At 48.8% G+C, this 60,948-nt stretch overlaps 3 protein-coding genes and 2 pseudogenes across 4 annotated transcripts; 4 read left to right on the top strand and 1 right to left on the bottom strand.

Moving 5' to 3' along the window:
- Positions 1-745: 745 nt before the first annotated feature.
- LOC100605938 (speedy protein E2B-like) lies at positions 746-8,443 on the top strand. Its single transcript, XM_030797547.1, has 7 exons — positions 746-1,093; positions 2,086-2,253; positions 3,289-3,347; positions 4,552-4,637; positions 7,026-7,269; positions 7,391-7,495; positions 8,348-8,443. Exons 1-6 carry the CDS (start codon positions 976-978, stop codon positions 7,448-7,450), a joined length of 735 nt encoding a protein of 244 aa, XP_030653407.1. The 5' UTR covers positions 746-975; the 3' UTR covers positions 7,451-7,495; positions 8,348-8,443.
- On the bottom strand, positions 8,118-18,896 carry LOC115831004 (annotated as a pseudogene). Its single transcript, XR_004026547.1, has 7 exons — positions 18,829-18,896; positions 18,425-18,564; positions 15,835-15,924; positions 15,558-15,660; positions 14,248-14,436; positions 12,284-12,370; positions 8,118-8,555 (listed from the first exon to the last, which is right to left on the bottom strand). The product of XR_004026547.1 is annotated as a putative postmeiotic segregation increased 2-like protein 1 (transcript).
- Positions 18,897-22,092: 3,196 nt separating this feature from the next.
- Positions 22,093-34,658, top strand: LOC100597541 (cohesin subunit SA-3-like). The gene is made up of 7 exons (XM_030797549.1): positions 22,093-22,135; positions 22,182-22,324; positions 26,791-26,873; positions 30,614-30,685; positions 33,372-33,470; positions 33,681-33,760; positions 34,442-34,658. Exons 1-7 carry the CDS (start codon positions 22,107-22,109, stop codon positions 34,632-34,634), a joined length of 699 nt encoding a protein of 232 aa, XP_030653409.1. The 5' UTR covers positions 22,093-22,106; the 3' UTR covers positions 34,635-34,658.
- Positions 34,659-48,816: 14,158 nt separating this feature from the next.
- LOC100586211 (transmembrane protein PVRIG) lies at positions 48,817-51,669 on the top strand. Its single transcript, XM_003276580.4, has 5 exons — positions 48,817-50,194; positions 50,280-50,630; positions 50,713-50,839; positions 50,926-50,986; positions 51,101-51,669. The coding sequence occupies exons 1-5, from the start codon at positions 50,077-50,079 to the stop codon at positions 51,419-51,421; spliced, it is 978 nt and encodes a 325-aa protein (XP_003276628.1). The 5' UTR covers positions 48,817-50,076; the 3' UTR covers positions 51,422-51,669.
- A 2,168-nt stretch (positions 51,670-53,837) lies between these two features.
- On the top strand, positions 53,838-56,959 carry LOC115830811 (annotated as a pseudogene).
- The last annotated feature ends 3,989 nt before the right edge of the window (positions 56,960-60,948 follow it).

The following is a 60,948-nucleotide window of genomic DNA, read 5'->3' as shown; positions in this document are numbered from 1 at the left end:
GTTCTTTGTTTGAGACAGGGTCTATCTCCATCTCCTCGGCTGGAGTGCAGTGGCTTGATCATGGCTCACTCCAGCCTCAACCTCCTGGGCTCAAGCAATGCTACCACTTCAGCCTCCCGAGTGGCTGAGACTACAGGTGTGCACCACCACACCCTGCTAATTTTTGTATTTTTTGCAGAGATGAGGTCTTGCTATGTTGCCCAGGCTAGTTTCAAACTCCTGGCCTCAGTCAATCCTCCCACCTTGGCCTCCCAAAGTGCTGGGATTACAGGCGTGAGCCACTGTGCCTAGCCACAATAAATCATTTTTTAAAGGTTAAATTTAACCTCATTTAAGTAATACATGTAAGTTTCATTGAATAATTGAAGCCAGTTTGTGAGGTAAAGTCTATTATTATGTGCATTTTAATTCTTAGCATTAATTTTTAGCATTTAATTACAACCTCATAAGTACAAATAAAAACAGGGCTTGCTATTGTTGCCACCTATTTTCTTTAAAGATGACAAGCAGCATCTTATTTGTGTTAACACAAGTCATCCACATAACAAATATAGATAAGAAAAGTGGCCAGGTGTGGTGGCTCATGCCTCTGCTGGGACAGGGAACAGAGGGATGCGGAGACCCTGAAGATGCTTTTGGACAACGGTCTGCAGTTGGGACAGTGGCATGAGATACCATTCACTCAGGGTCTCCAGGACAAGAGATCAGCCTGGCAGTTACATGTGTTTCTTTTCAAACTGGTTGCCAGGTTGGGCTGACCGATGACATCAGAGATTCCGACCTTCCTGATTGGAAGGACCGGACTCTGTGGGCACCTGGAAGTTCAGTTGGTTAACAGCATCTTCTCAGAGCTGATCTCCACTCCTGACTTCTCCCAGCCTCGAGAATTGATAACGCACTCTTCGGGATCCTACCAGTGCCCACGAGAAGGCCACGGACAGAACAGAGACTAGTTTCCGTGAGAGGGGACAGATTATGGGAAACATCATGACCTGGTATCTACCGCACCCCCAGGATGAGCAGAGCCCCCAGCGGAGCACCTCGGGGTACCCCCTCCAGGAGGTGGTGGATGATAAAGTGTCGGGACCATCAGGTGAGGGGACTGGAGGAAGAAGAGGTGGGATAGGATTGACTAAGACGAAGGAAGGGCGCCAGGCACAGTGGCTCACGCCCGTAACCCCAACCCTTTGGGAAGCCGAGGCGGGCCGATCACCTGAGGTCAGGAGTTCAAGACCAGCCTGGCCAATATGGTGAAAACCCATCTCTACTAAAAGTCAAAAATTAGCCAGGCGGTAGTGGTGCGCACCTGTAATCCCAGCTAATCGGGAGGTTAAGACAGGAGAATCGCTTGAGCCTGGGAGGAAGAAGTAGCAGTGAGCCGAGATCATGCTACTGCACTCCAGTCTGGGTGAGAGAGTGAGACGCTGTGTCAAAAAAAAAAAAAAAAAAAAAAAAAAAAAAAAAAAAAAAAACACACACAGAAGGGTCAGAGGTCAGGAAGGAGAACCTGAGGAGGATGTGTGGGAAGAATGGAGAAATTCAGGCCGGGTGGAGTGGCTCACACCTGTAATCCCAGCACTTTGGGAAGCCAAGGCAGGCAGATCACTTGAGGCCAGGAGTTTGAGACCAGCCTGGCCAACATGGTGAAACCCCGTCTCTACTAGAAGTACAAAATTGAGCTGGGCATTATGGCAGGCACCTGTAATCCCAGCCACCTGAGAGGCTGAGGAAGGAGAATAACTGGAATCTGGGAGATGGATGTTGCAGTGAGCTGAGATTGCACCACTACACACTAGACTGGGCGACAAAGCAAGATTCTATCTTGAAAAAAAAAAAAAGGAGGGACTGAGAGAGCCAGGAACCAGGGAAGGACATGAGTAGTGTTCTGAGGACAGAAAGACGGAAGAACGGGGAGGGGAAAGAGCGGCATGTGGGGTTGAGCAGAGGAGAAAGTCAGAAAGATGGCTTGGAGAAGCCAGCAGTCTGCGAGGCTGGGGAGGATGGAGAGTGGTTTGGGGTTTGGGGTCGGGCTCTAAGGTGATCAGTTGCAGAAGCATTACACGGTGGCCTGGTTTCTTTACTCAGCCCCTGGGGTAGATCACAGCCCCCCAGGTAGGTCCTTTTGCCAGAAAAGGAAGAAGGAGTGGTCGGACGAATCTGAGGAGTCGTCGGAGGAGCCACAGAAGGAGCTCAAGCGACAGCGAGTGTTGCTCGTGCTCCCTGAGCACCACGAGGCCTTCAACAGGCTGCTTGGTAGGAGGACACCCCAGAGAGCACCTCCAATCCTGTTCTTCTTAAAAAGAGGAAACTCCCAATAACCACACTTTTCCAATGGGAAAAATATGCCCCCACTACTGGGTGAGCTCTCCATGCGGGAGGACTCTGAAGTGATCACTCATGAGGGACACTTAGGAGACGACAGAGGATTAGGTTAGACTTGATAAAGGCCGGCGCTTGGGATAAGAAAGCTTGGTTTCGGGCCAGGCGCGGTGGCTCGCACCTGAGATCCCAGCACGTTGGGAGGCTGAGGCAAGAGGATTGCTTGAACTCAGGACTTTGAGGCTGCGGTGAGCTATGACTGCCCCACTGCACTCCAGCCTGGGTGACAGAGCAAAACTCTGTCTCAAAAGAAAAACCAAGGCTGGGCACGGTAGCTCATGCCTGTAGTCCCAGCTACTTGGGAGGCCGAGACAGGAGAATCGCTTAAACCCGGGAGGCAGAGGTTGCAGTGAGCCAACATCATGCCACTGCATTCCAGCCTGGACCACAGAGCAAGACTCTGTCTCAAAATAAATTAATAAATAAATAAAAATAAAAATCAAATAAAGAAAAAAATTCAATAAACAAAGAAAGTGGTTTCAGCTGTGCCCTCTGAAACTTAATGTCTCTTACTGACTTTTCTAAATCTAAGTGTCTCCATCCATAGTGGGGGATACCAAGGCCATGGTCACACCCCGATCTGACTGTCTCATGAAGAAATGATGCGAATGCCTTTATGACTCTGCAGTGGTCCCTCCGTGTCTGCTGGAGGGGGTCCTGGCTGATTCCCAGCTCTACATCCTGTAGATTCTCACACCCAGGGCCTCCTTCCGCCTCTTCTCAGGGGATTCTCAGAGCAGGAGCCTCTCTCCCTTGCCCAGTGAAACTCATTCTCCCCTCTCCCATCCACCTCACCCATGGCCACAATCCTGAGACTTCCCCCCGGGAGGCACACTTCTCCTCGCTGCCCTGCTGCTCCCTCGGAAACCCTGTCCTGCTTCTCATGCTGACACTGCTCTCTAATCACAGAGGATCCTGTCATTAAAAGATTCCTGGCCTGGGACAAAGATCTGAGGGTGTCAGACAAGGTAAGGTTCTCCATGTAACTGTGTTCCTGTTCCAATGCACGGCCAGGGGGAGGGCGCAGTTTCCAAACCCACAGTTCTCCCTCCACCACCTCCCACCAGATGCTCCTACAGTTTTGTTTTTTGTTTTTTCTTTGTGAGACAGAGTCTTGCTCTGTTGCCCAGGCTGGAGGGCAGTGTCTTGATCTTGACTCACTGCAGCCGATGCCTCCCGGGTTCAAGCGATTCTCCTGCCTCAGCCTGCAAGCAGCTGGGATTACAGACGTGAACCACCACGCCCGGCTAATTTTTGTGTTTTTAGTAGAGACGGGGTTTTGCCATGTTGGCCAGGTTGGTCCCGAACACCTGACCTCAGGTGATCCACCTGCCTTGGCCTCCCAAAGTGCTGAGATTACAGACGTCAGCCACTGTGCCCGACCAGCTCCCACGGTCTTGAGTTTCGGCATCCACACATTTTCTTTTCTGAAACAGAGTCCAGCTCTGCTCCCCAAGATGGAGTACAGTGGCATGATCATAGCTCACTCTAATTCTTGGGCTCAAGCAATCCTCTCTCCTTAGCCTCCTGAGGAGCTGGGACTAGGCACATGCCACCATGCTCAAGTAATTTTTGAAATATTCATAGAAACAGGGTCTCGCTGTGTTGCCCAGGTTGTTCTCAAACTGTTGGGCTCACGTGATCCTCCTGTCTCCACCTCTCAAAGTACTGGGGTGACAGGCTTGAGCCGCCACTCCTGGCTATTTTTATGATTTGTCAGCATCTCCCTCAGGACTCTGCTGGTCTCTTGCAGAGTGAATGAGTGGCCCCTGCCTCTCCTACAGGTCGTTTGGGATCTGAGCCCTCGGCCACAGTCTGGTCGCAGCCCTGAAGCTCCTGGCCCCTCTACTCTCAACTCTTTGGGACAGTTCTCTGCCTGGCACACAAAAGACCCTCCTGACACCAGCCGACCTAGACACACCCCTCCAAAGATCCCATCGGAGCCCACCATCCTGGGAGCATCACCAAAAACCCTTCCTCCGGCTTCTCGGATTTGCATCCGACCTTCGAATACCCCTCCACCCCGCAATTTCCACATGAGCACAGTCACCCCAACACTGAGGTCCCTTCTCTGATGGGCAACCCCTCCCCAGACCCCCATTCCACTATCTCCACAATCTTCCTCTCCCAAGATGTGACCTCTCCTTCTCTGTGTTCTTTTCTCTCCATCAGTACCTCCTGGCTATGGTCATAGCGTATTTTAGGCGGGCCGGCCTCCTCTCCTGGCAATACCAACGCATTCATTTCTTCCTGGCTCTGTGAGTGGTTTGCTACCTCCTATCGGTCAATATCTAATGCCCTGGGACAGCCGGGGAAGTGGGATTCCAGCCTTTCATTTATTCTTCCACCTATTTGTCCTCTTTACTCTGTGTACAAAAAAGACAGGATTATAGCATCTTAGACTGTTGTTTCTAAAAAGAAACTCAGGCTGCACGTAGTGGCTTACGCCTGTAATCCCAGCACTTTGGGAAGCCGAAGCAAGCAGATCACCTGAGGTCAGGAGTTCGAGACCAACCTGGTCAACGTGGGAAAACCCTGTCTCTATTAAAAATAGAAAAATTAGCCGGGCGTGGTTGTGTGCACCTGTAATCCCAGCTACTGGGGAGGCTGAGGCAAGAGAACCCCTTGAACCCAGGAGGTGGAGGTTGCAGTAAGCTAAGGTTAAGCCACTGCACTCCAGCCTGGGTGACAGAGTGAGATTTTTCTGAAAACAAAACAAACAAACAAACAAAAAAAAACAAAACCAAACTCCAATGCCAGTATACAAATAAAAGAATAAAAGAGGCCGGGTGCGGTGGTCCATGCCTGTAATCCCAACACTTTGGGAAGCCAAGGCGGGTGGATGACAAGGTCAGGAGAGCGAGACCATCCTGGCTAACACGGTGAAACCCCATCTCTACTTAAAAAAAAAAAAAAAAAAAAAATTAGCCAGGCGTGGTGGCGGGTGCCTGTAGTCCCAGCTACTCGGGAGGCTGAGGCAGGAGAATGGCGTGAATCTGGGAGGCGGAGCTTGCAGTGAGTGAGATCACCCACTGCACTCCAGCCTGGGTGACAGAGCGAGACTCCATCTCAAAAAAAAAAAAAAAAAAAAGAATAAAACAAAAGGAACTATAAACCGCTCCTAAGGGGAGAAGAAAAGGAGCAGAGGAATGGACATGACACTTCCCCCAGCAAGTAGATGTTTCTGGTTCTCTCTCTGTCCTTCCCACATCAACCACAAACGCCATCAACCTCCTCCAGGTTCCCATGACAGAGGTCACAGTTCAGTTCCCCCTTGCATCACTCGAATCCACTGTCAAATGCTCCCTGCTGGGGTCTCCTGGAGTCTCTCCCCAAGCCAGGGGGCTTCCTAGGGCAGCCTGAGCATCTTTCCAAAGCATGACAACCTCACTGCCCATCTGAACAACTTCATTAGCTGATATCTTTCTCTATCGAGGCCAGGGTCCACAGTGCCAATTCCGCCCTCTCTACAATCCCTACAAGCACACTGGCTCGCCATCTTGGTGTTCCCTGGTTTGGCTTCACTGCTCCTTCCAAATGCCCTCCACTCGACTTTGCATTTGTGTTTTCTGTCTGGGTGTCCCACACACATGTGGTTCTGACGGGAAGGACCCATTCCTTGAACTCAGTTCACCCCACAGCCTCTGGGATGCCTTCCCTCATCTTCCAACTTCTGCATGCCCATAGTTCTCTAGTTACATCCTGGACACTGGGATTAGGTCATCTGCCCTGATTACTCCCAGTCCCATTAGACTAGACGCCTGTAGAAGGCAGGGTCCTGGCAAAATATCAATGTATTCAATTTCTTTTATTTCTTTGAGACACACTTGCCCTGTCCCCCAAGCTGGAGTGCAGTGGTGAGATCACAGCTCACTGCAGCCTCCATATCCTGGGCTCAAGCGATCCTCCCACCTCAGCCTCTTGATTAGCTCCGACTACAGGGCTGTGCCACCACACCTGGACAGTTTGTTTGTTTATTTATTTATTTATTTATTTATTTATTTATTTATTGAGACAGAGTCTTGCTCTGCCTCTCAGGCTGGAACGGAGTGGCCCAATCTCGACTCACTGCAACCTCCGCCTCCTGGGTTCACACAATTCTTATGCTTCAGCCTCTTGAGTAGATAGGAACAACGCATATGCTACCACACCAGGATGATTTTTGTATTTTTAGTAGAGATGGGGTTTCTCCATGTTGACCAGGCTGGTCTCCAACTCCTGGCCTCAAGTGATCCACCTGCTTCAGCCTTCTAAAGTGCTGGGATTACAGGCATGAGCCACCGCGTCTGGCATATTTCTTATATTTGTAATAGAGACGAGGGTCTTGCTATGTTGCCCAAGCCCGTCTCAAACTCCTGGCCTCAAGTGATCCTCCTGCTTTGGCCTCCCAATGTGCTGGGATTCCAGGCATAAGCCACCACTCTTGGCCACCAGTTGGGTTGTTGTCTCCATCCTGAAGGAGTGAGAGACGCCCTTGATCAGGTCTCTGTCCAGCAGAGCCCTCCTAAGGAAGGTGTGGCTCTCTGCAGGGTGGGTGCCAGTCCTGAACTAGGGACGGTCCCCTGCCCCCCTCTCTGGGAAGCTGACCTCAGCCGGAGGTCTCTCCTGGTGGTGCCCCTGAGCAGTAACCTGATTTCTGTCCTCAGCTACCTGGCCAATGACATGGAGGAGGACGACGAGGCCCCCAAACAAAACATCTTCTACTTCCTGTATGGGAATACCCGCTCTCACATACCCTTGTTCCATAAGCGTCAGTTCCAGTTACGCCGTTCCACGAACTGGAGGGCCAGGGAGATCCGCTCTCAGATAGCCTTGTTCCACAAGCTTCGGTTCCAGTTCTTCTGTTCCATGCGCTGCAGGGCTTGGGTTTCCCCGGAGGAGTTGGAGGAGGTGGGTGGGGCCTGGGAGGTGGAGGAGGTGGGGAGGAATCGGGTGCGCTGGAGGCTGGACGAGGGGAGGGAGGGGTATCCTGGGGAGTCCCTGTCTTCTCAAAGGGCGTTTGTTTTTCCAGATCCAGGCTTATGACCCACAGCACTGGGTGTGGGCGCGAGATCGCGCCCGCCTTTCCTAGAGCTCCAGGGACCGTGGAGGCCTGAGGTCATCGGCCTGAGAGAAGGTACAACTGCATCCTCCGGGGTAAAGGCAGAATATTGGGGTCTATTTTGGAAATCCGAGGAACCCAATTGCTTGATCCGGCTTCAAGCCTGGGCAACGTGGCGAGATCCCCTCTCCACAAAAATACGAAAATCAGCCAGGCGATGTGGGAGGCATCTCTACTCCCAACTACTCAGGAGGCTGAGGCAGGAGGATCGCTGGAGCCTGGGAGGTCAGGGCTGCAGGGAGCCCTGATCCTGCCACTGCGCTCCAGCCCGGGTGACAGAGTGAGACCCTGACTCAAAAATAATCATACTGAGTTCGGGGAGGTTCATTATGATTGACACACCTGAGTTACCGATTTGGGTCGAGGGTTCAGTGAAGCTTTGGTTTACATCTTGCGCAGCTAACCACGTTGAGCACAGAGCACGAGACTTCATCATGAGGAGGGAGGATTAGGATTAGACTTCTGGACTCGTGGTTCGCGATGTTGTCACATTAGAAACAGATCTAGCATGGTTGCAAGTTTAGATCTTAAGTGACACGAAAGGCCCCAGCTGTGATGAAGTCCAAAGCCACATTCTCTGAGGGTGCCCTACTCCCTGGGCAGACCCACCCAAAGTCCTTGTTATGAAGCAGATCACTGGGGCTGACCTTGGGTGTATTAAGTGAGTTTTGGAGTCATGGTCACCAAAGTGTGAGTATCACAGTTGAACACGATGGTTCAGAAGCAGGGTATAGAATGAAAGGCAGGAGATAAAATTGCATTTCTCAATTGCTCTGAACTCTAGTTAGACTTGACATGGGACGTGAATAACCTTCCTGTCTAGAGAGCTGCCTCCTTGAAGTGTCACATCGTCTCTCTCACTTCCAGAACACTGGGCCCAGGGGAGATGTGGATTTTCAGCAGGAACTTTATTCCAATGCTAAAGGCAGACACCAGGAAGGAGGAGAGGAGCCATGTGTGCAGATCATCTAGAAGAACCTGGACCGTTCTTGATGGAGCTGAATACAGTGATCACATTGTCCTCCTGGGAGCAGGGGTAGGGGTGGGGGTGGGGGTTGGGGTACTTCTAGGAGTCCTTGGGGAAAAGTAAGAAACCAGGAGTGTTTCCGGTGATGTAGTAGTTCCCTTAAATTCTTATAAAAATAAATGTTTATTTGATATTTAGTGTATGTTTGAAATGTGAGAATTCAGATGTAATTTTTTTACCTTGTATTGGCATGTTTGTATGTTACTTTAAACAGGATGTGTGTTCTAAAGGAGGGCATGAGCTGTGTGTTTTCAAGAGAACAGTGCAGTGTGTCTCTTGGGGAAACATAATAAAGATGAACTTTTCTCACCTTCACAGCGAGTGTGATCACCTTGGTCTGGATTGATTATTTGCTGTCAAGTGATGTTTTTTCCTTAATGGGGTTGTGGTTATTTGAACATATTTATTAGCTCTGGAAGATAATCCTGTGTTGTTTTTTATGTAGAAAAAAACAAAAGGCTGGGTGCAGTGCTCACACCTACAATCCCAGCAGTTTTGGAGGTCATGGCGGGAGGATCACTTGAGGCCAGGAGTTTGAGGCCAGTCTCAGCAACACAGCATCTACATCTATTTTTAATTTTTATTTTTTAAAGAAAAACAATAGAAGAGAAGGCTGCTCCCAAGCTACAGGGTTTTGGTTTGTTTGTTTGTTTGTTTTGGAGACAGAGCAAGACTCTGTCTCCAGGCTGGAGTGCAGTGGTATAACCTCGGCTCCCTGCAACTTTCACCTCCGGGTTCAAGGGAATTCTCCTGCCTCAGCCTCCCAAGTAGCTGGGACTACAGGCACCCGCCCGTACGTCCAACTAACTTTTGTAAAAATAGTAGAGACAAGGTTTCACCATGTTGGCCAGGCTGGTCTCGAACTCCTGACTTCAAGTGATCCACCCACCTCGGCCTCCCAAAGTGCTGGGATTACAGGCATGAGCTACTGCGCCCAGATGCCAAGCTAGAGTTTTAAGGCAGGAAATGAGAGAGAGATATTGAGAGAGGAAAACCAGGTGGTAAGAAAACTCTAAAGGTGGCCGGGCATGGTGGCTCACACCTGTGATCCCAGCAGGAGTTTGAGACCAGCCTGGCCAACATGGTGAAACCCTGTCTCTACTAAAAATACAAAAATTAGGCAGGCATGGTGGTGCACGCCTGTAATCCCAGCTATTTGGGAGGCTGAGGCAGGAGAATCACTAGCAGAGATTGTGTCTCCCCACCCCCTCAAAAAAAAAAAAAAAAGGAAAGTTCCTGCAGCAGTTCAAGCTGTGAAAGGCAGGCACTCTGCCATGCAATTCTTTGTGATTTTTATTTTTTATTTTTGGAGTTGGGGTCTGGCGCTGTCACCCAGACTGGGGTGCAGTGGTATGGTCATAGCTCACTGCGGCCTCAGACTCAAGCTGAAGTGATCCTCTTACCTTGCCTTTCAAATTGCTGGGATTATAAGCATGAGCCACTGCATCTGGCCTGTGTGACGCAATTCTGTTTTTTCCTTCTTTGAGATGGAGTCTCGCTCCGTCAGCCAGGCTGGAGTGCGGTGGTGTCCTCTTGGCTCACTGCAAGCTCCACCTCCTGGGTTCACGCCATTCTCCTGCCTCAGCCTCCCGAGTAGCTGGGACTACAGGCGCCTGCCACCACGCCCAGCTAATTTTTTGTATTTTTAGTAGAGACGGGGTTTCACTGTGTTATCCAGGATGGTCTCGATCTCCTGACCTCGTGATCTGCCTGCCTCGGCCTCCCAAAGTGCTGGGATTACGGGCGTGAGCCACCGTGCCCGGCCTGTGTGATGCAATTCTGATGTCAACTCCCTGATGTTACCTCAAACGCCACAGGTTAAGGCCACCAGGCCCCAATAGGCTGCCCTCGCTTTAGATGCAGCTGCAGGCTTGGGTGTCCTCAGACCACAGGTACTTCTCACCAACTGGCTGCAAATTTGGAGGTTCCCACCATGCCTTCAAGTTTGATAATTCACTATAACTCACAGAACTCAGAAAAGCATGATACTTTCTTTCTCTCTCTCTCTTTATTTTTTTTTGAGATGGAGTCTTGCTCTGTCGCCCAGGCTGGAGTACAGTGGCCACCAAGCTTGGCTAATTTTTCTATTTGTATTGGAGATAGGGTTTCGCCATGTTGGCCAGGCTGGTTTTGAACTCCTGACCTCAGGTGATCTGCCCACCTTGGCCTCCCAAAGTGCTGGGATTATAGGCATAGCCACCATGCCCAGCCGACTTCTAGAGTTTCAATAACAGAGATGCGGTTCAAGAAGAAAAGGGAGACATGTTTTGTAGATGGCAGGAGCTTCATGAAAAGAAGCCAGTGAAGGGCAGGGTGTGTAGCTGTCTACCTACGGGAACCAGCCAGGAGCCTCCCCGCAGGGACTTCAGCGCAGACGGCTGGGAAAATCTGCATTCACCTGAGCTCTGGACCTAAGAGAGGACAAGGCCTTGACTGTTTCTACAGACTCACAAGACGCAATCTCTGTGGTCCATGCCCAGGGTGCGATCTGCAAAACAGAGGGCCTTCTAAATGCCAACAACAAGGAAATCAAATGTGCAACAAACAGAAATACTGGCATTGATGTGGGCCGTGGAGAGGCCTAAACAGATGACTGCAGTCCACTGCCAAGGTCATCAAAGGAGTGACTCTGAAATAATAAATTTCGGACGACATGGCCCAAATAGCTGCATGAGGTGGGGAAGTCCTCCACATGCCTCTGCTTCCTTCAGTACCTCTTTATGAAATAAGCCAAGGTACTTCTCTGGGGAATTTCCTTTTTCTTTCTTTCTTTTGAGACAGAGTCTTGCTCTGTCACCCAGGCTAGAGTGCAGTGGCACAATCTCGGCTCACTGCAACCTCTCTCTCCCAGGTTTTAGCAATTCTCCTGCATCAGACGTCTGAGTAGCTGAGATTACAGGTGCGTGCCACCATGCGCAGCTAATATTTGTATTTTTAGTAGAGACAGGGTTTCACCATCTAGGCCAGGATGGTCTTGAACTCCTGACCTCGTGATCCACCTGTCTTGGCCTCCCAAAGTGCTGGGATTGCAGGCGTGAGCCACTGCACCCGGACTTCTTTTTTTATTTTTTGAGATGAAGTTTCGTTCTTGTTGCCCACGCTGGAGTGCCATGGCAAGATCTCAGCTCACTGCCAGCTCCTCCTCCCAGGTTCAAGCGATTATCCTGCCTCAGCCTCTCGAGTAGCTGGGATTACAGGCACCACCCAACACCAAACCCAGCTAACTTTTTGTATTTCTAGTAGAGACGGGATGTCACCATGTTGGCCAGGATGGTCTTGAACCCCTGACCTCTAATGATCCACCCGAAATTGGTCTCCCAAAACGCTGGCACTACAGGCATGAGCCACTGCGCCCAGCCCCTCCCATACCTCTTTTGGCCAAGGCAGTACAATTCAGAAGAATCTTGCCAGGGAAGACTGGTAAATGGACATCAATGTGATGCCGATGGCTCCTGGTGGATTTAGATACCTCCTGGTGCTTATAGATACCTTTACCAGTTACATGGGGGCTTTCCCATGCCAGACTGAAAACGCAGGAGATCTCTGATCAACCTTCAAGTATTCACTAGCAGAACACTGAGGGGACTGTGCGGTCACCAATACCTCCTATTGCGCTTGGATAAACACCTCCCGGGAAATAGAGATGAATAGAAAGGAAATAGTCAAACAAGCAGAATGGCTGCATTCCTTCAACCAGAAGGGTCCATTAGTGTTTTCATACTGCTATAAAGAACTACCAGAAACTGGGTAATTTAAAGAAAAGAGGTTTGACTCACAGTTCTGCAGGCTGTACAGGAAGCGTGGCTGGGGAGTCCTCAGGAAACTGACAATTATGGCAGAAGGTGAAGGGGAAGCAGGCACGTCTGGCCATGGTGGAGCAGGAGAGACAGAGAGAGTGAAGCCGGAGGTGCTGCACGCTTTTAAACAACCAGATCCCATGAGTGCTCACTCACTATCATGAGAACAGGAAAGGGGAAGTCAGCCCCCATGAGCCGATCACCTCCCACCAGGTCCCTCCCTCAACACTGGGAATTACAATTTGACATGAGATTTGGGTGGGGATACAGAGCTGAACCATATCAAGGGTAGTTCAACCACTGAGATTGATTGATTGATTGATTGATTGACTGAGATGGTGTCCCACTCTGTTACCTAGGCTAGAGTGCAGAGGCACAATCTCGGCTTACTGCAACCTCCGCCTCCCGGGTTCAAGCGATTCTCCTGCCTCAGCCTCCCAAGTAGCTGGGACTACAGCACATGCCACCATGCCTGGCTAATTTTTCTATTTTTAGTAGAGATGGGGCTTCACCATGTTTGCCAGGCTGGTCTTGAACTCCTGACTTCGTGATCACCCTGCCTCAGCTTTTCTTTTGCTGGAATTACAGGTGTGAGCCACCGCACCTGGCCAACCACTGAGATTTAGAAGGCAGTCGAGTCCACTATACCACACCTCACCTGGTTTCTTCCTCTGTTGGGGCCCCTCGTGGCCATTGTTCTGTCACTTTTCGGTCCTATTCATTTGAATGGATGGTGAGCTGTTGGTCCTCCAGGCTCCAACACTTCCAACTTCAGCTTGTATTACAACCCGGGAGGCAGAGGTTGCAGTGAGCCAAGATCACACCACTGCACTCCAGCCTGGGAGACAGAGTGAGAAGACTCCGTCTAAAAAAAACAATGTTAAAATTAGCACCCAATGCTCTACAAGTAAAAAAAGTTTTTAGTTGCATATGTTTACATAACTTTTTAGATGATAAAAAACACACACACAAAATGGAAAGGCAAAAAGAAGAGAGCAAAAAGTGCATGAGATCTCACACCCAAGGATAACCACTGAGAACATGAAGTGCTGACTCTTCCAGCCTTTATACTATACACATTTAGGCCTGTTGTTTCGTTTTTATAAAACTGTAATCATATAATACAGATAGTTTTATAATCTGCTTTTTAAACACAACAATTACATAACATTTAGCTGTTTCATTTGCATTCAAATTCATAAGGGTTCCAGTAACTCATTTATCAGAAAACCAAGAGAAATATTCTCATGAAAATATAAGTACGTAAGGCCAGGCATGGTGGCTCACGTCTGAAATCCCAGCACTTTGAGAGGCCGAGGTGGGCGGATCACCTGAGGTCAGGAATTCGAGACCAGCCTGGCCAGCCTGGACAACATGGTGAAACCCCCTCTCTGCTAAAAATACAAAAATGAGCCGGGTGTGGTGGTGTGCACCTGTAATCTCAGCTACTCAGAAGGCTGAGGCAGGAGAACCACTTGAACTCAGGAGATGGAGGTTGCAGTGGATCGAGATTGTGCCACTGCACTCCAGCTAGGGTGCCAAAGTGAGACTCCATCTCAAAAAAAGATAAAAATAAAAAATTACATATATATATATGTGTGTGTGTATATATATAGCTCACTGCAGCCTCAAGTTCCTGGGCTCAAGTGATCCTCCCACTTCAGCTTCCCAAGTAGCTGGAACTACAGGTGCATGCCACCATGCCCAGTCAATTTTTTTCAACATAGTGAGACAGGGTCTCACTATGTTGCCCAGTCCTAATAAACACCATGTGATGAAAACAAAAAAGTAAATCACCCTAAAGTTAAGTCTTTAATGAGAAATGCAGATAAAGCATTTCTCAATAAATTATGGGAAGAGAATCAACTGAAGAATAAACATCTTTAGTAAATCTTTTGCTCATGTGCATTAACCAATACTCTTGAAAACCAGGATTAATTTACTGTACCTTCTTAACATTCCTTTGATATTCCTTATGGCGCACAGGTACCGTAGAAAATAACTGCTTCACGCTGACTGTGGTCCCTCTGGGGCAGGGGTAGGGGGTTTTCTGGATGATTTTCCCATTGTGATCAAACACCAGTTGAGTCCCAACCTTTGTCGATGCATGGCAGGTAGAAATGGTGACATTGCTGTGAGAGAATACCAGGCAGGGTGTGTTCAGTGAGAGACCCATGATGTTGGGCACTGACTACGCTTTTCTTCACTTGCTTTTCTCTCAAAACTTTCTTAAGAAGCTGATGATCCCTCTGAGATAACCAAGATCTAAACGGTTGAGGAGTCATCATAAAATCTAAGGTTTGGCATCTAAAAGACAGTGAGACAGAGAGCACTAAACATGCTTTGTTTTGAAAAAAGCTTTGATTTCATTTTCAGGTTGAACTGTAAAACCATAAATGAATGATCTCAAGATTTATTTATTCACAAATAGAGATTTGTGTTGTTATTACTCTTCAAACAACATTTTTTTAAAGAATTTTAAATAATTTTTAAAAAGTTTAAAAAAAATTTTTAAAGAATCCAAAAGATACTATAATTAAAATGTATATGTAGGGCAGGGTGCGGTGGCTCATGCCTGTAATTCCAGCACTTTGGGAGGCTGAGGAGGGCAGATCACTTGAGGCCAGGAGTTCCAGACCAGCCTGGGCAACATGGCAAAACCCCATCTCTATTAAAAATACAAAAATTAGCCAGGAGTGGTGGTGCACGCTATAGTCCCAGCTCTTTCAGGAGGCTGTGGCACGAGAATCACTTGAACCTGGGAGGCAGAGATTGCAGTGAGCTGAGACTGTGCCACTGCACTCCAGCCTGGGGGACAGAGTGAGACACAGTCTAAAAAAAAAAAAAATATATATATATATATATATATATATATATATGCATTTATATATAATTATAAAAATTTCATATCTGTGCTATAATTAAATAGTGCTTTGGTGAAATGTTTCCCTAAAATTTGATAGTGAAAACTAATGGTAACTATCATTTATTATCTACATGTTATGTTAAAATTGAGAAGTTACTGTTTTAATAAGGGTAACCATTTTTTTAACAATACTATTTGCTTCACTTCATTCATTTATTGCTCACATTTCAGAAGTACTATGACTTAGACTGGCAGTGAGACGAAACAGAATTCAGAAGCTAGAAGCTGAGATACTGAGATAGAAAATTGCTAATAATAACAATTCCAACTAATTTTCAGAGAGGTTTTTCTAAGTGGTCAAGTGAATGGATAAAAATATTGTTTCACCTCAGAGCACAAAGTGAGCTCAGAGCTTCCCCCTGAAAACCGAAAGTTTCAACCTGAGTTAGGTCGGCAAACTCTTGAATCTTAGTTGTGTGATGTTTCAGAGCTCAAAGAGAGTGTAAAGTAAGGACTAAGATATCTCAAGTGCTATAACAACGAATATACACGATATCTAGTAACTGGCTTTAAAAAACTGTTTTTGCATTTCCCAAGACAGTTTTACTCAAAATTCTGAGACATGTGGCCCAATTATTTTATAATAGGATTAGAAAAAGTCAACTTACTTAAGCCTTGGAAGTTTCTTCTTCTACCCCACATCCATTGTCTGAAACTTCAGTGAGATCCACTCCATAATCCTTAAGCTTTAGATCTAGAAAGTTTAAAATATTTACATAGTTAGGCCGGGCGCGGTGGCTCACGCCTGTAATCCCAGCACTTTGGGAGGCCGAGGTGGGCGGATCACGAGGTCAGGAGATCGAGACCATCATGGCTAACACGGTGAAACCCCGTCTCTACTAAAAATACAAAAAATTAGCCGGGCGAGGTGGCGGGCGCCTGTAGTCCCAGCTACGCAGGAGGCTGAGGCAGGAGAATGGCGTGAACCCCAGGGGACGGAGCCTGCAGTGAGCCAAGATCGCGCCACTGCACTCCAGCCTGGGTGAAAGAGCGAGACTCCATCTCAAAAAAAAAAAAATTTACATAGTTATTAAAAATGGACCCATGCTATAAGTTTTTATATTGATATTATTTATAACATATGCAAATTTAAGAGTCATAGCTATACCTTTAGTTAAATGTACTACTGTCATTTTGTATATTTCATTTTTATAAAGTCCTTTCTGGCTATTTACTAGCCCAGATTAAAAAGTTTAGCGTTTTCTTTCTTTTCTCTTTTTTTTCTTCCTAGGCTAGTCAAGTGAAGCAGTTGGAGTGGAGAAGGAACAAAAAATCTGTAACTGGTTGTGATCAAGTAGTGGGTAACACCGTTGCACTTTGACCAGCTTTTTCTTTTGAAAGAAATAATTTTAACATACCCAGTAAGGAGAACGGGGGCCGGGTGTGGTGGTTCATGCCTGTAATCCCAGCACTTTGGGAGGCCAAAGTGAGCGGACCACCTGAGGTCAGGAGTTCCAGACCAGCCTGACCAACGTGGAGAAACCCTGTCTCTACTAAAAATACAAAATTAGCTAGGCGTGGTGGCGCTTGCCTGTAATCCCAGCTACTCGTAAGGCTGAGGCAGGAAAATCGCTTGAACCCGGGAGGCAGAGGTTGCGGTGAGCCAAGATCGTGCCATTGCACTGCAACCTGGGCAACAAGAGCAAAACTCCATCTCAAAAAAAAAAAAAAAAAAAAAAAAAAAGAAAGAAAAGAGAACTGGTTCTGGAATCAGACTTCCTGGATCCTATTTTATTAGCTTTATAATCTCAAAAACAGGAAATTTCCTGTTCCTTAATTTCCTCATCTGTAAAATGGAGATAGTAAGTTCTACCTCACAAAGTGATTCAGCAGATTAATAATTTTTTATTTGTTTTAATTTTGTTATTTTCTTTCTTTTTTTTTGAGATGGAGTTTTGCTCTTGTCACCAAAGCTGGAATGCAGTAGCACGATCTGATCTTGGCTCACTGCAACCTCCACCTCTGAGGTTCAAGCAATTCTCCTCCCTCAGCCTCCTGAGGAGCTGAGATTATAGCCATATACCATCGCATCTGGCTAATTGTTGTATTTTTAGTAGAGACAGGGTTTTACCATGTTGGTTAGGCTGGTCTCGAACTCCTGACCTCAAATGATCAGCCCCCTTCAGCCTCCCAAAGTGCTGGGATTACAGATGTGAGCCACTACACCAGGCCTATTTTATTTTATTTTATTTTTTTAAGACAGAGTCTTGCTCTGTCCCCAGGCTAGTGTGCAGTGGCATGATATCGGCTCACTGCAACCTCCGCCTCCCGGGTTCAAGCAATTCTCATGCCTCAGCCTCCCAAGTAGCTGGGATTACAGGCTTCTGCCACCAGGTCTGGCTAATTTTTGTATTTTTAGTAGAGACAGAGTTTCACCATTTTGGACAGGCTGGTCTCAAACTCCTGACCTCAGGTATCCACCCGCCTTGGCCTCCCAAAGTGCTGGGATTACAGGCGTGAGCCACCACGTCTGGCCTACTTTAGTTTTTAATAGAGACGAGGTCTCACCATGTTGGCCAGGTTGGTCTTGAACTCTTGGACTGAAGCAATCCCCCCAACCTCGGCCTCTCAAAGGGCTAGGATTACACGTGTGAGACACCATGCTCAGCTATTCTGCAAATTAAATGAGATATTTCTGTCTAATTCTTAGCATAACACCTGCCTGGCACACCATAAGAACACAATAAAAGCTGTTATTATTATTATTATTATTATTATTTTTTTTTTTTGAGACGAGTCTCGCTCTGTCGCCCAGGCTGGAGTGCAGTGGCGCGATCTCGGCTCACTGCAACCTCCGCCTCCCGGGTTCAAGCAATTCTCTGCCTCAGCCTCCTGAGTGGCTGGGATTACAGGTGCCCACCACCAAGCCTGGCTTATTTTTTTGTATTTTTAGTAGAGACGATTTTTCACCATCTTGGCCAGGCTGGTCTTGAACTCCTGACCTTGTGATCCACCCGCCTCAGCCTCCCAAAGCGCTGGGATTACAGGCATGAGCCACCACGCCCAGCAAAAGCTGTTATTATTATTACTACCTAGCTAAGTACTAGGCACATAATAGGTGCTAACTTTAACTAAAAAAATAATAATTTATTACTACATCAACACTTGATAGTCTTATTTCAATTACAAATGTTTCTTGACTACAACAACATTCACTGATCATTTCTTGTGGCTTAAAACTCTCCCAAACTTACCAATATTAGTGGCACCAGCATCCAGACTGTTTTCTACTAACTCTTTCACCGCAGTGCTTAGACTCAGTACCACCGGCCCAGAGCAAATCTCATGGACTGACTTCCGACCAATAGGTTCGATGGCCTTAGCAGGTTCTGTACTAAAGAAATGTTGTAAGAAACAAAGCAACTATTCAACTATATATTTTCATCCTGATTTTAACTGTGGGAAATGACTCAACACCGTAAATAGTTTATGGGTCTAATCCATTTATTATATTAACAAATACATTTATTATATCCAGAAATAGAAACACTGTTTTACAATCCTTAAACACGTACCCAAAATACTTCTGGATAGATACTTGAAATTCAACAGATCCTTACTATCTAATTATACTAGGATCCACATGGAGAAAACATACATTCTATCTCTCAAATTACCAAAATCTTTGGCAACAATGGTGTCTTCTTTCTTGAAAACTGAAAGCATGGCCGGGTGGGGTGGCTCATGCCTGTAATCCCAGCACTTTGGGAGGCAGAGGCAGGCGGATCACTTGAGGTCAGGAGTTGGAGACCAGCCTGGCCAACATGGTGAAACCCTGTCTCTACTAAAAATACAAAAAATTAGGCAGGCATCATGGTGGGCGCCTATAAACCCAGCTACTCAGCAGGCTGAGGCAGGAGAATCACTTAAACCCGGGAGGTGGAGGTTGCAGTGAGCTGAGATTGCAGCATTGCACTCCATCCTGGGCAATGAGCAACAAAACAAAGTGAAAGCAACATAATCTCCCACAGAATTAGAAGAACCAACAGTATGCTTGAAAATACACAATGTTTAAGTCAAAATCATCTCAGAAATTGGGTACCTGTTACATAACTATTCCTTATACACAGTAGCCTTTGATACCCTACTCCAAATTGAAGCTGCCAGCTGCTGTCTTAGCAAAGACCCTCAAAGTTCTTGCTGTACTACCTTTAAGAGTTTTTTAATGGTTTTATGTCCCCTTATTCCCTGCTCCAAGCCATCCTCCACTCTATCACCCGAGCTATTTTTGAAATCACAAATCTGGTCAAACAATTTTTCTGCTTAAAAATTTACTAGTGCCCCACTTCCTACTATATGAAATTTACAATCTAGTCATCACTGGGCCCCAAACTACCTTCTTTTCAGAATCTCTCTAACCCTTTTCCTTTATCAAGTCCCCTACATTATTACTATTATTATTATTTATTATTATTCTTATTATTATTTGAGAGTGCTCACCCTGTCGCCCAGGCTGGAGTGCAATGGCATGATCTCAGCTCACTGCAGCCTCCGCCTCCCAGGTTCCAGCAATTCTCCTGTCTCAGCCTCCCAAGTAGCTGGGATTACAGGCACCCGCCATCACACCCAGCTAATTTTTATGCTTTTAGTAGAGATGGGGTTTCACCATGTTGGCCAGGCTTGTCTTGAACTTCTGACCTCAGGTGATCCACCCGCCTTGGCCTCCCAAAGCGCTAGGATTACAGGAGTGAGCCACCGCAAGTGGCCGTCCCCTATATTGTAGCACAGCGAACATCACAAGCTCTTTTAGACACTACAGTGCATAAGCAGGTCTCTGTCTAAACTGCTCTCCTCTTCCTCCTTTGCCCAACCAATGTCTGCTCATCCAAAGAATGTATCCCGTGTGTTCATTAACTTAGCAATTTCCAGTAAACAGGTTAATTGACAACTTGTTAAGAGAAGGCAGGAAACCTCCATGAAAGAGAATTCACTGGGTATTTTCTACAGCATTTAACACATTGTAGGCCTTCAATAAACCCTTGTGAAATAAACAAACCTCTTTACTCTTCATTCTACCTTGCTAAGAATCTTACCTAAGTCTGTCTACCATGTGAAACTGCAGATGACCTCACAGAAAATGGAAAGAAGTATCTCTAAAAATAAGTTTATTTGGCAACACACTATAGGCTACAGGTCCACTTCTGATTTTTTTTTTTTTTTTTTGAGACGGAGTCTTGCTATGTCACCCAGGCCGGACTGCAGTGGCGCGATCTCAGCTCACTGCAACCTCCGCTTCCTGGGTTCCAGCGATTCTCCTGCCTCAGCCTCCCAAGTAGCTGGGATTACAGGCGCTGGACACCATGCCCAGTTAATTTTTGTATTTTTAGTAGAAACGGGATTTCACTATGTTGGCCAGGCTAGTCATGCACTCCTGACCTCATGATCCACCCGCCTTGGCCTCCCAAAGTGCTGGGATTATAGGTGTGAGCCACCGCGCTAGGCCCACTTCAGATATTTATTTTGAGGAGGGAGCGCATTTAGATACAGACCGAAAATGTATTTAAATGTCTCAATACATTTAAATGTAGTTACTTAAATATATCTAATATATTTAAATACAGAGAGCAAATTTGCTTTTACAAATCTGACATGGAATGCAACTGTGCTAGCCAAGATTCAGTGTAGCTTACCAGCCAGAAATCACATACCCTAACAGGTAGAAATGCATTGCATTTTGTAAAACTGCACGGCTATGCAAATTAGGATGTGTCTGGACGCTCTACCTTCCCCAAAATAACCTCAATTTTTTTAAATGGCCAGGCACAGTGCATCACGCCTGTAATTCCAGCACCTTGGGGGGCCGAGACGGGCGGACTGCTTGAGCTCAGGAGTTCGAGATCAGCCTGGGCAACAGCGAAATCCCCGTCTCCACAAAAATAAAAAATAAAAAGTAGAACAGGCGTGGTGGCTCACGCTTGTAATCCCAGCACTTTGGGAGGCCGAGGCGGGCGGATCACGAGGTCAGGAGATCGAGACCACGGTGAAACCCCGTCTCTACTAAAAATACAAAAAAAAAAATTAGCCGGGCGTGGTGGCGGGCGCCTGTAGTCCCAGCTACTCGGAGAGGCTGAGGCAGGAGAATGGCGTGAACCGGGAAGGCGGAGCTTGCAGTGAGCCGAGATTGCGCCACTGAACTCCAGCCTGGGCGACAGAGCGAGACTCTGTCTCAAAAAAATAAAAATAAAAATAAAAATAAAAAATAAAAAGTAAAATAATATAAAAATAAAAATAAAAGGGGAGAGAGAACAGGTAGAAAGGAAATACATTCAGTCTATCGGAATTTCACGCTCCGGCTTCAAGTCCACGGCCCTGTGATGGGATGTGGGCAGGGCCTGTCTGGGACAGGTCGAACCCAACTCCTCACAGGGCCGAATCCTTTGCCCGCAGCCCAGGACCCGGAAGGAGCTTGCCTCGGCCTCAAGGCGCACCCAAGGGGCACTGGATCGCTGGGGCGCTGAGGACGCCACTCCGGGGCCTCCACGCGGCGGCCTCGACACGCCCCTCGGCCATGTTCCCTCCATTTCCAGGGAGGTTGGAAGGCCGTGATTCTCCAGGACCGCGCGCGAGAGGGGAGACCGCGAGCCCAGCTCACCTCGAGCTCTCAGCTCGCCCCATGGACTCAACACCCGATCCGCCTTGGGGCCTGGGAAAGTTCCCTCCTCGACTCCCACAGGCGCCCCGCCTCCTGGGCTCCCATTGGCTGCTTTCGACGTTGTGCTCCACCCTTTCCGGGCGGGGCGAAAAAATACTTCCCGTCTTTCCTTTTCGCCTATTGGCTCTGTCAAAGGTCGAGTCCGTGACGTCAAAGACCATGGGCCAATCAGAGCACACCGGACTGCGTGTTTTCCGAACCACTGCAGCAGGGTCAGAAGGGAGATGGCCGCCTTCCGTCGTGGCCTCAGACGGTTTCCGAGCGTTAGTGTCTGGCACGCGCCACCCCCTCTTGCTTTGGTTCCGCCACGCCGATGTACCAGGTAAAGCCTTATCACGGGCGCGGCGCGCCTCTCCGTGTGGAGCTTCCCACCTGCATGTACCGGCTCCCCAACGTGCAAGCCAGGAACGGCAGCCCAGAGGCCGGCGTTGGCCACGTGCAGGTAGAAGCGCGGGCCCCCCCGCCCACCCCGCCCAGTGCGCACGCGCGGCGGCCCGCTGCTGGCCCGAGTCCCCGCGAGCAGGAACGAATGTGTCCCACCCGGTTCGCGGTCTCACCCCGGCATCTGTGCCGGCCGGCCAGGGACTCACCCAAACCCTTATGTTTTAAAAGATTTATTCAGGCCTGGCACCCTGGCTCACGCCTGTAATCCCAGCACTTTGGGAGGCCCAAGCAGGCAGTTCACCTGAGGTCAGGAGTTCGAGACCAGCCTGGGCAACATGTTGAAACCTCGCCTCCACTAAAAATACAAAAATTAGCCGGGCGTGTGGCGGGCGCCTGTAATCCCAGCCACTTGGGAGGCTGAGGCAGGAGAATCGTTTGAACCCTGGAGGAGGAGTTTGCAGTGAGCTGAGATCAAGCCATTGCACTCGAGTCTGGGCAACAAGAGTGAAACTGTGTCTCAAGAAAACAAAAATATGTTTATATATCTTTCCTGGTCGGGCGCGGTGGTTCACGCCTGGAATCTCAGCACTTTGGGAGACCGAGGCGGGAGGATTGCTTTAGCCCTGAGAGTTTGAGACCAGTCTGAGCAACATAGTGAGACCCTTGTCTCATTTTTTTTTTTTTTTTTTTTTTTTTTTTTGAGTTGGATTCTAGCTCTGTCGCCCAGGCTGGAATGCAGTGGCCTGATCTCGGCTCACTGCAAGCTCCGCCTCCCGGGTTCACGCCATTCTGAACCTACCTCAGCGTCCCGTGTACCTGGGACTACAGGTGACTGCCACCACGCCCGGCTAATTTTTTTTTTTTTGTATTTTTAGTAGAGACAGGGTTTCACCGTGTTAGCCAGGATGGGCTCCATCTCCTGACCTTGTGATCCGCCCGCCTCGGCCTCCGAAAGTGCTGGGATTACAGGCCTGAGCTACCGCGCCCGGCCGCCTTGTCTCTATTTTTAAAATATTTTATTTAAAATAAAAATCTATGCATATTTTTTCTTCTTTTTGTTTTTGCATATGGCTGTTTAAACATGTTAGTTCAGAGAGTCCACCCTCTGAAAAGTGAATAGCACATAAATGCTCATTTTGAGGAATTGCAAAGCGAACTCCGGGGTCACCACCTCCCAGGTTGACACACAACGTCACTGCTCCATTCTTTCCACTTAAACCTTTCCCCCCGCAACCCCCCCAGGTCCTGATTTTTATGGTAATTATGTCCTGCTTGTGTCTGTTATTTTGTCAACTAAGTATCCCTAAACAATATAGTCTGGGTTTTTGTTTTTTTTGTTTTTTTCAGACACCATTACCCACACTGGAGTGCAGTGGCGTGATCTTGGCCCACTGCAACCTCTGCCTCCCAGATTCAAGCAGTTCTCCTGCCTCAGCCTCCTGAGTAGCTGAGATTACAGGTGCCGTCCACTGCACCTGGCTAATGTTTGTATTTTTAGTAGAGATGGGGTTTCACCATGTTGGCCAGGCTGGTCTCGAACTCCTGACCTCAAGCGATCTGCCCACCTCGACCTCCCAAAGTGCTGGGATTACAAACATGAGCCACTGGTGCCCAGCCCTGCCTTCTTTTTTGTAGACATTATTTTAGAAGTCATTTGATTGTGAGTAACAACAGAAGTATTCATTTTCTCTGTAGTATACTGTTCTTAGTATACTGTTCTTTTTTTTTTTTTTTTTTGAGACGGAGTGTTGCTCGGTCACCCAGGCTGGAGTACAATGGTGCGATCTCGGCTCACTGCAATCCCCGCCTCCTGGGTTCAAGCGATTCTCCTGCCTCAGTCTCCCGAGTAGCTGGGACTACAGGCGTGCGCCACCGAGCCTAATTTTCGTATTTCTAGTAGAGATGGGGATTCACCATGTTGGCCAGGCTGGTCTGGAACTCCTGATCTCAAGTGATCCACCTCCCTGGGCCTCCCAAAGTGCTGGGATTACAGGCGTGAGCCACCCCACCCAGCGTTGTTTTAAGCATTTGGGGATCAATTGCAGGGACCTATTGGATTATGGGGAAAATGAGATGGTTCTACTCCTGTATTTTAAAGTCTTCTTTTTCCTTTTGGTTTCTTTACTTTGTAGTTAAGGCTTTGCAGACTTGCATCCAATAATGTCTTCTTTTATTTTTTTAATTTTTATTTTTTGAGACAGAGTCTCACTCTGTTACCCAGGCTGGACTACAGTGGTGTGATCATAGCTCACTGCAGCTTTGAGCTCCTGGACTCAAGCAGTCCTCCCACCTCAGCCTCCTGAATAGCTGAACACAGGCATGCGCTACCACACCTGGCTAATTAGTATTACTTTTTTTTTTTGGAGAAATGGGGTCTTGCTGTATTGCCTGGGCTGGTCTTGAACTCCTGGGCTCAAGCCATCCTCCTGCCTTGGCCTCCCAAAGTGCTGGGATTATAGGCATGAGCCACGGTACCCAGCCTTTGTCTTAGTTTTTGGTCACCGTCACCCAACCCCAGAGTTCTAGAACGATTCCCTTGGAAAGAAAGGGACTGGTCAGGGCTGGGGATGGAGAAGCGCTGTGGTAGGAGCCCTTTCTTTTTCTCTCCCCAGCTGGATCGCCAAACCTACCCTGCGGTCTTCATCTTCCTGGCCCCCTAGCTCCTCCTCTCCGTGCATGTCTTCCCCACTGCAGAGAGCTGCGGGAGGTACCAAGAGGGCCTCGTCTGCATCTTCTAGTTCCTCTGTCAGTCTACCCTTCGATGACAGGGACTCAAACCATACCTCAGAGGGCTAAGTAGATGTTGCGGCCGGGCGCGATGGCTCACGCTTGTAATCCCAGCACTTTGGGAGGCCGAAGCGGACGGATCACGAGGTCAGGAGATCGAGACCACGGTGAAACCCCGTCTCTACTGAAAATGCAAAAAATTAGCTGGGCGTGGTGGCGGGCGCCTGTAGTCCCAGCTACTCGGAGAGGCTAAGGCAGGAGAATGGCATGAACCCGGGAAGCGGAGCTTGCAGTGAGCCGAGATCGTGCCACTGCACTCCAGCCTGGGTGACAGAGCGAGACTCCATCTCAAAAAAAAAAAAAAAGATGTTGCATTGTGTGGCCACTTCCTGTGTCCGTGGCAGCCTTCCCCCTCTCGTTTTCCCACATTGATGGTAATATGCGTGGGACTGTGTGTAAACACAAGAAGTGCTATACGCGTTCAGCACAGTGGCACCCTCCCTCCAGCTCCAGGTGTTTTTTTTGGTGGTCCTAGATGTTGTAGACATCAAAATAGTAGTACATCCTGGTTTTTGTTTGTTCTTTTTTTTGAGATGGAGTCTCACCCTGTCACCCAGGCTGGAGTGCAGTGGTGCGATCTCAGCTCATTGCAACCTCCGCCTCCCGGGTTCAAGCACGTCCTGTTTTTAACCCATCATCCATGTTGTCTAAACCTCTCTTAAACACATTTCTGTGTTCAGCATGTACAACCCCTGGTGGGGGCTGGGAGGTGGCAGATCGGGGAGTAAAAAGTTCTTTATTTGTTGCCTGGTAAATTGTATATACTTTTTAGCTGGTGTCCCCTAGTTCTCCTACTTGGGGATTTTGTAAACAGGTCTGTGTATTCTTATTTATTACAATATATGAGTTTCTTCTGTGTAGGTTATAATATATCTTGGTTTTTTATATTTCCGGAAGGAAAAAAGCTAATTTCATACAGATCTGCTTTATCCCCTGGCTGTTTTAATTGGCTTTCTCTGAATCATTTCTGTTTCTGTCAGTGCTGCTGTGGGGGACCCGATTATATCAATGTTATAAACTTGAATTGATAAGACATGTGGTTGATGTTTCACGGGGTGAAATTTAACTCTAGGTCCATATTACTCTCCCGTTTATGGATGAGTGATGGATGACTTCCTGAGCCATGATTATTTTTCTCTACAAAGAGCAGTGATCTCTCTACCCGCTAAGGGAGTAGCATTTGATTCTCTTCTTCGGAGAGAATACTAGGAAGGGTTGTCCTTCCCGTGCCTCGTTTCCTCATTCTTCATCTCCATTCCTTTCACCTGAAAGTTTTCCTTTAACGCTTTGTCCCGGCTGGGTGTGGTGGCTCATGCCTGTAATCCCAACACTTTGGGAGGCCGAGGCAGGTGGATCACCTGAAGTCAGGAGTTTGAGACCAGCCTGGCCAACACGGTGAAAAACACCTGTAATCCCAGCTACTCGGGAGACTGAGGCAGGAGAATCGCTTGAATTTGGGAGGTAGAGGTTGCAGTGACCTGAGATCACGCCATTGCACTGCAGCCTGGGTGACGAGTGAAACTCTGTCTCAAAAAAAAAAAAAAAAAGACTTTGTCCCAACTTTCTACTAACAATAAGCTCATTTTTTCTTAAAATCTGAATATGTTTTTCTCATGGAGATGGAGTGTGGTGAGAGACAGAGAAACTATAATTCATTAACCTTTTATATGGAGGGAATAGGGTGGTTATATTTAAAGAGAACCGTACTTTCTCACAGGAATACTGACTCTTTGTTAGCTGATAAAGGCAGTGACTTTGAGGACAGCTTGAATCGCAATGTGAAGAAGAAAGCAGCAAAACGACCACCGAAAACAACGCCGGTGAGTCAGCCAGTTTTCTTTTGTTTTTGAATCTTGTGGGGGAAGCAGCCCAGCTACTCGGGAGGCTGAGGCAGGAGAATGGCATGAACCCCGGGGGCAGAGCTGGCAGTGAGCCGAGATCGCGCCACTGCACTCCAGTCTGGGCGACAGAGCAAGACTCCGTCTCAAAAAAAAAAGAAAAAAAGAAAACCTAAAAGAAGTTCGGGTGATATGATTCATAAAAGGACAAGATTTACAAAGTATCAAGGGACAGAAATAGGAAGAAGAGAAATTTTGAAGATAAAAGAAGAGAAAAGGACGTTAGGATATAAAGATACAGGAAGGGGACTCAAGGACTTTTTTTTTTTAAGGGAAAAAAGTTAATAAACTTCATAACAGTATAAAAATCAATTATTTCAGGACTGAGTCTAACTCAGACTCTGCTGTGAAATTGGCAGCGTAAGCCTACTTGTGTGATAATGATGAAACCAAGTGTTAATGTCACTGTTACCTTTTTTTCATATTTCTGATCTTTTTATACATATTAGGTGGCAAAACATCCAAAGAAAGGTCCTGAGTGGTACATCATCATAGTTGGAAACAGTCAGAGCCACCAGCCAATGATCTTTTCAATGCTGTGAAAGCCGCCAAAAGTGACATGCAGGTAAAGCAGCGTCTTACCTCTGTTGATACCATCTCACTTTTTGTAAGGTGGTAAGGACAAGTGTCTACAAACTTGATTCGATGTGAACATTTTAGTGAGTGTAACATATCAAGAAATAAGATTATGAAGTGAATCCTTGGAGTGATAGAAGGGTAACCTTGAATAAGAGAGCATGTTTTTTTTGTTTTTTTTAGACAGAGTCTCTTTCTATCCTCCCAAGTATCTGGTACTACAGATTGCATACCACATCTGGCTAGTTTTCGTTTTGTTTCTGTAGAGAGAGGGTCTCACTATGCTGCTCAGGCTAGTCTTGAACTCCCGGGCTTAATCAGTTCTCCCACCTCAGCCTCCCAAAAAGTTGGGATTGTAGGCATGAGCCACCATGCCTAACCCCAAGAGGTTTTAAATGGACTTTGCCTAAATCATCAGAGAAATGACTGTGGCAGCTATAGCCTTATGAAATGTATTTCTGAAATAATAAGACTTGAAAGTTGAAATTACTCCTTGTTCCATGGGCTGCACAATGGATGTTGTGTTAGTGGGCATGAAAAAAGCAACATGGATCTGCTTGTACATCCTCACCAGAGCTTTTGGGTGACCAGGTGCATTGTCACTGAGCAGTAATATTTTGAAAGGAATCTTGTTTTCTGAGCAGTAGGTCTCATCCATGTGCTTAAAATATTCAGGAAACAATGCTGTGAATAGATGTGATATCAGTTAGGCTTTGTTGTTTCATTTATAGGGCATAGGCAGAGTAGACTTAGCATAATTCTTAAGGGCCTTAGGATTTTTAAAATGGTAAATGAGTATTGGCTTCAACTTAAATCACCAGCTGCATTAGCCCCTAACAAGGAGTCAGGCTGGCCTTTGACGCTTTGAAGCCAGGCATTGACTTCTCCTCAATAGCTGTGAAAGTCCTAGATGGCGTTTTCCAATATAAGGCAGTTTAGTCCACACTGAAAATTCATTGTTTGGTGTAGCCACCTTCATCAATGATCTTAGCTAGATTTTCTTGATAACTTGTTGCTTCTCTATCGGTATTTGCTGCTTCACCTTGTACTTTGATGTTATGGAGAGAGCTTCTTTCCTTAAACCTCATGAACTAACTTCTAGCTTCAAACTTTTCTTCTGTGGCTTCCTTACTGTGCTCAGCCTTCATAGAATGGAAGACAGCCTAGGACATTGATCTGGATTGGGCTTTGGCCTAAGGGAATGTTGTGGCTGGTTTGATCTTCTGTTCCGACTACTAAAACTGTCTCTGTATCAGCAATAAGACTGTTTAACTTTCTTATGCTTTGTGTGTTCACTGGAGTAGCGTTTTTACTTTCTTTCAAGAATTTTTCTTTTGCATTCACAACTTGGCTGTTTGGCACAAGAGGCCTGGCTATTGATTGGCCTGTCTTGGCTTCCAACTGAACTTAATCATTTTTTTTTTTTTTTTTGTCTTTTTGAGACAGAGTCTCGCTTTGTTGCCCAGGCTAGAGTGCAATGGCATAATCTTGGCTCACTGCAACCTCTGCCTCCCAGGTTCAAGCGATTCTCCTGCCTCAGCCTCCTGAGTAGCTGGGATTATGGGCGCCCACCACTGCACCCAGCTAATTTTCTATTTTTAGTAGAGATGGGGTTTCGCCATGTTGGTCGGGCTGGTCTCAAACTGACCTCAAGTGATTTGCCCACCTCGGCCACCCAAAGTGCTGGGATTATAGGTGTGAGCCACCACGCCTGGCCTCTAAGCTTAATCACTTCTAGCTTTTGATTTAAAATGAGAAACGTGGCTGGGCGTGGTCACGCCTGTAATCCCAGCATTTTGGGAGGCCGAGGCGGGTAGATCACGAGGTCAGGAGATCGAGACCATCCTGGCTAACACGGGGAAACCCCGTCTCTACTAATAATACAAAAAATTAGCTGGGTGCGGTGGTGGGTGCCTGTAGCCCCAGCTACTTGGGAGGCTGAGGCGGGAGAATGGCATGAACCCAGGAGGCAGAGCTTGCAGTGAGCCGAGATAGTGCCACTGCAGTCCAGCCTGGGCGAAAGAGTGAGACTCTGTCTCAAAAGAAAAAAAGTGAGAAACATGTGACTCTTCCTTTCATTTGGACACTTAAAGGGTTATTAATTGACCTAATTACAATATTTTTGTGTCTCAAGGAATGGTTCGGGAGGCCTGAGGAGAGAGACAGGGAAACTCTTGTTGGTAGAGTAGTCAGAACACATACATTTGTTAAGTTTGCCATCTTATATGGACAGGTTCGTGGTACCCCAAAACAGTTGCAGTAGTAACATCAGGCTGGGTGTGATGGCCCATGCCTGTAATCACAGCACTTTGGGAGGCTGAGGTGGAAGGATCGCTTGAGCCCCTGGGCAAACATAGGGAGAGCCTGTCTCTACAAAAAAAATTTTTTTAACTAGCTGGCTGTGGTGGCATGCACCAGTACTCCCACCTACTCTGGAGGCTGAGGCAGGAGGATCCCTCGAGTCCAGGAGGTGGAGGCTGTCATGAGCCATGGTCACAGCGCTGTACTCCAGCCTGGGTGCCAGAGTGAGACCCTGTCTCATAAAAAAAAAATGTAACATTAAAGATTACTGATCACAGATAACCGTAACAGAAACCATAATGAAAAAGTTTGAAATATTGTGAGAATTACCAAAATGTGCCACAGGAACACAAAGTGAGGATATGCTATTAGAAAAATGGCACTGATAGGTATGCTCGATACAGGGTTGTCACACACCTTTAGTTTGTTAAAAAACAACAACAGCAGCAACAACAACAACAAAATCCACAATGTCTGCACATCAATACAGTTCAGTGCAATAAAGCGAGATATGCCTGTATAATGCCAGCTAGGGCTTCTGAATAGTCAGAATAACCACATGCAGAGGGGATATTATTTTTACTAAACACAAACCTCTGAGGTGTTACTTGACTATACAGCTTCTTCCAGAATTAGAAGGTTTAAAAGAGAGCATAGGATTACGGAGGTTCACACTATCCTGTAATAAACAGGAAGTAGGTAGAAGTTGTACTTTTTGTGTATCTTCAGGGCCTTATGCTTGTTAGGGTACAAGAGAGATTAACCCACTTCTCCCTGTCCTCCAGCTCCAAGAGCGTCAAGAGGAGATTGAGGAGATGATGAATACCCTCTTGGGATGTCTTTGTTCGTCGGTACAGGTGAGCTAATGGGTTTCTCTCATTGCAGCAGCTGGCCTTTGGTTATGGCATCTGAGGAAGTGAACAAGGTTTCCCTCCTCCAACCCTTAGTTATTGGGTTAGTCCCAGAATTAATGCAGCTGGAGCAAAGACTCTTAACAAATGTTTTAAATTGGTGAGGTTTAGTTTATCACCACGTACAAAGGATCTTGTAAGTGCTTCTGGGAGAAAATAAGAGAATAAAGCATTGCTGAGAATTTTCCTTCTCCAGCTTTGCCCCAGGTCTGCCCCAACTCCTCATCTTTCTGGGGTTGGAGACTTGAGGATAAGAGCAGAGAACAGAAAGGCGGGGCTTTTCTGAGGGATGCTGCAGCCCGGTGAGCCTTCTCCTGGCCCAGCCTACTGTCTCACTGTGTGAAGGGCAGGGGAGTTTTATACTGTTTAAAGACCTGATCAAGTTAAGTTAAAAAGAGTATCTGTAGGCTGAGTATGGTGGCTCATGCCTGTAATCCCAGCACTTTGGGAGGCCAAGGCAGGCAGATCACCTGAGGTCAGGAGTTTGCAACCAGCCTGACCAACATGGAGAAACCCCATCTCTATTGAAAATACAAAATTAGCCGGATATGGTGGCGCATCCCTGTAATCCCAGCTACTCGGGAGGCTGAGGCAGGAGAATCACTTGAACCCGGGAGGTGGAAGTTGCAGTGAGCTGAGATCATGCCATTGCACTCCAGCCTGGGCAACAAGAGCGAAACTCTGTCTCAAAAAAAAAAAAAAAATAGTATCTGTAGATGTTTCGCACTCTTACCTAGGTTTCACTTCTGCCTTTCCAGAACCTTTCAGCTGATTTAAACTTTTCTTAACGTGGAATTAAAACACACTCATGGGCGGGTGTGGTGGCTCACGCCTGTAATTGCAGCACTTTGGGAGGCCAAGGCGGGCGGATCACGAGGTCAGGAGATCGAGATCATCCTGGCTAACACAGTGAAACCCCGTCTCTACTAAAAATACAAAAAATTAGCTGGGCCTGGTGGTGGGCGCCTGTAGTCCCAGCTACTTGGGAGGCTGAGGCTGGAGAATGGCATGAACCTGGGAGGCGGAGCTTGTGGTGAGCCGAGATTGCGCCACTGCACTCCACCCTGGGCGACAGAGTGAGACTCCGTCTCAAAAAAAAAAAAAAAACCTCACACACTTTGGCCAACAGCTGAATGCTTTTTTTGGGGGTGGGAGGGGACAGAGTCTCATTCTGTCACACAGGCTGGAGTGCAGTGGTGCAATCTCGGCTCACCGCAACCTCCACCCCCCGGGTTCAGGTGATTCTCCTGCCTCAGCCTCCCAAGTAGCTGGGACTATAGGCGCCTGCCCCCATGCTTGGCTAAGTTTTGGCCACCATGCCCAGCCTGAATGAACTTTCAAAACTGGTTTTTAAAAGAGGTATGGAGGCCGGGTGCAGTGGCTCACACCTGTAACTCCAGCACTTTGGGAGGCCAAGACGGGCAGATCAGTTGAGGTCAGGAGTTCCAGACCAGCCTGGCCAACATGGCGAAACCCCATCTCCACTAAAAATACGAAAAGATAGCTGGGCGTGGTGGTGCACCTGTAATCTCAGCTACTCGGGAGGCTGAGGCAGGAGAATCACTTGAACCCGAGAGGTAGTGGTTGCAGTGAGCCGAGATCGTGCCACTGCACTCCAGCCTGGGCAACAGGTGGAGTGGAGAATTAGGCTGTACAAGGCTGGTGTTTAACTATTTTATGGGTTGCTAACGGAAAGAAAATATTTACTAACTGGGTATGGCACATTTTTGTAGTCCTAGTTACTTGAGAGGCCAAAGTGGGAAGACGACTTGAACTCAGGAGTTCAAGGCCAGCGTGGGCAACGTAGCAAGAGACCCCATCCCTTAAAAAAAAAGAAAAAATATTTACATGTATTTTACTATATATATAGTATTACATCGGGAGGAAGAAATGAAAGGCATGGGGTACATGGCATTTCAAGAAAATAAATTGTTCCATGAGAGGGAGTTATCTGGTAGGATAGAAAGTGAGTTTGGAGAGAGGGTGGCTATAAGAGTCAACTTATCTGTCTGTGTCTAGGGATGTCCTTCCTGAGATCCGTGCTATCTGCATCCAGGAAATTGGGTGTTGGATGCAAAGCTACAGCATTTCTTTCCTCACCGACAGCTATTTAAAATGTATTGGTTGGACTGTGCATGATAAGAGTCATTTTCCTTTTCCGTTTCCCTCATCTTTTTCCTGTCCTAGGACACTTCACCTTTTCCTGGGCCTGCCACTGTGATATTTTACCTAGTGAGCAATGATTAACCCATCAAGTCGCTGAACCTTGAAACTCCCCTAGCACTGGGGAGGGTAGGATAAGGTAGAGAGAGACATATCCAGGAGATGAAATGACTCAAAACATGAGGTAGAGGGAGAGAGACTTTCCCAGGGGAGAGAGTTATTGATGGATGGTAATGCAGGTGCTAAGGGGGGCAGCTAAAGGATCCTTCTCATCATGAGTACTGCTGTGATCCTTTTGTTTTTTAAGGAAGAAGACAGCTGTTCATTGTTTCTGACATCTCAGAGTCCTCAGCATAGGGGACACCCAAGGTAGAATGAGGGATTGGAGAGGGGAGTCTGGAGGCTCAGCAGGGGCAAGCAGAGTGTAGTTAGTCTTATTTCCATTCTCCTGATTTTCCCTCCTCACCAGCACCGAGAAGTCCGCCTGAAGTGCGTGAAGGCCCTGAAAGGGCTGTACAGCAAATGGGACCTGACTGCACGCCTGGAGCTCTTCACCAGCCGCTTCAAGGTAAAATGGGTGGCGCTCCATGGCTTGGCTCTTTGTCGTAGTTCCCGTTTCCCCACCTTGTATCTTTCTACCCCTCATGCTCTAAGATGTCTTGGCTATCCCAGCATCTGCCTCTGCGTAGGCACTCTCTTGAGGAGTCTCTGATTCTAAGAGAACAGAATGTTTGGAATGGGTGTAATGAGATATTGAGTGACTTTCTCCTTTCTGCAGGACCGGATGGTTTCCATGGTCATGGACAGAGAGTACGATGTGGCAGTGGAGGCCATCAGATTACTGATACTTATCCTTAAGTGAGTCTGGGAAGAGGGGAGGCCAGTGTCTCAGACCTTTGCCCTTCCAGGGTCCTCTCCCTCCGCCTGTCATAGCTGACACTTCCGTATATGCAGGTTGACTGAGGCCATTCCTGGGTTGCAGTATCTCCAGGGGGGCATATTTCTGTCTTCTCTAACTCCCCATACTCCTTTGTCTTCTACTGTCTATTTAGGAGTTCTTTGTGAGTTATGTCCTTGTTGCTTTTGCCTCTTTTTGTTTCTAGCCTTGATTGTGCTAGAAGATAATGTCCCTATTCACACACTCTTTCTGCTTTTCTGTGGGCAGGAACATGGAAGAGGTGCTGACGGATGCGGACTGTGAGAGCATCTACCCCATTGTGTATGCCTCTAATTGAGGCCTGGCCTCTGCTGCGGGCGAATTTCTGTACTGGAAATGAGTGGGGCTCCTTTTATGTTTCTTTAACACCACCCTCTCGGTTTCTGTCCCCCATCTGCTGCTGCCCTACCTAAGGCCTCCCCATCTCCGTGGAAGTCTCTCTCTGGTGTCTCTTTTCCTCTCTCAGCTCCTTGGGGCTCTCGTTAGCTCTGCACCTCCTTTTCCTTTATCATTTCTTTGGGCCATCTCCTCCCTCTGTGGTCATCGTTACACCTCCTTGTTGCCTTCTGTGCTGAGCCCTTTCCTTGTGTCCATTCCCCCAGACTCTTCTACCCTGAGTACGAGATAAGAACGATGGGTGGAAGAGAGCAATGCCAAAGCCCAGGCACCCAGAGGACTTTCTTCCAGCTTCTGCTGTCCTTCTTTGTGGAGAGAGAGGTGACATATACAGTGAGAAGTCTGGCTGTTGTGCATAGGACCTACAACTGGGCTGGGCTTGGTGGCTCATGCCTGTAAGTCCAGCACTTTGGGAAGCTGAGGTGGGAGGATCCTTTGAGCCCAGGAGTTTGAGACCGGCTTGGGCAACATAGTGAGACCCCGTCTCTACCCCCCAAAAAAACAAAAAAAGACAAATGGAGAAGGATGGGGGTGGACACTGTAGGAAGGAGAGCGATATTGAATCAGTAACCACTTCCTAGGGTATTTTTAACATGCCATCACTAACTCCCCATGTACCTCCTTCCCCAGCTCCATGACCACGCTGCGTACTTAGTAGGCAGCCTGTGGGACTGTGCAGGGGCTCAGCTGAAGGACTGAGAGAGTCTGACAAGCCTGCTGCTGAAGAAGGACCAGAGTGCATGCCACATGGAGCCAGAGACAGGGACCTTCCACCTCCTAGGGTGAAACCAGGAGAGATTGCTTGCCTGACTTGTACAAGGCAGCAACGGTGGCATGGGGTGGGGGGAACTTGGAGTTGGAAGGTGGCTAATCTTTGATTCTGTTTTTGATCCTCCTGGCACTCCAGACCTGGGTGATGTGCAGGAGAGCACACTGATAGAAATCCTTGTGTCCAGTGCCCAGCAACTCTTGCCTCAGCCTCCCGAGCAGCTAGGACTATAGGCGCCCGCCACCATGCCTGGCTAATTTTTTTGTATTTTTAGTAGAGACAGGTTTTCACCGTGTTAGCCAGGATGGTCTTGATCTCTTGACCTTGTGATCTGCCTGCCTCATCCTCCCAAAGTGCTGGGATTACAGGCGTGAGCCACCGTGCCTGGCTGCCTAAGGTTTTTTCTTTGCTTTTTAAAAAACAGCTTCATATTAAGTAACATTGTGGCATCATTATTTCATATGCAAGTATGTGTTCTCTAGTGTACATTTTTAGATGGGACTTTATGTGACAGCTTTATTGAGATACAACTTACATATCATAAAAATCACCCCCTCCTTTTTTTTTTGAGACAGAGTCTCGCTCTGTCACCCAGGCTGAAGTGCAGTGGTGTGTTCTCAACTCACTGCAACCTCCACCTCCCAGGTTCAAGCGATTCTCCTGCCTCAGTCTCCTGAGTAGCTGGGACTACAGGCGCCCACCACCACGCCCGACCAATTTTTGTATTTCTGGTAGAGACAGGGTTTCACCATGTTGGCCAGGCTGGTCTCGAACTCCTGACCTTGTGATCTGCCCACCTCGGCCTCCCAAAGTGCTCACAAAGTGCTGGTGAGCCACCACGCCCAGCCAAAAATCACCCTTTTAAAGTGTACACTTAGCATATTCACTGAATTGTACAACCATCACCACTATCTAATTTTAGAACATTTTCATTATTCTCAAAATAAACCACATACCCATTCGCAGTCTCTGCCGATCTTCCCAGCCTCAGGTAGTATCACTAATAGAATTCCTATCTCTTGATTTGCCTATTCCGGACCTTTCATATAAATAGAATCATATAATATGTGGCCTTTTATGTCCAGCTTCTTTCACTTAGCACAGTGTTTTCAAGGTTCATCCATACTTTGACATATATCAGTATCTCATACCTTTTTATGGCCAAAACAGTATGCCATCATGTGGATATGTCACATTCTACTTATCCACTTGTCAGTTGATTGACATTTGGGCTGTTTTATGCATAATGCTGCTAAACATGCATGTACACATTTTTGGGTGGATGCATCTTTTCAGTTATCTTGAGATACACCTGGGAATGGAATTGCTGGATCTTATGGCAATTCTATATTTAAGTTTTTGAGGAACTACCACACTGTTTTCCAAAGTACCTACACCATTTTACAATCCTACCAGCAATGTATGGGGGCCCTGGTTTCTCCATGTTGTCACCAGTACTTATTGTCTTTTTTTATTTTATCCATCTCCTAGTAACTGTGAGGTGTGGTATCTCATTGTGGTTTAAATTTGCATTTCCCTAATGACCAGTGGTATTGAGCATTTTTTCGTGTGCTTATTGACATTTTTTTTATCTTCTTTGGAGAAACGTCTTTTCTGATCCTTTACTATTTTAAAATAGGGTTGTCTTTTTATTGTTGAGTTGTAAGTATTCTTTATATATTCTAGACACGAGATTCCTTATGATATGCAAACATTTTCTCCCATTTTTTGGGTTGTCTTTTTGTGTTATTGGTGGTGTCCTTTGAAACATAAAAGTTCTTGAATTTGGTGAAATCGAACTTGCTTTTTCCTTTTGTTGCTTGTGCTTTTGGTGCCATATCTTGAGAAATTGTTGGCTAATTCAAGGTCACAAAGATTTATTCCTGTGTTTTCTTCTAAGAGTTATAGTTTTAGCCGGGCACGGTGGCACACACCTGTAATCCCAGCACTTTGGGAGGCTGAGGCAGGCGGATCATGAGGTCAGGAGATCAAGACCATCCTGGCTAACAGGGCGAAACCCCATCTGTACTAAAAATACAAAAAATTAGCTGGGCGTGGTGGTGGGCGCCTGTAGTCCCAGCTACTGGAGAGGCTGAGGCAGGAGAACGGTGTGAACCCGGGAGGCGGAGCTTGCGGTGAGCTGAGATTGTGCCACTGCACTCCAGCCTGGGCAAAAGAGTGAGACACTGTCTCAGAAACAAAAAAGAGTTATAGTTTTAGCTCTTAATTTAGATTTGTGATCCAGTTTGAGTTAATTTTTGTATATAATGTGAGATGGGGTGTGATTTCTTTTTGTTGTCTTCTGTGTACCACCTAAAATTATATCTTATACCACCAGGAAACTCTTCTTTAATCAATTAACTAATACATATTTGTTAAGGACCTACTATATGCAAGATACTATGTTCAGTGTTTTAGGGGCCATGAAGAATCCTCCAGCAGCTTATTATCTAATAGGAAAGGGGGAAATTGTAATTATGGAAAACCCAAATTATGAACAGTTGCCAATAAATAACTGCCTGAGGGCTTGTACAAGTGAATGCTGTAGAATTCAGAGAATGAGGAGGACTTTACCAAGAAGATGGAATTGCTGGAGCTTAAAAAATAAGTAAGATGTGTATAAGCTGAACAGAGGAAGGAGGAGCATCATGGGCTGGCAGAATAGCACAAGAAAAGTGTAGAAGGCTGTGGCTGGGCGAAGTGTGGAGGCACATAGGTCGCTCTGCCTAAAGCGCAGGGTTTGTGAAGGCAAGATAAAACTGAAGAGATTGGGGCTGGGCGCGGTGGCTCATGCCTATAATCCCAGCACTTTGGGAGGCCGAGGCGGGTGGATCATGAGGTCAGGAGTTCGAGACCAGCTTGGCCAAGATGGTGAAACCCCTTCTCTACTAAAAATACAAAAAATTAGCTGGGCATGGTGGCACATGCCTGTAGTCCCAGCTACTTGGGATGCTGAAGGCAGGAGAATCGCTTGAACCCGGGAGGCAGAGGTTTCAGCGAGCCGAGATCGTGCCATTGCACTTCAGCCTGGGTGACAGGAGCGAAACTCCATCTAAAAAAAAAAAAAAAAACTGAAGCGATTGGTTTTATTCATTCAACAGATACTGAGCACCATGTGCTGGGAATACGGCAGCAAACAAAAAAGCCAAAAATCTCTTTCTTTAGAGGGTGTCAGATAGTAGTAAATGCTATGGCAAAAAAGCAGGGAGGAGCGTGAGGAATCCTGGCGGAGTGGGGATTGCAGTCTTACAAAGAGTGATCAAGGGAAGACTCAGGAACACAAATGTTGGGCAAAAAGCCTAAAAAATAAGTTAAAAGATACACTTAGGCGCATTACAATTTTAACAGGTTTATTTGAGCATTCAGCAATTTTATCAATCAGGCAGTGGCAGACTGCAAGCAGTTGAGGGCGCCACCACCGAGGAAACCAGAGGGGACACTTACAAGGTGTCTGTGGGAGAAAGACAAATAAACTATTTGATTGGTTAAAGTGGAAAGTTCATATTTAGAGGTTAACTGACCATAAATCTCTTGTTAGAGGTTAGTCAGTAGTTTCTGACTGGTTAAGCTTAAGTTTCCTGCTCCTAGGTTACACACAACACTTTTTCACTCTGAGTTGAGTTTCAGTTTGCTGACGTAGGAACCCAAAGTGCAAGAGCCATTTCAGCCTATTGGCCTCCCAGCGAATTTTTTATAACAGGTGAGGGAGGGTGCTTAGTGTGTTTTAGAATCCCATACCAAAGGAAGCAGCCAGTCCTGAGGCCACGAGGGGATGGGGAGAATGTTCCTGGCATGTTCAAGGAACAGCAGAGAAGACCATTATGGCCAGAATGCAGATTGTAGGACATGAGACCAAAGAGGGTGCAGGATCCCAGAGCATCTAAGGCAGAGATTGGCTTTTACTCTGAGTGCAATAGGAAACCATTGGAGGATTTTAGAGGAATGACAGGATCAACCTCTGTTTTTAAAGGATCCTTCTGGCTGCTGTGTCGAAAACGACAGGAGATGGAGGAAGGCTGGAAGCTGGGAGGCTGTGGCTGTTGTAAGAATCCAGCCCAAGATTCAAGATGAGAGAGCTTCTTAGGCCGGGGCACTGGTGGAGGTGCCGAGAAACGGCTAGATTCAGGGTGCATTTTCAAGGTATCTCTAATAGGCTTTTCTGACAAACTGGTTGTGGGATATAAGACAAAAAGAGGAGTCGAGGATGGCTCCTGACCATCCTCAACTTTTGAGGATGACAGAAGGATGGAGTTGACAGTAGCTGAGATGGGGAAGGCAGAGAGTGAAGATAGCTGTGGGGGAAGGTTGGGGCATTGGTGTTGGCCACGGGATTACAGGTGGAGATGTTGAACAAACCGTGGGGGCTGTTAAGATGGAGTTCAGGGGAGAGCTGAAGGCTTGAGATCCCTTTGGGATGTGGCAGAGTATAGGTGATATTTAAGGACGTGAACCTGAGTGGCTGGGGAAGCCAGTGAAGATGGAGAAGAGGAGAGACTCAAGGGCCCAGCCCTCGGGCATCACGCCATTAATAGCTTGAGGAGATCAGGAGGACACACCTGGGGCCCCAAGGTTTCCTCTCTGGGAATCCAAGCCCAGGGGTATGGCTCTTCCCTGTTTTCTGTAGCCCTCTGCTTAAACCCATAGCAGCTCACTTTGAGATCATTGTTTTCAGTGGATGAACGTGGCCATGGAGAGGGAGGGTAATGGGAGTGTGACTGTTTACAGTTAACAGATGTTAATGTCAATTTGATTGATGCTTTAAAATAGTATTGCCTGGGTTTTCTCAGGCAGTGAGAATCTTTGGATTCTATCTCCTCCTCTGTTCTCCGATTTCTGCAGGAGATAAGTCCCCCTTCATATCATATCAGTTATACAATCACTTCATTTTTTTCTAGCTTTTAGAAAATCCTGTCTCCCATTTTCCAGTTCCTCCCTGGCCCTCATGCGTCCACTCTAGCCTCTGGTACCAAAACTCTATTGCCATTTTAAGCTTTTTCTGACCACAGAAATCTTGGATAGGATCTCAAATGTCTTCATTGGCTAACTCAGACCTGTCAATCTTAGAGACTCCAACCCTCCCTCATATTTGTGTTCACCTGTTCACCTGTTACAGTTCATCTGTGAAATGTATATTTATGTATCTTTCCATCTTGTTTTCTAAGCTGTGTAGCAAGTTTTTCTTGGACAAGGCCTAGCTACAATTCTCTAAGCCTTACTTTTTGGTACACAGGGCTGTGTATTTAGTTCATAGGGCTATGCCCATTTGAGGGCAACAGAATGAGGCTGTATAAGTTTTCCATTCTCTTCCTGATTGACTTTCCCTTACTAAATCCTGGGCAGGTCTTGGAAAGAGAGCATGCCTGTCGCAGGCCCGGGGCTGTGGTTAATGTGTGCATCTGCTTGGCAGGGCGTGCCAAGCATAACAGAGAAGACGTCTCCTCGTCCCAGGAAGAAAGTCTGCAGCTGAACAGTATCCCGCCCATACCCACCCTTACCTCCACAGCCGTGAAGAGCAGGCAGCCCCTGTTGGGGTGGGAAGAGATGGAGGAGGAAGAAGATGGCTCAGTGTTGGATTTTGCCCAGGAGTGAGGCCATGGAGGGAATCTGGGTGTCTGAGTTCCCCGTTTGGTGTCTGGCTGCCTCCATCTTGCTGTTTCTGTTTCGTGGTTCCCTGCTGTAGCACTCCCTCATTGTTGGGTTCTTCTCTAACCCTTCTCCAATGGTTTAGCTTTAAAATGCATCTCCTCCAACACTGAGCTTTTCTCCCTGTTAACACCAGCTGCCTGACATCCTCTTCTTACACTTGATTTTTATCCCATCATTGATCCTGCTTCATTCCCAGCAGTCAGCCCCTCACAGGCACCCAGAGGTCAAGGTTCTTGGGTCCACAGTATTTCCAGACTCCACGCAACCCTTCAGGTCCTGGTCTGGGCAACCAGTTGATGCGGTGAGCTTTTCTCATCATCTGTCTTCACTTCAGATCTGTCACCCACTGTGAGGGGACTCCTGTCTCACCCATTGCCTCTCTGTGGGTGCTTTTTGGACTTGTTTTAGCTACAGAGCACTTCCTGTCAGTACAGTCTGGAAACCTACTATGCTGTACTTACTGCTCCCCACTTCCCCCACCCCGGGTGTCTGAGAAACTCTCAGAGGTCCTCAAAGAACAGTTTGAAAAGTCCAACTCTTTACCCTTACGTCAGACTCAGCCTTGTAGAAGAGGACGAGGAAGAAGAGTTAGAAATTCAGGATGAGTCAAGTGAAGAACGGCAGGATACAGACATGGTGAGTGGACCACCCTACCCTTCTCTCCCAAGAACTAGGGGCTGATGTGCCAAAGAGAAGCCAGGGTGCTTTCCCTCTCTCTGCTCGGTGATGCCTGGTCTCTGAAAGCTGAATGAATCTAGGGTAAAGGAGGACAGGTTATACGTCGGTTTGGACTTTGCTTGGACTCTACTTTCATTAAAAAATAAGGAAAAGAGGCCGGGCGCGGTAGCTCACGCTTGTAATCCCAGCACTTTGGGAGGCCGAGGCAGGCGGATCACGAGGTCAGGAGATCGAGACCGCGGTGAAACCCCGTCTCTACTAAAAATACAAAAAAATTAGCCGGGCGTGGTGGCGGGCACCTGTAGTCCCAGCTACTTGGAGAGGCTGAGGCAGGAGAATGGTGTGAACCTGGGAGGCGGAGCTTGCAGTGAGCCGAGATTGCGCCACTGCACTCCAGCCTGGGCGACAGAGCGAGACTCTGTCTCAAAAAAAAAAAAAAAAAAAGAATAAGGAAAAGAAAATTACAAATACCAAAGAAGGTTGGAATAGCATTCTTGGCTCCCAATCCCTAAGTAAATATTGTTGCCTCCAAACCTCCTCGGAATTGGAAGGAGTCCTAATGCTGGTGGTGGGAGGTCATTCAGTCCGGGTGGCAGCCCCTTCAGTGTCTCTCCTCCCAACACATGACCCCCTGTCCTCCCTCTCCCTACTAGAGGGCTTCCCCTCCCTGTCCCTTCCCTCACTCCCCTTCTAACCTAGCCTGTTTCCCCAGGAGGAACTGCTGCTGGTGTAGTGGGAAAAGCCTGGCATTTGGAGTGAGGTGACATGAGTACTAGTCCTCAACTCCATGTCAAGTTAGCGCTTTACCCCTCGTCAGCCTCCATTTTCTCATCTTTATTTTTGAATTATTTTTACTTTTTGAGGTAGAGTCCCTCTCTGTCGCCCAGGCTGGAGTGCAGTGGCACAATCTCAGCTCACTGCAACCTCTGCCTCCTGGGCTCAAGCAATTCTCCTGCCTCAAACTCCCAAGTGGCTGGGATTACAGGCGTGCGCCATCATGCCTTGGCTAATGTTTTTTTTTTTTTTTTTTTTTTTTTTTTGTATTTTTAGTAGAGACGGGGTTTCACCATGTTGGCCAGGCTAGTCTCAAACACCTGACCTCAAAGTGGATCCACCTGCCTCAGCCTCCCTAAGTGCTGGGATTACAGGCGTGAACCACTGCCTGCGGCCCATTTTCTCATCTTTAAAACAGAGCTGTTAGCCTGTAGTTCCAGCAACTCAGGAGGTGGAGACAGGAGGATCAATAGTCCAGGAGTTGGAGTCCAGCCTGGGTAACATAGTAAACTCCTGTCTCTTAAAAAAGAAAAAATCAACAATTCAAAAATAAATAAAATGGACTTTTTACATAAAATGTAAGGTGTTTATATTATTTATATTTTTCCATTTATATTATTATAAATGGAAAAGGGCTATGTCTGAGTTCAGGCTACCGTAACAGAATTCCATAGTCTGGTATCTTACAGACAGCAGAAATGCATTTCTCACGGTTCTGGAGGCTGAAGTCCAAGGGTTGGGTTCTGGTGAGGGCCTTCTTCCAGCCTGCAGACTGCTGGCTTCTAGTTGTATCCTCACCTGGAGGAGAAACAGCAAGCTAGCCCTCTGGCCTGGGCTTAGAAGGGCATTCATCCATCCATGAGGGCTGCACCCCTATGACCCAATCACTTACCAAAGGCCCCACTTCCAAACAGCATCATACTGGGGGAAGGATTTCAACATGCAGGTTTGGGGGGACACAGATATTCAGTCCATTACAGGCTGTGTATCTTTTGCTGTTATTCTTCTGTTCTCTTCTCTGCAGGGAGGGGAAAAAGAACAGAACAGGGGAGTCTTGTGCTCACGAGGAGAAACCAAACAATGATACCTTCAGACCAGACACTAGAGAGCAAGGCCTCTGTTGAAATATTATTTCCTAACATCTCAGGAAAAATCCATTTTCTGGTTTCCAAACCAAAGGCATTTAAGGGGCTCAGTCAGCAGGCCAAGAAGCGCTCTGCAGTCAGGCCTGATCCTCGTGCCCACACTCACTTCCCTCCCAGGAGGTGCTATAGGGGCCTGCTGTGCCCAAATTTGTTCTTATGAGGCTGGGAAAGGAACTGGTTTTTTTCTTTGCGAAGTGACAGGAGTGTGGAAAGGCCTTTTTGACTTTCAACCTCATTCTCTCTAGCAAGCAAGTAGCTACTTTTCCCCCAGTGAGCATGGGCTGGACCTCTTAGATTCTACAGAGCTGGATATTGAGATGAGTGTCCCCAGAGCAGAAGGAGTTATGTATCCTTGGGAAATGCTGGCAGGTAACGCATGTACTCATCAAATTGACAGAAAGGCCACAGCCTGGGGGTGGCCCTCTGAGCTGTCTCTGGGGCTTTAAGGGTAACCCAGGGGAGGACGGTCTGCCCATTGGCCCGTTGCTGTGTCCTGTGTATTCCTTTCATCTTTCTCATTATAAGATTTCTGACATGAGTCTAGGCCCCTCCCCAGCTCCACTCCCTACCTCAAGGATGTGACCATTTGGAAAAAGCAAAGAGAAAAGGAGCAAAATGAAGCAGGGCTTTAGCCCTGGGCTCTGAGGGGAAGGAGTTGGGCATTGTTTTTCTAACCTAACCCTTCCCTCTGGTGATGTTGGGGTAGAGAAGCCAAGAGACCCTGTCCTCCCTAATGCACTGTGGCCCAGTCCCCCTGCCTTTTTCCTGTTCTGTTTGGAGTGGAGAGGGGCAGCGCCTGTCTGTGTTTAATGGAAAGAGCCCATAGTCTCCTGGATTTTTGGAACATCTTTCTCAGCCTATTTTGTGTCCTAATGATTGGCTCAATAAACATGTTTGAATCCACGTTCCCAAGGTGTGGCTTGAGATCGTTAAACTGATGGAGGTCAGGTTCTTCGTCTGCCTTGTCCCATGGCCCAGTGTATAGGTGTCCCCCACACCCTGCAGGTGCTTTGTCTACAGGCTCTCCAGGAAGCATCACTTAGTAACTGAGAGGTGGGGTGAGGCAGTGGAGATAGGGAGAGATTGACTGCCTGTGAGTAGTTTATCTGGTGGCCTCAGCCTCTGCAGCAGTGAAAGTTGTGCTGACAGGTGGCGGAGTGGAGCAGGACCTTGTGAAACTGCCTGTCTCACCCACGTGAGCCAGGCCAGGCCATGTGTCCTGGCAGCCTTCATCCAGGGATTCTTTCCAAAGGAAATTTTATCCTCTCATCCCAAAGATACCCGCCATAATTTGGAATTTGATCAAATCACAGTATCTGAGAGTTAAAAGGAAACTAAGGAGTTACTCTAAATGTCCAACCCTAAAATGCAAGTGACAGATGTCACCTTCACTCCTGCCTTCTCCAGCTAGTTCTTCACCAAGTTCTGTCAAGACTTGGTGAAGAAAATTCTCTGGCCTAGGTCCTCCACACATTGTCACCATCATCTCTCACCTAGACTGCTGCAGTGCAGCCTCAGGGCCAGCCTCTTGAAACTCAGACAGACTTGTTGGCTCTTGTTTTTCCTTGTGGAGCAGCACAGCACCTCTGTTCCCTTTTGTCCCTCTGACAAGCAGTATTTGAAGACAGCTGTTGTCATTTTGTACTTTCACTGTTTTCTTCTGTGGTTTAAGGAATGCTTCAGCCTCTCTCTTTAGATATAATTTCCAGTTCTTCCCATCATGGGCACCTGCTTTAGTGACAGGTTCTCACCGTGGTCTCCTAGGCCAGACACAGCCATCCAGCTAGTGATCTGTGCAGAAAGAGCCATGACTTCCTGCGATCAGGTCACTCAGCCAAGACCACCTCACCCCTTTCACTCTCCCTCCCCGCCCCCACCTGCCCCTCCCAGATGGAAGCTAGAAGAAATAGGGTTGTGAGTCTCCTTTTGGAAAGGTAGCCCTGGGGGAGTCAGAGCTGGGGTGTGGGGGAAGGCTAACTCATTGAGTGATCTTTCGCCTGTATTCAGGTAGAATAGCTCTGGGGAAAGGAGCCTGTTTTGTGGGATGAGGGAACAGAGTGGGAGAACTGAGGAGAAGATGTGGAGGTCTCTAAAAATCCAGGAGGGGAAAGATTCCTGGGTTATTTAAATACTAACCAAGCTAAGGGTGCTTCACAAGAGGATATGAGCAGCTTGGGGGCTTTGCATCAATATGGACACCTGTGTACAGCCAGGCAGCCCAGTGCACTGGGTTGAGTCACAGCCTTAGAATCTGGGAGCTTGACACCATGCTCCCTAAAGCCTTTGACACTGTTTATTGAGAGGCTGGGTCTAGGTTGTCTCCTCTTGAATATGAGCTCTGTGATGCTTGACTAATAGAAGATGATAGAAATGATGCCATGCTAGTTAGTGGGCCCAGATTTTAAGGAAACTGGCAGTTTCTATTTCCTGTCTCTTCCTGTACCTGGGTTCACACTTGGAACCCGGTCACCATTCTGTGAGCAAGCCCAGCAGCCTAAGGAAAAGGCCGTGTGTAGGTGTTCCTGCCAGCGGTCCTCACCGAGGTCCCAGCCAACATCCATGTTGGCTGCCAGACTCAGTCCAGACGGGAGTCAGATGATTCCAACCTCCCCTGTTTTTCCATTTTCCCAGCTGAGGTCCAGGCATCAGGGAGCAGAGAGAGCCCATCTTTTCTGTGCACTTTCCAAATTCCTGACCGTGGAGCCCATGAGCATAATAAGATGGTGGTTGACACCACTCAGTCTGGAAGGGTTTGTTGTGTAGCCATAGCAACTGGAACAGGGCCTTAGAGTCATAAGACTCTCAACGTTTGGACATTTATATCAGTTTTTTTTTTAAAAAATTGTAAGTTAGATAAACGTATACTAATTCTATGTTATACACATTTAAAATGTAACAGATGAGTTGATGAAATAAGTGTTTTAAAATATTTCATTGGTTAGCAGTGCAAAATACCTTTTTGCTCCTTTTTTTTTTTTTTGAGATGGAGTCTTGGTCCGTCACCCAGGCTGGGGTGCAGTGGAGTGATCTCGGCTCACTGCAAGCTCCACCTCCTGGGTTCACGCCATTCTCCTGCCTCAGCCTCCAGAGTAGCTGGGACTACAGGCGCCCGCCACCACGCCCGACTAATTTTTTGTATTTTTAGTAGAGATGGGGTTTCACCATGTTAGCCAGGATGGTCTCGATCTCCTGACCTCGTGATCCGCCCGCCTCGGCCTCCCAAAGTGCTGAGATTACAGGCGTGAGCCACCGCGCCCGGCTACCCTTTACTCTCAAAAAAGGGTTTAGTGAGAGCAAAGTGAGAAACATTTTTTTAAATCACGGTTCAACGTTTTCTGAAGTTCAGTTGAAAGTTCAGTTTAGTGCTAGGTACGGTGGCTCAGGCCTGTAATCCCAGCACTTTGGGAGGCCAAGGTGGGCAGATCACGAGGTCAAGAGGTTGAGACCATCCTGGCCAACATGGTGAAACCCCGTCTCTACTAAAAATACAACAAAATTATCTGGGCGTGGTGGTGTGTGCCTGTAGTCCCAGCTACTCAGGAGGCTCAGACAGGAGAATCGCTTGAACCTGGGAGACAGAGGTTGCAGTGAACCGAGATTGTATCACTGCACTCCAGCCTGGCAACTGGATGAGACTCCGTTTAAAAAAAAAAAAAAAAAAGCTTAGTTTATTCTGATACTTAATTTTAATGACCTTCATAACTGCCAAGAGTGCCTTTCAAAAACAGGCAAATCCAAGTGGATTAGGTGCCTCTTTGTGGTGACTGCTTTTTAAATAGATCCAAATCCGCTGAAAATCTTCACTAGAAGACTTGTGAACAGGTCAGAGGATGATTTCCCGGCGCAGACAACAGTGATCTCATGAGGATAGGCATTGTCTGGGAGCACAAAACCTGAAGTGTGTGAGCTGCAGTGTGTGGTGATGGGCTGGGGGTTCGCATCTCTTCCTTCAGGATACTGATCATTTTCCAGGGGAATCATGACTTACCATGTTTTTATCTACACTTGATCTTGGCCAAAAGGCCAAGAAGCGATACTGTATTTTTGTCTTAAAAGGTTAGAATTTTTCTTTATTTCTGCGGCACATCTGTGGATTTTTTTTTTGTGCATGCCCCCACCCTGACAGGCTCAGCTGTGAAGGTTCGTGCCAGCGAGCCCCACTGCCAGCCGGCCGGGACAGCCCAAGGCTCTGGCTTCTCAGCAGCACCTCCCACTGGCCAGGCCCTGGCCAGGCCCAGGCCAGGCTGGATGAGCGGAGGCCAGCTCAGGTAGCAGGCACGGAGGCCTCTGCCCAGCCTGATAAGTGATGCAGAGCAGTGCTTTTCAGGGGCTGGCACTGTAGGGTCCAGCCCTACTGGGTCTGTGGGTGTTTCTCCTTGTGTGTGGAGACGAGAGATCGTAGAAATGAAGACACAAGACAAAGCGATAGAAGAAAAGACAGCTGGGCCTGGGGGACCACTACCACCTAGATGCGGAGACCAGTAGTGGCCCTGAATGCCTGACCGTGCTGCTATTTATTATATACAAGGCAAAAGGGGCAGGGTAAGGAGTGTGAGTCATCTCCATTGATTGATAAGGTCGCGTGAGTCACGTGTCCACCGGACAGGGGGCCTTTCCCTTTTAGGTAGCCGAGGCAGAGAGAGAAAGGACCGTTTACGTCATTATATCTTCTATGCTCTTCTCAGAAAGATCAAGACTTTAATACTTTCACTAATTCTGCTACTGCCATCTAGAAGGTGGAGCCAGGTGTACAGAGCAGAACATGAAAGTGAAACAGGAGCGTGACTGCTGAAGCACAGCATCACAGGGAGAGTTAGGCCTCCGGATGGCTGTGGGTGGGCCTGACTCATGTCAGGCCTTCCACAAGAAGTGGTGGAGCAGGGTCTTCTCTAACTCCCCCTGGGAAAGGGAAACTCCCTTTCCCGGTCAGCTAAGTAACGTGTGCCTTCCCAGGCACTGGCGCTACCTCTAGACCAAGGTCAGCTAAGTAACGGGTGCCTTCCCAGGCACTGGCATTACCACTAGACCAGGGAGCCCTCTAGTGGCCCTGTCTGGGCATGACAGAGGGCTCACACTCTGGTCATTTCTCACCATGTCCCTTCAGCTCCTATCTCTGTATGGCCTGGTTTTTCCTAGGTTATAATTGTAGAACAAAGATTATTATAATATTGTAATAAAGAGTAATGCTATAAATTAATGATCAGTAATATTCATATATAATATCTATAATCTATTTCTAGTATAACTATTCTTATTCTATATATTTTCTTTATTATCCTGGAACAGCTTGTGCCCTCGGTCTCTTGCCTTGGCAGCTGGGTGGCTTGCCTCCCACATGGCACTGCGGGGCATTGTCTGTTAATATTGAATAATTGTTTTAAGATTATTTTTAATAACGCTTTACCTTTTTTAACTTGCAGTGTGGCCATGAGCTCTGCCAGAAGTGACTTGTTGGTGTTATCTCCTGAGTTATAAAGTGAAGGGATTTTTTTTTTTTTTTTTTTTTTTTTTTTTTTTTTTTTTTTTTCCAGATTACTGAGTCTTCAGTTACTAGGTAAGTCACCCCATCCTTATAACTCCAGGTGACACTGACCGGGGTTTATGGGATGAAAGAGGAGTGCGTGCTTGGATGATGGGGTGTGATATTGAAGGGGAGAAAGGTTTCTTCTCACACACTGACATCGTGAGGTCTTCCTTGAGCTCTTTAGAGCCTTCCCTCGGGATAGGATGAAATACTGAGATCCTAGAAAGGATTCACAAAACGTGTCACTCATCACTGCAGATTCATCGATTCACCCCTAGATGTGTGTGGGATTTGGATAGCAGAGAGAAACAGGCACTGAAGATTTTTGGTCAGGACAGGGCAGAGAAATAAGGAGAAGAGTTGAAAATTCACCAAAGGATAGATAAACCCGGGGCGTTTAGAGAAGACCTGTAGTGTGCAAAGGAGCCCAGAATCCTGGGGAAACTTGGAGGGAAATATACTTAATTTGGTTCAGTAAGTTAGGCCCAGTGAAGGGATTGGGCGGCATAGGTAGAAGCCGAAAAATAAAGCATCTTGCATTGCTGGAGTAGCCTCTGTTTCTGAGGTCACATCCGAACTTAGCGAGGCAGCTTAACCTGCTGAGACACATGGGTTCAACTCCTGGCTCCTGCACTGCCAGGGCAGAGGACTGCCGTTTGCAGACACAATCTTGGTGCATTGGAGGTGAAAGGGAAGAGGCACTGGTGGCTGTGCTTTGGGCCCGAGCAGCCAGAAGCCAGTTGCCATCACCTATGACGAGGGAGACAGTGTCTGGGGCAGAGCCTAGTATGGGGTGCATTCAGGGTAGATCACGAGGTATGAGTGGGCAGTGGGCGAGCCAGGCTGGGGGTTGTGGGGGAGGCCTGGGTTGCAGGTGTAAGCGTGGGACCCACGTCAGATGGGTGGCGGGTCACGCACGCTGGGCTGGCTCTCAGGTCCTCCCTGCTGGCTTCCCACTCCCAGGGGCTTTCTCCTCCCAAATTCCTTAGCTGGGTGAGGGGCGGGACAGAGCCCTTTCCTAGGGAAGCCCGGCACCCCTTGCTGTCCAGGGAAGGGGAGTCCTTATAGCCCCTGGCAGTTTCTCTGTCCCTCTCCTGGCCTCCCCAGGCCTAGCCAGGGCTGGGTTCTCACCCACCTGTGCCGCCCTGCCTTGTTACCCAGAAGCACAGCCTTGGGGACTAAGTGGGCCCTCACTGTCACTTTAAGAAGGGAATCAGCCACCTTGTGTTCACCACCTCTGGGGAAGGTGTGAGAGGAGAGAAGGAAGTGGCTGTTTGGCTGCTGACAACATGAAGACTTCCTGCGATGAGAGCAGAGGCACAGGTGCCAGCCCTGCAGCCCCCAGAACCCAGACTGGAGGGGGCCATGGGGCGCCGGACCCTGGCCCTGCCCTGGGTGCTGCTGACCCTGTGTGTCACTGCGGGTGAGTGCCGGCACCAGAGAGGGGCAGGGGCTGCAGGGAGGGTGATGTAGGACAACAGCCCACTGACCCTGCTGCTGTTCCACAGGGACCCCGGAGGTGTGGGTGCAAGTTCAGATGGAGGCCGCTGAGCTCTCGTCCTTCACCATCCGTTGTGGGTTCCTGGGGTCTGGCTCCATCTCCCTGGTGACTGTGAGCTGGGGGGGCCCAGATGGTGCCGGGGGGACCACGCTGGCTGTGTTGCACCCAGAACATGGCATCCGGCAATGGGCCCCTGCTCGCCAGGCCCACTGGGAAACGCAGAGCAGCGTCTCTCTCGCCCTGGAAGGCTCTGGGGCCAGCAGCCCCCGCGCCAACACCACCTTCTGCTGCAAGTTTGCATCCTTCCCTGAGGGCTCCTGGGAGGCCTGTGGGAGCCTCCCGCCCAGCTCAGACCCAGGTGGGGCTGGGCCGAGGGGCCCAGGAGGGCAGGGAGGGGCTCGGGAACTGGCCACCCATCTGATTCTTGTCTCTGTGCCCAGGGCTCTCTGCCCCGCCGACTCCTGCCCCCATTCTGCGGGCAGACCTGGCCGGGATCTTGGGGGTCTCAGGAGTCCTCCTCTTTGGCTGTGGCTACCTCCTTCATCTGCTGTGTCGACAGAAGCACTGGTGAGACCTGGTCCCTGTCCATGTCCCCCTGACACTGGGCTGGCCACATGCTCTGCAGAGCCCTGACCATCCTCGCTCTCTCCCAGCCCTGCCCCTAGGCTCCAGCCGTCCCACACCAGCTCCCAGGCACCGAGAGCACGAGCATGGGTGAGGAGGGGACCTGCTTTGGGGATGAGGGGGCAGGGGCAGGGGCAGGGGCAGGGGGGCCAGGGCTGGGCCCAAGCTGTGCAGACTCACTTGACCCTCCTTCCCCCCGCGCAGGCACCCAGCCAGGCCTCCCAGGCTGCTCTCCACGTCCCTTATGCCACTATCAACGCCAGCTGCCGCCCAGCTACTTTGGACACAGCTCACCCCCGCAGGGGGCCGTCCTGGTGGGCGTCACTCCCCACCCACGCCACACACCCACCCCAGGGCCCTGCCACCTGGGCCTCCACACCCATTCCTGCACGTGGCAGCTTTGTCTCTGTTGAGAATGGACTCTATGCTCAGGCAGGGGAGAGGCCTCCTCACACTTGTCCTGGCCTCACTCTTTTCCCTGACCCTCGGCGGCCCAGGGCCATGGAAGGACGCTTAGGAGTTTGATGAGAGAGACCATGAGGCCACTGGGCTTTCCCCCTCCCAGGCCTCCTGGGTGCCACCCCCTTACTTAATTCTTGGGCCTCCAATAAGTGTCCCACAGGTGCCTAGCCAGACCCACCTGCTGCGGATGTGGTCTGTGTGCATGTGTGGGGGGGTGTGGGCACAGGTGTGAGTGTGTGAGTGACAGTTACCCCATTCCAGTCGTTTCCTGCTGCGACTAAGTCAGCAACACAGTTTCTCTGACGTGGGCCTCGGCTGTGCTGCTTCTTTGGGGGTGAAGAGATTGGGGAGGAAGTCTCTACCCCTGCGAGGCAGAAGCCAGATGAGAACCAGAGTGGGTTGGGGCCTCCTTGCAGGGCTGGGTTTGGCCCAGGGAGAGGGCAGTGTCCCAATCTTAGAGATCTGTCCTGGCTTCTTGGGGTGGCGGAGGGTTGGGGGAGCTTCTTGAGGGACACCTGTGGCTGCCTAGCTAGGATTGAGGGATCCCAGCGGGATGGTCCCTGCTCCAATCCCACCATGTCCTAGGACAACAGCAAGGGTTCCTGGGGCTTCGGCCTGAGAGAAGTCCCTGTGGTTTGACCCGGCGTCCCTCTGCCGGGCTCCCTGCTGTGGCCTGGACTGGGGTCCTGATGCCCTCCTTCCACAGCTGGCGTCAGGCAGTGGGTGGGAGAGTAGGGGGACTCGCCTGAAATCTTTCCTCAGTCACTTCCCCCACCTCCTCTTGGGGCAGGCAGAGGCCTTCACAGACATGGGGGCCTCCCCACAAAATGTTCCATCCAGAGCCAACCCTTTTGCTTGGGGCCTCACAGCCTGGGCCTGATGGGGCCTTTGCTGCAAGAGACAGTGTGAGTGAGAGGGTCTGGGCTTCGAGAGTCCCCAGGAACGTGGCAGGCCCTAGGTGGCAAGGCAGTGTCGTTCTGGAGCCAGGCTGAGGCTGCTCCCCCAGCTGGGGTGAGTACTCCTCGGGAGGAAGGGCACCTGCCCCCCAGCCCTTCCCTGGGTCTGCATGGGGGACATCCCAGGAAGTGCCAGCTGCCAGTCAGGAACCACGCCCTACATCCGTCTCAGGGACGGCCTGCCAAGAGGCTGCATCCACCTGCATCACCCTCCGCAGCCCAGCTCACTTCCCCAGGCAGGCCCTGTTGTGGCCTTGCCAGGACCCATCCCCATCCAGCCCCCAGCTCTGCATTGGGAAGAGGGTGGTTGCAGGTGGTCAGGCCTGCCTTCCTCAGCTGGTGGTCATCCTCCTCCTCCCAGAAGCCCTCAGCACTGGCCTAGGCAGCTCAGCAGTTCTTCCAGGGCTGGGGGCTCAAGGAAGACAGGAAGGGGTGCTGCAGAGGTCCCCAAGGAGGGTCAGGAAGGCAGCGCCAGGAGGAAGATGACAGGGAGGGAAGGAAGAGAGGCAAGAGTACCCTGGACCCGGGGCAGGGGTGTGAACAGTGGGGCTTGTAAGGTCTCAGGGGAAGCCTGAAGGGGGTCTCCAGAAAGCTGGGTTTCTCTAAGAAGCAGACAAAGGAGGAGCAAAACAAAATTGACCAGCTGATTTAATAAGTTGATGTGAAAATTTTACAGTCAGCTACCCCTGGGAGGGGGAGTCTCTCCCTAGTCAGTGAGGCACCAGATGCCAGAGCATTGGCAATGTACAAGGGGCTCAGCCCTGTGGCTCTTGTCTGTAATCTCAGCACGCTGGGAGGATGCCTTGAGCCTGGAAGATTGAGGCCAGCCTGGGTAATATAGTGACACCAAGTCTCTGCAAAAAAAAATTAGAGGGGAACTGTGGTGCGTGCCTGTAGTCTCACCTACAGGCAGAGCGAGCCCATGTCCCCCACTAAAAAAAGGCCAAGAATGCAGGAAATGTAGATAATATGGGCCCTGTGATGGGTGGAGGCCAAATAGATCAATACAGAATTGAAGAAGACACAGAGCACTTGTATTTCCTTTCAGGCATAGCACGCTGACTAGGACTCCAGTACCATGAAGGGAGGCAGTGAGAGCAGATGTCTGTGCCTCATGCCTGATCTCAGGGGGAAAGCAGGAACAGGGTGGGTGCCAAGGCGGGGCAGGGGGCTGGGGCAGGGATAGACGTGGCCGGTGAGGAAAGGAGGATAGTTGTTGGGGGAAGGTGGGGACATACAAGCAGCGGTTCTCAAAATGTGCAGGGTCCTGGCCCCCTCCCTGCCCCTGCTCCTGAACACTGTATCCCGTGCCTCTCCCATGGCCACCTGCTGGGCTAATGGGCTGGATTTAGGCTCTGCCCATGTTGGAATCATGCCTTCCTCCAGGGCCACTTCCTCCTAAAAGCCCCCTGTGTGAGAGAGCCTTAGCCCCAGGCCCTGTCACTGCTGTTGGGGGAAGGAGGATGAACCACCCGGGAGACCTCACACCCAGAGCAGAAATCCTGACACAGAAGAAATCTCCCATGGGGGTTCAGCGGGTCCAGGGCCTGGAAAGTGACATAAACATGCACCTTGCATCTAAGGAGAATGCAGGTGGCGGTACCGGGCCTGAGGCCCCTGGGGAGTACGTACCCCCTGGAGCTACCCAGAGGCTGTTGGCTGAAAGTTCTATGTGGTGCCCTCCTCCGGCAGCCTGGTAAGCAGGTGACCTTCCAGCTGGGGCCCACGGCCCACGGGCAAGGCAGGAATGGAACCAACAGTCAGTCCTCAGTGGCTGGGCATTGTATCCCATGCCTGTAATCCCAGCACTTTGGGAGGCTGAGGTGGGCAGATCACTCGAGGCCAGGAGTTCGAGACCAGCCTAGCCAACATGGGGAAACCCCGTCTCTACTAAAAATACAAAAATTAGCTGGGCGTGGTGGCATGCACCTGTAATTCCCAGCTACTTGGAAGGCTGAGGCAGGAGAATTACTTGAACCCAGGAGGCAGAGGTTACTGTGAGCCAAGGTCGCACTACCGCACTCCAGCCTGGGCAACACAGCAAGAATCCATCTCAAAAAAAAAAAAGTCCTCAGGCAGGGCGAGCCACCCTCTTGAGGCCCTGCCCAGACAGCCAGGGGGTCCCTTGTCCTCTCTTCAGCCCACCTTTGCAGGTGGGACCAGTTCAGTCCAAAGCCCCTGTGCCTCACTTTCCCTGTGGGGTGAAGTGTTTAGGGCCTGGCTCAGGCGGAGGGGTTTCCTGAGCATGGGGAACCTGTTTCCTCAGGCCTGTGAAGGGAGAGAGGGCAGGGCGGCCTGGCTGGCCCTGGGAGGCGCAGAGGAGCCTACTGGGACCAGGGAAGAGACTGAGCAGAGAAGGGAGGCCCGTCCCTGCCTGCGTCTGTCTCAAGAAGGCTGATGCCACTTCCCCTGGAGAGGGTGGGCAGAGCCTCCTATGGAGGGAGCCCTGTGGGCCACCAAAGCTCCCCGCTGCAGCGACCACCCCCGGGCAAAGGCCGGCAGATCCCCCTGTTAGAGACGGGCCCAGGACTGTGTGCGGGGTGCCCACTGTTGCTCTGAGCCTTCACATCCTTCAGTGTCCAAGGAACCTTCTGGTTCAGCCAGAGGCTCAGGTGTGTGGAGGGAGTGACCTCCTGGGGCTCCCCCACCCCTGAGTTCCTGCACTCAGAAATTGAGGCCCAGAGATCCAGGTAGAGGGGGCTCCAGTCCTGGACCTGCCACTGCAAGTCATGTGGCCTGGGACAGGGCTTCTCCGAGTTCTGTCCCCTCCTTTGTAAGGCGAGGAGGTCAGAGGGGACTCTGCAGATCCAGTCTCATGTCGGAGGGTCAAGGGGTGGCCTCCAGAAGGACCAGACTCTGTGTAGGGGACCATCATCCCCCTCACCCCTTGAGCAAGATTGTGGTCCCTGCACCAGGGGAGTGGGCCTGGGGCGGGAAGTGGCCAGCTGGGCCGTGGTAGTGCCTGGGGACTGCATGGGAGCCCCTGCCAGGGAGGGAGAGGGACAGAGGAAAAGCTGGGGGCTCTGGTGCTTGGGCTGGGGGCTGAGCGCCTGTGATCTCCACCGGCTCCCTCTTTCTCCTCTCTGAGGACTGAATCGGGGGTGCAGCAGGGCAGAGATTCAGGCCCGCCTTTCCTCTTCCTGAAAGATCCTGCACTGGCCCTGGGCAGAGAGAAGGATGAGAAGTGAGGCCGAGTGAGGTGGGGGCTGCAGGGATCCAGGTGGGAGGGGCCCAGCCACCAAGGTCAGGCCCAGCCCCTCAGCAGGAGGACGGGGACTGCGGCCCTTGGGCAGGGCTGACTTGACACCACAAGGGAGGCCCTTTTGCAATAAGGGAAAAGAAGCCAGATGGATAAAGGAAGTGTTGGTCACCCTGGAGGTGCACGGGTTTGGGGAAGGCCCCCGGCCCCCACAGCCCTCTGCGGAGCCTGAGCCCGGCTCTCCCCACTCACCTCAACCCCCAGGCAGCCCCTCCACAGGGCCCCTCTCGTGCCTGGACCGCTGTGCTGGTCTCCCCATCTCCTGAAGGAGAGCAAGGCCATGGGTTGGCCTCTGCTGCTGCCGCCAGTATTTCTTTAGGCTGGTGAGTGCCCAGGACCGCCCAGGTGTGGGCTCTGCCCAAACCACAGGAGGGGCCAACCTGAGACAAAAGGGGAGGGCCCAGGCTCCCACCCCCAGCAAACGAGGGCAGGTCCCACAGGGGCAGGTGCCCCCATCCTCTCCCCCTGCTCCCTCCCCCATGCCTGAAGAGTGGGAGACCCAGGCCAGAGGTCAGTCCAGCCACCTGTCACATGACTGCCTGTGGGTGAAGGTGCCGGAGGGTCTGGGGTCACCCTCTTTGTGTCTCGCGGTGGCTTCACGGTCTCTCCCCCACTCACTCCCTCCCTCCTCTAGGTGGCTCCACAGGATCTGGTCCAAACTACCCTTTCTGGGTCACTCAACCAAAACACCTCTCAGCCCCCATGGGTGGCTCTGTGGAAATCCCCTTCTCCTTCTGTCACCCCTGGGAGTTAGCCACAGCTCCCAACATGAAAATATCCTGGAGACGGGGCCACTTCCACGGGCAGTTCTTCTACAGCACAAGGCCGCCTTCCATTCACAAAGATTACTCGAACCGGCTCTTTCTGAACTGGACAGAGGGTCAGAAGAGTGACTTCCTCAGGATCTCGAACCTGTGGAGGAAGGACCAGTCTGTGTATTTCTGCTGAGTTGGACTGGACACACGGAGATCAGAAAGGCAGCAGTGGCAGTCCATCGAGGGGACCAAACTCTCCATCACCCAGGGTGAGTCCAGCTGCCCTGGCACTTGCTTTGCCCACTGCAGTGAGGCTTTTATCATCACTGGTGACGCCGTCCCCATCATCTCAGACCCCACTACTTCTGATGACCTCTAAGTTCTCTCTTTGGCCCCTAACACTTCCTCAGGCCTTTGCCACCTCTTCCCTTTTCTATTCCCCTTAATTGTCTCCACATCTGATCTGCTTTCCCTGACAATCCCCTCACTGTCCCCTCCAGATCCAGCCCTGCCCCCACTCCTCAGGCCTCAGCATCTGACAGACCCTCCAACTGTCCTCCTGCCGAGACCAGCTCAGTCAGGGAGACCCTAACCCAGCAGCACTAGAGGAATTAAAGACACACACACACACAGAAATATAGAGGTATGAAGTGGGAAATCAGGGGTCTCACAGCCTTCAGAGCTGAGAGCCTCAAGCAGAGATTTACCCACGTATTTATTAACAGCAAACCAGTCATTAGCATTGTTTCTATAGATATTAAATGAACTAAAAGTACCCCTTATGGGAAACGAAGGGATGGGCCGAATTAATTGCAGCAGGAACACGCTCTTAAGACACAAATCGCTCATGTTTTTGTTTGTGGCTTAAGAATGCCTTTAAGCAGTGTTCCGCCCCAGGCGGGCCAGGTGTTCCTTGCCCTCATTCCCATAAACCCACAACCTTCCAGCTTGGGCGTTAGGGCCATTATGGACACGTCACAGTGCTGCAGAGATTTTGTTTATGGCCAGTCTTGGGGCCAGTTTATGGCCAGATTTTGGGGGGCTTGCTCCCAACATGTCTCCCTTCTTTGATTTGCAAAGAGATAAAAGCAAGCAAGGGCAGCTTTGTCATAGTGAGCTACTTCTCACAGGAGTCGGAGTTGGAATCTGCATCTGCAGACTATACAAAGACAAACAACATAGATTAAAAGCACAGTCATCATTGAAATCACAGAGCTTCCAAGTGTTTTTATCCATTTTAATGGGTTACTAGCTGCTAATTTGTCTGCAGCTCCTTCAAGCACTCCAGTTCCTGGCATTAAGCTCAGGTGTGCCTAGGATGCTTTAAATATTTGTTCTTTTAATTTTACTATATCCAAAAACAAGTTTGTAGAGTGCGCTTCTAGATGCTTTTTTATTCTTTTCCAAATTTTGGTCTTATAAAGAGCATTTAATAGTTTCTACAAATACTTATGTTTAGCTCCTAGAGCGGGCCATATCATTGAGGTTGAGGTGCCATTATACCGCCATGGTTCCAGATAATAGGAACTTTTGCCATACTTATTATTTCTACCATCTGACCATTTTGTTCAGATCATCTGAACATAGTGTGACTGTGGCACGCAGACTGAGAGGTGCAATTTAAGCTGAACGTCCCCTTAGGGGACCAATTAATAATGATTCCATAGGAATCGTTGTGCAGCACCTCTCCCAGCTACTTGGGAGGCTGAGGCAGGAGAATCGCTTGAACCCAGGAGGCAGAGGTTGCAGTGAGCCAAGATCGTGCCATTGCACTCCAGCCTGGGTGACAAAGCAAGACTTCACCTAAAAAAAAAACCAAAACAGAGTTTCTATGGTGGGAGAAGCAAGCCAAAAAGACCTGAGGCTACTTCTCCTCCACTGAGTGCTCAGCCTCTAAATCAGGAGTGTCATTCAGAGGGAAGCATAGATTGTCCCATCCCCCAGCTATACAGCAATGGCACAGAGATTTTGCCCAGAAAGTGAGGCGGGCTGTAGCACAGAGAATTCCAAGTCGGTTCCCAAAAGCACTGACATCATCGGCGACTGAATGTGGAAGGTTGATGCCTAAGGCTGCTCCAAAAACAGTAGAGATTGTGGTGAAAGACAATTGGAGATTGGTAGATTCCTTAGAGATGCGGGCTGAAGTTTAGGCTGGCTAGTTTTCTGGAAAGAGACAGGGAAGGAGACCACTGAGAGGTGTCCTTCTGGGGTCAGAACAAATCTCAAACACTGACCTTGGGACCTATCTCTTTAAAAATGAGCCTAAAGTTGATTGGATTAGTCTGATTGGGACAATTTATGCCCCAGGGGAATGTTGAGAACAATAGAGCTCTATCAGGTGTAGGTTTTATTAAAAGAGAGAGAGAGAGAGAGAGAGAGAGAGAGAACAATAGAGCAATCAACTAACAATTAGTAGAGCTTAATGACTGGGTGTGGTCAGGGAAAAAGATGGTCAAATAGAGACCTTCCCAAACCACTGTCATCTCAGGGTGACTGGGGCATATCCAAGGCTGCATCCCCTAAGAAGCAACATCAGAGGCCACATGCTTAGGAGGGGAAGAGGGTGGAATAGACCATGCTAAAATAATCCATCCAGGCCAGGTGTGGTTGTTCATGCCTGTAATCCCAGCACTTTGGGAGGCTGAGGCGGAGGATCTGCTTAGTTTACCTGGGCAACACAGAGACCCTGTCTCTATAGAAAAAAAAAAAAAGGAAAGAAAAAAGGTTAGCCAGGTGTGGTGGTGCATGCCTGTGGTTCCAGCTACTTGGGAGGCCGACTTGGGAGGATCACTTGAGCCAGGGAGGTTGAGGCTGATGTGAGCTATGATTGCACCACTGCACTCAAGCCTGGGCAACAGAGTGAGACCCTGTCTCAAAAGGAAAAAAATCCATCCAGTCATTAAACAAATAAGCAAGTAACAAAAATAACCCCTGGGAAGTGGATGATCAGTACTGTGTTGCTACACTATATTATCTAAAGTGTTTAGTTTCCAACAAAAATATATGAGACATGCAAAGAAACAGGTGAATATGACTCATACACCAGGAAAAAAGCAGGTAACAGAAACTGCCTGTGAGAATGACCAGATGTTAGATTTAGCAAAGGCCTTTAAAAAGCCGTTAAAAATGTATTAAAAGAACTGTTAGATATGAGTTCTAAATTTCTCTTCAAAGAATCAATATGTCAGTGTGTTCAATTCTTTGCCTTCTACTTTTAAACGTAAATTCCTTGTAAAGCAACCTTTTTCGATTACCTGCTGCACCCTGACTCATTCCGATTATCTGCTCCACCCTGAATCATTCCGATTACCTGCTTATTCTCCACCCTGACTCATTCCGATTTCCTGCTCTGCCATAACATTTTTCCCGCCAAACCACTCACCCCGTCATTCTCTTTAAATTAGCCAATCGGAATTAGTTTAGTCTTTGCGGTCTAACCCTAGCCAATAGGGGAAGAACACAGCAGCAGGGGCCACCTGCGTCAAAGGTAAGAACCCCTTCCCCTCCCTTGTCCAAGTGTGTGCTTACCATTGCTCCATCTTTAAGGGCGCACCCTTCTATAGAAGTACATTGCCTTGCTGATAATTAAAAAGAAAATTTTCTATTTGAGTGCTATTTCTTTTGCAGCACCGAAACTTTATTTATAACAAGAACTAAAGAAAACCATGATTAAAAAAGTAAGGGAAGACATGATGACAAAGTTGCATCAAGTACAGAATATCAATAATGAGATAGAAATTATTAAAAAAGCCAGGCATGGTGGCTCACGCCTGTAATCCCAGCACTTTGGGAGGCCGAGGCAGGTGGATCACGAGGTCAGGAGATCGAGACCACAGTGAAATCCCGTCTCTACTAAAAATACAAAAAATTAGCCGGGCGCGGTGGCAGGTGCCTGTAGTCCCAGCTACTCTGGAGGCTGAGACAGGAGAATGGCGTGAACCCGGGAGGCGGAGTTTGCAGTGAGCCAAGATCGCGCCACTGCACTCCAGCCTGGGCGACAGAGAGAGACTCTGTCTCAAAAAAAAAAAAAAAATTATTAAAAAAAACCAAATGGAAATACTAGAATTGGAAATACAACAACTAAACTGAAAAACACACTAGAAGTACAGCAGTAGATTTAAACTGGCAGAAGAAACAATTAGTAAACTTGAAGATAGATTAATAAAGATTATACAATCTGAAGAAAAGAGAATTTTTTTTTTTTTTTTTTTTTTTAGATGAAGTCTCGCTCTGTCTCCCAGGCTGGAGTGCAGTGACGAGATCTCGGCTCACTGCAAGGTCCGCCTCCTGGGTTCATGCCATGCTCCTGCCTCAGCCTCCCGAGTAGCTGGGACTACAGGCATCTGCCACCACGCCCGGCTAGTTTTTTGTATTTTTAGTAGAGGCAGGGTTTCACCATGTTATCTAGGATGGTCTCGATCTCTTGACTTCGTGATCCGCCCGCCTCGGCCTCCCAAAGTGCTGGGATTACAGGCATGAGCCACCGTGCCTGGCCCAGAACAGAGATTTTTTAAAAGTGTGAAGAGAAATTAACAGAGCCTCGGAGAAATGTGGGACATCACTGAACACAATGGGAGTACCAGAAAGAAAGGAGAGGGGGAAGGAGCAAAACAAAATATT

This window comes from Nomascus leucogenys, chromosome 17 (genome assembly GCF_006542625.1).
Source record: "Nomascus leucogenys isolate Asia chromosome 17, Asia_NLE_v1, whole genome shotgun sequence".
NCBI lineage: Eukaryota > Metazoa > Chordata > Mammalia > Primates > Hylobatidae > Nomascus > Nomascus leucogenys.
The sequence above is the reverse complement of the archived record's forward strand: the minus strand, read 5'-3'. Positions and strand labels throughout refer to the sequence as shown.

What these genes read in the sequence shown, in the direction of transcription:
- LOC100605938 (XM_030797547.1), top strand. Translation starts at nt 976, where the DNA reads ATGGGAAACATCATGACCTGGTATCTACCGCACCCCCAGGATGAGCAG. An exon ending in TAAAGTGTCGGGACCATCAG is followed by an intron (nt 1,094 to 2,085) that starts GTGAGGGGACTG and finishes TTCTTTACTCAG; the next exon opens with CCCCTGGGGTAGATCACAGC. An exon ending in ATCTGAGGGTGTCAGACAAG is followed by an intron (nt 3,348 to 4,551) that starts GTAAGGTTCTCC and finishes TCTCTCCATCAG; the next exon opens with TACCTCCTGGCTATGGTCAT.
- LOC100586211 (XM_003276580.4), top strand. Translation starts at nt 50,077, where the DNA reads ATGAGAGCAGAGGCACAGGTGCCAGCCCTGCAGCCCCCAGAACCCAGA. An exon ending in CCCGCCCAGCTCAGACCCAG is followed by an intron (nt 50,631 to 50,712) that starts GTGGGGCTGGGC and finishes CTCTGTGCCCAG; the next exon opens with GGCTCTCTGCCCCGCCGACT. An exon ending in CACCGAGAGCACGAGCATGG is followed by an intron (nt 50,987 to 51,100) that starts GTGAGGAGGGGA and finishes CCCCCCGCGCAG; the next exon opens with GCACCCAGCCAGGCCTCCCA.
- LOC100597541 (XM_030797549.1), top strand. Translation starts at nt 22,107, where the DNA reads ATGGCCGCCTTCCGTCGTGGCCTCAGACG. An exon ending in GTCTTTGTTCGTCGGTACAG is followed by an intron (nt 30,686 to 33,371) that starts GTGAGCTAATGG and finishes CCTCCTCACCAG; the next exon opens with CACCGAGAAGTCCGCCTGAA. An exon ending in TTACTGATACTTATCCTTAA is followed by an intron (nt 33,761 to 34,441) that starts GTGAGTCTGGGA and finishes CCATTCCCCCAG; the next exon opens with ACTCTTCTACCCTGAGTACG.